Source organism: Lutra lutra, chromosome 1, assembly GCF_902655055.1.
Source record: "Lutra lutra chromosome 1, mLutLut1.2, whole genome shotgun sequence".
In the NCBI taxonomy this organism is placed as follows: domain Eukaryota; kingdom Metazoa; phylum Chordata; class Mammalia; order Carnivora; family Mustelidae; genus Lutra; species Lutra lutra.
Window position 1 is genome coordinate 14525233 of NC_062278.1, and position 72089 is coordinate 14597321.

The 72089-nt window shown below is 37.3% G+C and overlaps 5 protein-coding genes across 5 annotated transcripts; 2 read left to right on the forward strand and 3 right to left on the reverse strand.

The window, feature by feature from the left end:
* Nucleotides 1-12580: 12580 nt before the first annotated feature.
* On the reverse strand, nucleotides 12581-13270 carry LOC125089876 (keratin-associated protein 13-4-like). The gene is given in 5 exon segments (XM_047712653.1): nucleotides 12581-12722; nucleotides 12724-12805; nucleotides 12808-12850; nucleotides 12882-13077; nucleotides 13176-13270. Coding segments are annotated over 5 exon segments (558 nt in total).
* A 3629-nt stretch (nucleotides 13271-16899) lies between these two features.
* LOC125108444 (keratin-associated protein 13-1-like) lies at nucleotides 16900-17598 on the reverse strand. The gene has a single exon (XM_047744672.1). It carries the CDS (start codon nucleotides 17545-17547, stop codon nucleotides 17032-17034), a length of 516 nt encoding a protein of 171 aa, XP_047600628.1. The 5' UTR covers nucleotides 17548-17598; the 3' UTR covers nucleotides 16900-17031.
* Nucleotides 17599-27216: 9618 nt separating this feature from the next.
* Nucleotides 27217-35757, reverse strand: LOC125090597 (keratin-associated protein 13-1-like). Its single transcript, XM_047713809.1, has 2 exons — nucleotides 35597-35757; nucleotides 27217-27820 (listed from the first exon to the last, which is right to left on the reverse strand). The coding sequence occupies exons 1-2, from the start codon at nucleotides 35755-35757 to the stop codon at nucleotides 27217-27219; spliced, it is 765 nt and encodes a 254-aa protein (XP_047569765.1).
* Nucleotides 35758-51129: 15372 nt separating this feature from the next.
* On the forward strand, nucleotides 51130-51978 carry LOC125108979 (keratin-associated protein 13-2). The gene has a single exon (XM_047745881.1). The coding sequence runs from the start codon at nucleotides 51187-51189 to the stop codon at nucleotides 51712-51714; it is 528 nt and encodes a 175-aa protein (XP_047601837.1). The 5' UTR covers nucleotides 51130-51186; the 3' UTR covers nucleotides 51715-51978.
* Nucleotides 51979-71157: 19179 nt separating this feature from the next.
* Nucleotides 71158-71339, forward strand: LOC125091164 (keratin-associated protein 23-1). Its single transcript, XM_053447853.1, is given in 2 exon segments — nucleotides 71158-71266; nucleotides 71269-71339. Coding segments are annotated over 2 exon segments (180 nt in total).
* Nucleotides 71340-72089: the final 750 nt, after the last annotated feature.

The window sequence follows — 72089 nt, forward strand, 5'->3', positions numbered from 1 at the left end:
CCATATATACTATAGAGTATTATGCCTCCATCAGAAAGGATGAATACCCAACTTTTGTACCAATATGGACAGGACTGGAAGAGATTATTCTGAGTGAAGTAAGTCAAGCAGAGAGTCAATTATCATACGGTTTTGTTTCTTTGTGGAGCATAAGGAATAACACAGAGGACATGGGGAGATGGAGAGGAGAAGAGAGTTGGGGGAAATTGGAGGGGGAGATGAAACATGAGAGACTGTGGATTCTGAGAAACAAACTGAAGGTTTTGGAGGGGAGGAGGATGGGGGGTTGGGTTAGCTTGGTTGTGGGTATTATGGAGGGCACATATTGCATGGAGCACTGGGTGTGGTGCATAAACAATGAATGCTGGAATACTAATAAATTAAAAAAAAGAAAGACTTCATCACACTTAAATGACGTGAATTTCATTTTGAGGAGAAAATCTATTGAAATAAATTCTATGACCAAGGCCAGCATTAGACTTTAAATTGGGTTCAGTGCTGGCAATGCATATTCACAAAGGGAGACATCAGGAGATATAAGACAGAGATAAATTACAAAATTTTAATTTAAAAAATCCCTCATAGCCAGGCACCTGGGTGGCTCAGTAGGTTAAGTGTCTGCCTTTGTATCAGGTCATGATCCTGGAGTCCTAGAATTGAGCCCACATTTAGATCCCTGCTCAATGGGGAGTATGCTTCTGCCTCCCCTTCCCTCCCCCATCCCACTCTCCCACTCTCTCACTCACTGTCTCTCTCAAAAAAAGAAGTAAAATAATAAAAAATTTAAAAACCTCATATGATTATAAATTAATCAATACAATTCATTATTATCCAAATATTAAAGAAAACTCCAATGGAAATTGGGAAATATTTTGAAATGCATAATAATGATGATACAACATTTTTTCATGTGTCTGATAGCCATTTGTATGTCTTCATTTGAGAAGTGTCTGTTCATATCTTCTGCCCATTTTTTGACATGATTATCTGTTTTGTGTGTGTTGAGTTTGAGAAGTTCTTTATAGATTCTGGATATCAACCTTTTGTCTGTACTGTCATTTGCAAATATCTTCTCCCATTCCATGGGTTGCCTCTTTGTTTTGTTGACTGTTTCCTTTGCTGTGCAGAAGCTTTTGATCTTGATGAAGTCCCAAAAGTTCATTTTTGCTTTTGTTTCCTTTGCTTTTGGAGACAAATCTTGAAAGAAGTTGCTGTGGCTGATATCAAAGAGGTTACTGCCTATTCTCCTGTAGGATTCTGATGGATTCCTGTCTCACATTGAGGTCTTTTACCCATTTCGAGTTTATCTTTGTGTACAGTGTAAGAGAATGGTCGAGACATACAAATGGCTATCAGACACATGAAAAAATGTTCATCATCCCTAGCCATCAGGGAGATTCAAATTAAAACCACATTGAGATACCACCTTACACCAGTTAGAATGGCCAAAATTAGCAAGACAGGAAACAACATGTGTTGGAAGGATGTGGAGAAAGGGGAACCCTCTTACACTGTTCATGGGAATGCAAGTTGGTACAGCCACTTTGGAGAACAAAGTGGAGATTCCTCAAGAAATTAAAAATAGAGCTTCCCTATGACCCTACAGTTGCACTACTGGGTATTTACCCCAAAGATACAGATGTAGTGAAAAGAAGGGCCATCTGTATCCCAATGTTTATAGCAGCAATGACTACGGTCGCCAAACTGTGGAAAGAACCAAGATGTCCTTCAACAGACGAATGGATAAGGAAGATGTGGTCCATATACACTATAGAGTATTATGCCTCCATCAGAAATACCCAGAAATACCCAACTTTTGTAGAAACATGGACGGGACTGGAAGAGATTATGCTGAGTGAAATAAGTCAAGCAGAGAGAGTCAATTATCATATGGTTTCACTTATTTGTGGAGCATAACAAATAGCATGGAGGACATAGGGATATGGAGAGGAGAAGGGAGTTGAGGGAAACTGGAAACGGAGGTGAACCATGAGAGACTATGGACTCTGAAAAACAATTTGAGGGTTTTGAAGGGGCGGGGGTGGGAGGTTGGGGGAGCCAGGTGGTGGGTATTGGAGAGGGCACGGATTGCATGGAGCACTGAATGTGGTGCAAAAACAATGAATTCTGTTATGCTGAAAAGAAATTAAAAAAAAATATATGTATATATATATATATAAAATAACAATAAAAAAATAATGATGACACAACTCAGTAAAATTGTAGAGATGCTGCTATTTAGAAAGAAAAGTTTAAGTTTTAATCTACATATGAAAATATAAGAAAACTTGAAATAAAATTTTTATTCTCTATATGAGGAATCTTGGAAAAAGAATAGTTGAAACCCAAAGGAATTTTAGGATAGGAAATTATAAAGATAAAAATATAAATACATAAAATAGAAATCAGACACAAAACAGAGAAAACCAACAAGTTCACAAACTTTGGATTTTGTGAAAATCAAATATTTCCTTTAAAAAAATCACACAGGAAAATAGGTGACCAATAGCTTCAGAAAATTTACAGAATCATTTGGAAAAATATTTATTTCATATATTCCAAAGCAGAACTCATTTTTACTTCATTCTCTCCAGCAAATATGGTATATGACTTTGTCTTCCAAATACTTTTTCAAAATAGCCTTCATGACAAAATTAGAAGTCACTAACCACTAGATGAATAGCTGCAGAGCTACTCTTAGGCAAAAAAGAAAAGTTAATAAGCATGTTTTCAAAGAGTACCAAATCCTAATTCATATCCTCTGCACCCATCAGAGGGGCTTGTGACCTCATTCTCTTCCTGCTAATTCTCATCTCTGATTCTACATGTGTGTAATCTTAAATGATGGGAGTTTCATTGAAGAAGACTTCCCATGCTCTCAGATCCTGGTCTGCCCAGTCCAAACTTATATATTGGTCAGGACTGAACACTCTAGGCCTACAAGGCATAGTGTTTTTATAAAAGAAAAAAAAAAAAAACACCCTAAATTATTTGTCAACATTATACAACTGGATGGTTTCAAAATATGGGTTCTGTTTACTATGGAAATACTGACTTGCATTTTTTGTTTGTGGGTCTGCATTCTTGAGATATCAATTTAGTTGTTTCTCATTTGAACGGTGTCATCCATAGATTTCAGTACTTACTTTTTCAAATGCACATGCTACTAGAAAGTTTTTATCAAACTAGCCAGGGTCGAACTAATGATTTTGCAGAGAATTTTTGAGGCTACACATTTTCTGAACATATTTTTCTTTTTCTTTCTTTTTTGAAGGATATTTTGAACTGATATAAAATTCTAAGAGGCTGCATTTTTTTTTCTTTTCTATTTTTAAAAAATATCATTCTGTTTTCTTTTTTTTAAGAGTCCATTCTTTTATTTGCCAGAGAGAGAGAAAGAGCAGCAAGCAGAGCGAGAAGACTCCCCATTGAGCAGGGAGCCTGATGTGGGACTCAATCCCAGGACTCCAGGATCATGACTCCAGCTGAAAACAGAAGCCTAACCGACTGAGCCACACAGGCATCCCTATCATTCTGTTTTCTTCTGGTGTTAAGAACATTAGCTGTATTTCTTATTACTGTTCCCCATATGTAATGTCTCTCTTTTCCTCTAGTTACTTTAGGATTTTCTTTTTATCTTTGCTTTTAATCAATTCACTACAATGTGCCTAAATATGGATTTCTTCTGATTCAAGTACCTAAGATTCTTGGATTTTAAGTTGGAAGTTTTATTGATTTGCTTGATCCTGGCTTTTTGTTGTTGTTAATCAAATGTACAAAAGGTTTTGCTATAGTTTTTTTTTTTTTTTCTTTTTTTTCCCCTGATACATTTTTTTTTTTTTTTTCTGGGACTTTTCTTACATTGTTTTTAGATTGCTTGACATTTTCCAATGAGTTTCCAAATCTTTACTCTGTATCTTTTTGCAATCTTTATTTCTCCAAATAGTTTGAATTGGGTAATATATTTTCTCAAAAATCTATTTTCAAATTCACTTATCCTTCCTTCTATTTTGTCAAATATCCCCTTAATCTAATTTTAGTTTTAAGTCTTGAACTTAATTTTGTCTTTAACTTTCTGTTTAAGGATAGCCATTAGGTTTTTTAAAAATTATTTTTAACTCTTAAAATTTCCCGTATACTTATTAACTATATCCATCTTTTTCTGAAATTATTCACATATTCATCATAGTCCCTTTAAGGTCTGTGCCAACTAAGTCTAGTATTTGTAATAAATGTGAATTTGCTTCTATTGATTGTTTTGATTGGGTAACATCTACAAGCCTTTTGAAATATCTTATGTTTTATTGCATTATAGATAGTGTAAATAAAAGACTAGTGGACTTTGAAATATAAATATTTATATTTACATACAATTACAATTGTATTTGTAAACACTTAGGATTATATGATCAATACACATACACACAAAAATATACATGTGCAAATATATTGATTTATCATTTTCCAGAGAATGTAAGTCCTTCCTTCTGCATGTTAGAAAAGCAAAGGGCTTAACAGTAAGATTCCTTAAAGAATTAAGTTAAGAAAAAAAAAGAATTAAGCAAACTGTCCCCAGTTTATGTATCTCCACACTGCCTATACTCCTACTAGATATGTTGCCACTCTGATCTGAGCTCATTAGTATATTCTATATTTCAGTTGAGGGAGAAGCTGGCCCATAGTTTTAGACTCTTTTAGTTTATCTTGAATTCATTGAGTTTCTTTCATTTTAGTTATTGTATTTTACAGTTTTAGTATTTCCATATTCACTTTTATATATTCTGGTACTATTGTTAAAATTCTAAAACTTTATCTTTAATTTCTTATGAATAATAACCACAATTATTTTTCTGTACATTTCCAATATGTACATTATCTGGATATCCTGTAGGTTTGTTTGTGCTCTGTGTTGTCTCTTTCTTTAGTTTGGTTTTGTCTTTTTGTAGCATTGGTAGCTTTAATCAGTTACCATAAGTAATTTGGGTCTCTGAATGGGTCTATTTGCAGAAGAATTTATTTTGGTTGTATCAAGCTGAGGTAAGATTACCAACACTTTAAGTATCAAGATTGATACAATTTGGAGGTTGACTTCAGTTCCTATGAAATATATTCTATCTTTGCTTACTCATAAAATTCTAATAGAGTCTGTAAAAGTCTAGAATGTTTACCTGTACTCCAAGATCCTTTAAAAAAAAAAAATAAGGCCCTGGAATCTGTTCTATTCATTCATACCAGGACCCCATTATTACTTTAGGAATCAATAGACAACTCAGGAAGAAACCTGACCAGATACCAACATGTATTTTTACTTAAAACTTGTCCTAATTTTGATTTAGCATTTCTTAGCAGATAGTGCTCCAGAGTTTGTGCATAGATTGTTTTATCAAGGTTTACTAAGTTCTTATTCATAAGAGTGATTTAAACTATTTCCAGTTTGATGCTGTCTAAAGTTATATTTGATATAAGTATGATGTTAATTTTCTATATCTGAGGATGATTGGTAAGAATATTTATTCTGTGATATATGCAAAATTCTTTAGAATAGACAAGAAACCTGGCAGGTTATCACTAGAAATCTGTTCTAGCAAATTTAATAGGTGAATATGAAAATTAGAATTATTGTCATTCAAAACTCAGACTTTAAAATGATGGGGTAATGTGCAGCCATTATTAATAACTAGTGCTATTTGCCAAATATATCCCCCATTCATTGTAAATTAACTGCCCAGACGTTCCCTAAACATACCAACTAACTTTCTGCTTTGTTTATTCCATTTTATCTTCCCAAACTTCCTCTATTCCATCCTATACTATTTCTATTTTTGTTTTTCATCATAGCCTCTACCTTTCAGGAAATTGTGAACATTGACTTCTCTATAAAACAATGATCTTTGGCCAGACCTTGACTCACTTTGAGCTTCCACTACCTCATGTTTAAAAGAAGCACATACAATGTATCCTCCCTGTTGGAGTGCTGCTTAAGAGTCTGAAGAAATAATGACTTGAAAATCTATTTGAACATGTGTTTAGCTCAACATGAAGATAATTCTTTTTATTATTATCAGATTTGTCTCTTTATCAAACAGTGTCTCACATAGCAACGTATTGATTTTTGGAATACATGCCCTTTAAAAGATTAGCACATATCTATAAAAAAAAAATAATGGATCTCCATTTTTTGCTGACGTAAAAGCTGTGGTTCTCAGCCATATGTAGTTTGAGTTATTGGAAAACATAGAAGCAAATACATATACTGAACCAAAAATCTTTATATCAAGCATAATTGGTCTCCTTCTTATATTGCTATAAAGAAATGAATTCCATTGAAAAGTTCTCTCTGAGTTTCAAATATTTCAATACTTTTCCCAACCAATACTGGATGAGTTTAATAGAAGTTATTGAAGTTTTATATTAAGTATTTTCTGAAAACATAAAGCCACAAGTCAGTTTTATATTTAATTTTTATTTCATGTGCAGACCTACCAGAATATCTAAACTTTATTCTTTCTCTCTGCATTTCATATCTACCCACCAAATTTTGTACTTTTCTTCTTCTATGAGGAGAGATACAGAGACTTACATGATTTAAAGAATTAGGCTTTCCTAGATCTTGAGATATTTATTTATACAAAGTTTATATGAAAAGGAAAAATATCTAAAGATGAAAATTTTACTTCAAATTCTCCAACCTCTGTGATTTCAAAGCTTACTTTGTGAAGAAACTTAACCTTATTTTAATCTTATATTATCTTTATATAATCTTTTATTATATATAAGATTTATATCTTATATAAAGATATATAAAGATACAAAATATATATTTATATAACCTTATATTAATCTTTACATATATATTATCTATACATTTTTATATATTAATTAATATACCCAATATTACTAAAAGAAATTCCTACTATTAAATTATTAATTTACTATTATATTGTGATATTATATTATATTTTATGATGTATTTTATAGAATATTATATAATATTAAATAAGAATATATTTATTACAATATATATTTTATATCATATTATATATTATATTATTATTAAATACTGATAAATGACATATATGGATGCCAGGATAAATGTGCTTCTTTACTTAAAATAATTAGATTTTTTAAAATTTTTGAATGATGTGTAATAATTATATGATTTCCATCACCATTGCAGGTATGTGATTTAAAAGTTAGGCTTATTGGGGCGCCTGGGTGGCTCAGTGGGTTAAGCCTCTGCCTTCAGCTCAGGTCATGATCTCAGGGTCCTGGGATCGAGCCCTGCATTGGGCTCTCTGCTCAGCAGGGAACCTGCTTCCCCCCATCTCTGCCTGCCTCTCTGCCTACTTGTGATCTTTGTCAAATAAATAAATAAAATAAAATAAAATAAAAACCCAAAACTTAAGCTTATTGCTTAGTTTTACATTTTGCCAGAGCCAATCTGAGAGCTAGACTGGGTGACCATAGAGTGGGTGAGCAATTAGTCTTTGGAGACCATACAGTTGTTTCTTGTGAGAATAAAATAGCTAACATTCTGCAAAAAGATCAGGACTTTCAACAAGTTAATCTGTAGAAACCAGGTCCATGGATTGGCTTGTAGCAAAATGGCTGAGAATTACAAAATTACAAAATGGCTGGGAGTTACAAAAAACAAAATAACTTGGGTAGCAAAAGCTGGATCCACAGCCCCAAATCGGGAAGTCACAGACTCCATAACCTGGGGCATCTGAAGGTACAGGACCCACAGCCCAGGGTGTATCAGCTTCTGGATCCATAGCCTAGGGAACAGCAGCTGCTAGACCCAAAGCGAGACCCAGTGTAAGTCATCCATCAGGGCCTGCAGAGTGTGGAGATCCTCAGGCGGTAGCAGGATTTCTGTCAGGTCTCGTGACAGCCACTGTAGGGGGAGAAGCCCAGCTGGCAAGTGCTGGGAGAGCAGAGGTCAGTGTGGTAGACCAGGTTGCTGGGGTAAGAGCCACAGAAGGATCGTGGGTAGTGCAGGTAGCCCCCAAGGGGGTGGGAGGAGAAGGTTCCAGAACAGCAGCTGTAAGGCTTATTCATAGGCGAAATGAGTTCATCTGAGAAAACACTGTGAACACTGAATTCACAGAGAATATTCACAGACAATAGTCTGAAGTGTATTCTACTTCCTGGACAGTGGCGCTTACATACACTCAGCCACAGGTGTCGAAAGTGATGAAAGCTTCATCCTTATATTTGTACTCCTTCACTTGCATAGTATTAACTCAATCATTTCTGTAATTGCAGCTGCATAGTTTCCTACCTATTACATTTATGAGGGCTATAATAAATTTCGTTATAACAACAAAGCCAATGAACTATTCTTACGTCAGAAATGCTATGACCTTTTTGCATTAATGGCATGTCAACTTGGCCAGGAATGTTCCTCCTTTTCTTCCTGGTGTATGCGGTACATGTATTTGATCCAAGCTTTGCTAGGGTGTGAGTTCCTTCTAAGGGTGGAGATGAAAATGACATCATCTTTCTTTCTTTCTTTCTTTCTTTCTTTCTTTCTTTCTTTCATTTGGTTACGGGCATAGCTTCAACCTTGCCAAAAAGCCTCTGAAAGATTGAAAACTACTTGTGACCAATCATTTTTATCCAAAACTTATGTTCTAACTATTAACTATTAATGCAGAGTATCTCATACTCTATGGAAAAGGCCCAACGATGTTAAGAATTGAATGGAGAAAGACTAGGAACAGAAGGAACTCTGGACAAATATTTAAAAACAAAATGCAAGAACAGTGCATTTTCAGAGTTTCAAATAGAGACCAGTTTGACAAGTTTGAGTCCCTCAGAGAATGTTTATCAATTGAGGTGAGAGGAAGAAGTAAGTGACAGACGACAGAGCGAGACATTCAGGTTTCTCCTCTACCTTATTTTAAACTTCTAATTTGTTTAATTTAAATGTTATTCAGATCGAAACAGTTCCAAATAGGTGAAATTTATGAATTTTTAAACACTATACCTTTTTACCATCTGTCTTTATAATCATCTAGACATCTTGGTCTTCTAGAATAGCTTTAGTTGGACATTACAATCCCATCAAGTTTTCGCCCACATTTTTCTAACTTGTAGTCAAATATCTTCTTTCTTCCCTATACCACCTCCTTGAGATTAGTACTCTGGAGCAGGATACCTGAATGTCTACTTCTAATGAGCTCTCTAAATACCATAAGGCTTTCTTTAGGTACAAACAGAATATTTTCAGAGAGAAATATGGAAGTGCAGGAAGAAATATAAGGTAGATGTGTGGATAAATATAAATTACATTTGAATAAAAATTTATAAAACAATAACTGAAATAATTTTTGGTTTTAAAATATATGTACTTGAAATGCACAAAGAAATGATGCTTAAAAAGAGAGGGATTGGATGTAAGGCACTTTAAGGTTTTAGCATTATTGGGGAAATTGTAAAGTAATAGTTTATATTAAGCAGAAATAAATCAAGAAAGTACATTGAAATTCCTAAGAAATTCTAAAATCAGTAGAACAATGCAAGTAATACCCTTAAATGGAGGAAATGAGAACATTAAGGTTTTTAAACTAATATTTAAAAAGCAGAATAGGAAAGCAAAAGTAATTAAAAGATCAAATAATAAAATTATACATTGGTAGATATAAAGTCATATATATATACATACATGCATACGTATACATATATATACACATATATACATATGAATATATATAAAACATGAAAGGACTAAGAGGCCCAATGCAAAGAGTTGGAATGCCAGATTGAGGTACAGATAGAAGAACCATAATATCCCTTTTAAGAATAAACAATAAAGAGGAGTGGTGGGGGAGTGCTCAGTCGGTTAAGCATCCAACTTTTGATTTTGGCTCAGGTTCCGACCTCAGAGTTGTAAGATCAAGCCCTGCATTGAGCTCCTCACTGAGAGTGAAGCCTGCTTAAGATTCTCTCTCTTCTTTTCCCTCTGCCCCTGTCCCTCACTTGTGGGTTCTCTCTCTCTCTCTCAAATATGTATATGTATACGTATATATAGAGATTTTATATCAAAATGTTGGCTCTGAGTTGTGGAGCTAATGGCTTCCAAATATGTATTTGAGTCCCACCTCTGTTTTCTACATAATTCTTTCAGATTTGTGGTTTGAGGAAATAACAGATTTCCATTATCTATTTTAGATCCTACTTTTGCCACCCATCTAATTGTTTTATGAGAGTTGCTGTTCAGCTTGTAACTGGTCATCCAGAGGATTCGACTTTGATTGATCATCTTACCAAGTAGCCAGGTACTTAAAAACCATGACTTTGGAATATTAAGATTGACGCTATTAGGTACTGTGTTGTCTATTTGTTATCTAAAAAGTGTTTCTATTATATTTGCCCATATAGGGGTTAATTGTATATTTGCCCACATATAGGAGTTATTCGTATCCCAGAAAATAGTAAATATGTCCACTGAAGCCATACCATGACCAAGAAAGTGTAACGGTCTTAAGAATGAGAGAAGTCAGCTCATATCTGAATTTCAGACATTTTCCTATTGATGGGTAAAGACATTTTCCTTCTTACTAACAAACAACTTTTAGTACATATTTTAGTGTCATTCTGCTGCTGAGATGTTCCCTCAATTTTTTGTTGCCTGAAATTATCTTCAATTTTAAAGCACATATTTATTGACCATAGTCTTTTAGGATGGCATCTGTGTTTTTTTCAGAATTTTGAATATTTCATTCAATTATCTTTGTAAGTAATCTGTATTTTAGTCTTATTGTCACTTTTATCTTTTAAAAAAGAAATCATCTTTCTCTCTCAGGTTTCTGAGAAATATTTCTGTCATTGGTGTTCATTAGATTTACTAGTGTGTAGGTGTGGTATTCTCTGTCTTTAACTTTTACTTTGCTGCCTTTATTGACTTTGGGAAAATTTTAAAATTTTCCCCAATATATTTTCTCCCCACTTCTCTCTCTTTTCTGTTTTAGAACTCCAAAACAAGTATGTTAAATCTTTTTACTATAGTCTATTTTTTAGTAAATTCCTTTTGCTATTTTTTACCTCCATTTCTCTCCATGCATTAGTTTAGACAAATCGCTCTCAACCAAGAGTATTTGTGCTTTCTATTCCCCAGGGAATAGTTTGCAACATCTGGAGAGACCATTTTGGTTGTCATGGCTAAGGAAGACTCTGATCTGTTTTGTGTTCATTTCTTTCTATCTAAAATAACCTGGGGGTGGCTGGGTGGCCCATTTGATTAAGTGTCTGACTCTAGATTTCAGCTCAGGATATGATCTCAGGGTTGTGAGATCAACCCTGCAGTGGGCTCTCGGCTGGACATGGATCCTGCTTAAGAGTCTCTCTCTTCCTCTTCCTCTGCCCCTCTCAAATAAATGAATAAATAAAACAAATAAATAAAAAAATAACCTGAATTTTAAAATATAGTCTTTGTCATAGATCTATTTGAAGGTCCAAGGAAGTAATGGGTAGGATATTCTTTGAGCCTTAATTATAGCACTATTTAGGGATAACATCTTACGTAATTTTATTCTTTAGTAACCTGTTGTTTATCTTACTCTCAGATGGGTTTCTAAGTACTTGGCCTGCAGAAGCTAAGAATACTACCAAAAGAGTAAAGATATAGTGTCCCCAGCTTTACAGTGAGATCCAAATGAAATAGTTAAGTCCACTGCTATAAAGTCCTTTTTGTTTTCATATATATTTAGTTTGGGTTTTAACAAAGCATTGACAAGGAATCACACACATTCTTCCCACAAAAAATATCTTTCCATACATATAGAAAAGCAAATTATGTTGGCTATTCAACAATGGATGTTTGAGTCTGGTCATTTTTAATTAGATTTGGGTAAACTCATTAGAATTCATTTAAGGCTCATATATATTTTTAAACTGACATTTAGTTTTTCTCTCATTTATTATATTAACTTGCAAACCTGAATGATATTCTTGTTTATGAAATTCCTGAAGAATCTGTCAACTTCATAGTCACATTCCCTCTTTCCACATAGATAAAACCCATGATCTTTGAAGTACTCAAAATATATCCTAATTCTCAGACCTTCAGTCACAAGATCCTAAAACTAAAAAACATGGATGTCCAATAACTATAGTTTGAATGAGAAAAATATCCATAATCCAAAGAAATTAGATCAAATTTACAAGTTTTTAGACTTCCAAAATTTACTGAGATGCATATTGAGCTTTTATTAAACCTGTCAAATCAAACTTAACACAAACTCTTCTTGATAATGTATAAACAATAACATAAAAATATTTCAATACAGAATAAATTAGTTTATTGGATTATAATGATTGAACTTTTTATCCATTTGGGGCAGAAAATAAATTAGCTTGAACTTCATCCATAATGCTGATACTACACTTATTTCGGAGTTAATTCATTGAATTAAAAGGATGCTATAATCAGCCTGTTAGACTATGCTTGATAGTAAGGGTAAGGAACTGGTGATTAAAGACTAAGATAGTTGCCACTGGGAATAAGGAGCATAATGGACCTCTGGGTAGACATTTTGATGACTTTACATAAATGTACCAGGATTCAATAAGTTGATTAGCAGAAAACAGACACATAGTTAGGTTGGCAACAAGAAGGCTGGAGGCTACCAGAAACAAAGTCAACTGGGTGGCAGAAACTGGATCCATAGTTCAGGAAAGAGAAACCACAGGCTCCATAACCTAAGGGTCTGAAACCAGCCTAGTGAGTAGCAGCTACTAGATCCATAACACGGAGAAAAGACACTGCTGGACCGATAGATATGATATAAACTAATTAGTAGGGACTGCAGATCATGGAGATCCTTGGGTAGTAGCAAGACCCTGCCTGAGCAGAGGCTGGACACCACACAGAATGCTGGGCAGCTGGCCAGCTCACAGCAGGTCTCCTGACAGCCACTGTAGAGAGAGGATCCCAGCTGGCAGGTGCTGGGAGAACAAAGATTAGTGCTGTTTGGAGTTGTTGGAGTAAGAAGAGCCATAGGAGGAGCCTGGGTAGGTAGCTTAGGAACCTCCTTCCCGAAAGGACTGGGAAAATAAGTTTCCAGAGCAGCACTTGTGAGATATGTTGACAGAAGATATGAGTTCAGATTGGTCACAATGAGAAAATTCTGAGATTTAAGATGATTTTGAGCACTGGGTATTTTATATACTCATCAGTTGGTACAGCACAGTGCAGGTACAGTTCTCTCATACCATTGGCACACCTTCTTCTGTATTTGTGTAATTCGTTAACCTTCTCTGTCATTGCGTTGACTAGCTTCATACCTATTGTACTTAGGAGTACAATGGGTACAATGATGATTCCTATCTCAGAAATTCCAGAACTATTTGTCCTTAATCCTCAACCTATTACAGCCAGGAAAGTCCCTTCATTTCTCCCTGGTTATGACTCCATGTATGCATATTCCTGCTTTGCTCCGGAATTCTTTCTGTCACTTTTCTACTACATCAAGTGATAAGTGACATAGCTTTATTTTTTATAAGGATACTTCAAATGATTGATTCTACTTGTCACCATTGATTTGCATTCTCTAAATTTATTTTCCATCTATCACATATTATATAATACTTCTCACACCCAGTGGAGGGAAAAAAATAACACATAATGGGAAGTGGCTAGAAATAGAAAAGAACCAGACAAACATTTAAAAGTGAAGGCTGAATTGAGATGAAGCCATAAGAAGAAGTTGACTCGGGCCTTATGAAGAGGGAACAGAGATGATGGTGACAATGTGGGAATCTGGAAAAAGGGAATGAAGAGACAGGGATTTCAAGTATCTCTTCCACCTACTTTTAGCCTATGGATCTTTTCATCTAAATGCTATTTAAGGGGCACCTGGGTGGCTCAGTTCATTAAGCATCTGCCTTTGGCTCTGCTCATGATCCCAGGGTCATGGGATCGAGCCCAGCATCAGGCTTTCTGCTTAGCCAGGAGGCCCCTTCTCCCTCTTCCTCTGCCTGCTATTCCCTCTGCTTGTGCTCTCTCTCTCTATGCCAAATAAATAAATAATATATTTTTAAAATGTCATTTAAAACAAAAAATACCACTAATGTATTTTTACATATTTTCATTCACATTGTCCAATTCTAGAAAGAACCTGGGGCCTGCCTCTTAGAACAGCTCGGCCTTTCCAGTGTTCAGACTGAATGAGCTTTGTGCATTTTCAAAGTCAGTCCCTTCCCAATAATTTCCACCAAAGTATAAAATAAGGGTGCTGGGAGGCTTGGTCAGTTAAGCATCGACTCTTGATTTCAGCTCAAATCATGATTTCAGGGTCATGAGATTGAGTGCCCTGTCAAGTTCCACATTGAGTGTAGAACCTGTTTAAGATTCTTCCTCTGTTTCTTCCTCTGGCCCTCCCCCTACACTCTCCTTCTCTCTCTCTCTCTCAAAATACATACATAAAATAGCCCTCTTTTATCACCCTTCTTCTTCATTTTATTTTTCTTCTGAATAATATAATAACTGAGTACTAATTTCCAATGGGTTCACCATGTCAGATAAATTTGCACTTAGATAAATACTAATAAGTTGTTTTTTTTTGGGGGGGGGGGCTGAAGGAAAATAATCTTAGGTGGAAACAACAAACTCCAAGAAAGAATAAAGAGACTATTTGATAGTTATATTCTCCAGGAAGCAGGCACTGAGACACTGATAGAAGAACAAAATGCTTGTAAGAGAGTAACACCTGTGAGTGAAAAAAGCCATTCTACCACTTTGTTCAGTCACTGACCAGGGGCTGCCATGAAAGAAAAATTGACCTTGGTCTGAAAGCTGATACAGAGCCCAAAAAAGCCAACAGAGAAAGCTTATCAGCTGGCCTCACTTGTCACAGCCAGACAGCCATTTCTTTTGTGAAATGGTGTGATGTGCATTCCGGTGCAGATCTGTACCTGTCATAGTCCACTGGTTGCATCTTCAGGGTCAACTTGTCAAGAGAGAGATTCTCCATGGCTCTGTTAGGGCTCTATTCTGAGGGGAAATAGAAAAGGGCAAAGCCAGTGGCATGAAACACAGTCCCCGTCACTGCGTTTGGTCTTGGAACTGCAGTTGGTGCTCTCCATCTCCTTCCTTAAGCATCGTTAGAAATTTGTCTCACCCTTAGTTACCACCTCTGGTGGTCATAGTAGATTTCTTGGTGGTATTAGCCAAATCTTATTCCTGAGAAGTATAAATCCTGATAACTGTATCTTTTTCTTGCTAGAGTCACTGCATTTGACAAGTCATGTGCACAGTTGGATGGAAGGTTCCAAGAGACACCCAAGTAGATCAACTGAGCTTCCCACATATTCCCCCTTCCCTCACTGTATAACAGTAACCCTGCTACTTTCTATAATCAGGATCATCTCCTCTTGGATAGATGACAAGTCTTTTTTTTTTTTTTGCCCATTGGTCCCTGAGTACAAGAAGCCCAAAGTGCATAGGCAGCAGCCATAGCTTAGTTCAATGAGACCCTTGATGTGTTCCTTAGGAAGTCTGCCTATGGGAACTGGGCCTCTATCCTTGAAAATTCCAGCTGCAGAAATAGGAAGCACAGAGTTCTTGAATGGGTCTTTGGAAGTAATAGTAGGGGGATTTTGGAGCCCAGTCTTTTGAGGATATCGCCTCCATGCCGACACTTCGACTTTGCAGTCAGTAGGCCAGTCCAGTTCACCTACAGGCAGGGAACTTCAAGGTGGAGTGTTTTTTGATAAAACCTATGGATCTCACTTACACTCTCTCTACTGTGGAGTGGATTACCTGCATGGATTCTACACTATGAGCAATCCCATGCTGGTAGATCAAACTATTCATTAACTCCTGAAAATGGTGCTGCTGAGGCAAGCATTACAAGCGAACTCATACTCTGAATGTGTATCTGTCCATTTGAGAATGGACCCTGGTTTTCCAGGGCAGAAGGAGAACACTTTCAATTTGCAACCAAGCAGCTAGTTGGTCTTCTTGAGGACTAATGTCATACTGGGAGTTTATTGTTAGCCTCTATTGCCAAGATGGAGATTCACAGGTGGCAATGATATCAGCATTGTAAGTAGGAGCTTATGCTGGGGGACCCATTCATAGCCTCTGTGGTCACTTGTTCATCTGGTCAGCATTGTAAGGACTGCTGACAAAGGTAGGCTCACATCAACTAGCAGAGTCATTTTGTCTACTTGATAGTTTTATTCCTCTTCCAAGGTGGATACATTCTGGTGGACACTAAAAGGAAATACACAGATTTTCACATTTTGTGCCCACGTGCATGTGTCTACCCACATATTTCTACACTAGAGTTCTATGTATCAATATTCTAATCTTCTCTTTTCTAGGTCCCTAACTAGCTGGTCAGGTTAATTGCTACTGTCTAGGAATCTAGAGGTATCAGATGTGATTTTTCCTTTTGTCGGCAAATGTCAAGGTCCCACATCCTTTGGAGGAAACATGCTCTATATTGCTCCTGAGATTGTTATTCCTATAAAGCTTATGTGTGACAAAAAGGATACCAGAAAAAAAGTTTTAAAGAAAGAAATGTCTAAAGCCCAAAATAAATTAGTTCAAATTCACCAATCTATTAGATTTCTAAAGTTATTCCCAGAGACACTGTAAACATTAACTTGAATACCCCCAAAAAAACAAAAGAAAAAAAAACTTACCCAATTAAAACTAACAATAAAATTAGCAAAATATTTGGAAACCAGAATGAAAGAGTTTACTACATTATATGCATTTATGTTTTCATCTCTTTTGTGAATAAAATGTATGAATGAGAATCCCATTAATTCATTAAAATTAGTTAATGTTTATTAAAATAAATTCCATTAGTTGATCTTGTAATTTATTTTATTAATTCAACTAATTCTATAAATTCATCCAATAAAATTAATCACTTAGTTCAGTATATGTTAGAGACAGTTTTTGGCCAACACTTTGTGGTTGGAAAAAAGGTGACAAGAATTTTTCCCAAAGATCACGAAGATGATAAACTCTCTGTTTAAAGGCTAGACATTTTGCTCAAAAGGTCTGGACCCTCAACAACTTGAGGTATAGAAGCCAGATCCACAGGTTGGTCTGTGACATGAAGACTGGCAACTTCTGGAGGTGAAGTAAATTGGGCGACGGAATCTGGATCCATAGCCCAGTGAAGGGAAGCCACAGACTCTGTAACCCAGCGATCTGAAGCCCTGGGATCCACAACCCAGTGAGTAGCGGCTTCTGGATCCATAGCCCAGGGAACGGCAGCTGCTGGACCCAAAACTCAGAGACTGAGAGCAAGTCATCTGGCAAGGAGTGCAGAGCATGGAGGTCCTTGGGCGGTAGCAGGGTGTCTGGCAAGGTCTGGACGCCACACAAGATGTCTGGCAGCTGGTGGGCTCACAGCAGGTCTCCTGACAGGCACTAGCAGGGGAGGAGCTCAGCTGACAGGTGCTGGGAGAGCAGGAGTCAGTGCGGTAGACCAGGTTACTGGGGTAGGAGGAGCTTGGGTAGCGCACGTACCCCCCAAAGGAGCTGGAGGAGACGTTTCCAGAGCAGCAGCTGTAGGACATGTTGGCAGGAGATGTGAGTTCACCTGAGTGACAGTGAGGAGATTCTGAGGTTGAATGTCACCTCCTGGACTGGGACACTTTTATACTCTCAGCCATGGGTGTGGTATTTTTTACAGTCTCCTTTCCCACACTTGGAATCTCTCATTTCCATATGTGTAATTCAGTGATATTTTCTGTAATTGCAGATGATTCCTTCCATCTCATATTTATAGGAGAATTCATCATGTTGTTATAGCACCAAGCCAACGAACTATTCCAAAGTCAGAAATGCTATGACTGTATGTCATTAATGCCAGCTAATCAGGGCCAGAAAAGCCCCCACTCTTCTTGGCTGAGACTCATTGTGACTTTGCTAGGATCTTGGCTGGAGAATGCTTAGATCTAAAGGTGGGGATTGAAATTAAGTCACTCTTTTTTCTAGATCAGTGGAATAGAGTTGCCCTATTTGTTACCAATGATTTTCTTTCTGTAAATTTATTTCATCCCCTAAAAGTAGTTTTCAGATCTTACATTATGTCATATATTGCCTCTCAAATCCAATGGAAAGGGAAAATAGATAATATAAATTGATTGAGAAACATGATGGATCACAGAGATAAATCAGGACAGATGTTTAAAGGCAAAATGACTAAGCAAGACTAATTTGAAGAAGAGTCTCAGGGGATACAAATTTATACATGTGCAAAAAAATCCCAAAGAGTCAAATACTCTTGAGGTGAGGGAAGATAGCTAGTGACACTATGGATCTGTCCATCTGTGTAATTCCAGTAAAAATGGGTTCTGGATCAATATAGCTTATGGCTTTTCATATAGGCATTGCTCCTTTTGTTACCTGTAGTTACAATGTGTCCAGTGATCCTGCTCTCCTAATAAGAACAACTTTTATCATGCAGGACCTTCTTGTCATTGTTATCTTTTGATTCTTTCATATAATTGTTTCCTTAATTATAAAAACATGTTTTCCCTACTTCAGTTCTTCAAGATTATTTTTCTGTTGTAAAATATCCAAATAATGTCTTGTATAGAGCTCCATGTCAGGCAAATTGAGGCTAAAACAAATACTGAAGTGTTTTCTCCAGTTAGGAAGACAATTACCTCAGAGGGGAAGTTGTAATTGCAGGAGGTGATAAAAAAGATTGAAATATAAGTGAATTGTCTAAATACTCTGTGCATAACACTAATAAAGTGGTTTGAGGTTCTTAATAGATAGATAGAAGTAAATACTAATTAAGAATGATCATTAAGGGGCGCCTGGGTGGCTCAGTGGGTTAAAGCCTCTGCTTTCGGCTCAGGTCATGATCCCAGGGTCCTGGGATTGAGCCCCGCATCGGGCTCTCTGCTCGGCAGGGAGCCTGCTTCCTCCTCTCTCTCTCTGCTTGCCTCTCTGCCTACTTGTGATCTCTGTCTGTCAAATGAAATGAATAAAATCTTTAAAAAAAAAAGAATGATCATTAAAATCTCTTGAAAACTTATTAAAGAATTTAAAAATTATAAAATGATAATAACTTAAAAGGATAAAATTATAGCTTTAACCCTTCCTGATCAAAACTCTTCAAAGTGTAGGGATAGATGGCACATACCTCAATATTATCAAAGCCATCTATGAAAAACCCACCGCAAATATCATTCTCAATGGAGAAAAACTGAAAGCTTTTCCGCTAAGGTCAGGAACACGGCAGGGATGTCCGTTATCACCACTGCTATTCAACATAGTACTAGAAGTCCTAGCCTCAGCAATCAGACAACAAAAGGAAATTAAAGGCATCCAAATCGGCAAAGAAGAAGTCAAACTATCACTCTTTGCAGATGATATGATACTATATGTGGAAAACCCAAAAGACTCCACTCCAAAACTGCTAGAACTTGTACAGGAATTCAGTAAAGTGTCAGGATATAAAATCAATGCACAGAAATCAGTTGCATTTCTCTACACCAACAACAAGACAGAAGAAAGAGAAATTAAGGAGTCCATCCCTTTTACAATTGCACCCAAAACTATAAGATACTTAGGAATAAACCTAACCAAAGAGACTAAGAATCTATACTCAGAAAACTATAAAGTACTCATGAAAGAAATTGAGGAAGACACAAAGAAATGGAAAAATGTTCCATGCTCCTGGATTGGAAGAATAAATATTGTGAAAATGTCTATGCTACCTAAAGCAATCTACACATTTCATGCAATTCCTATCAAAGTACCATCCATTTTTTTCAAAGAAATGGAACAAATAATCCTAAAATTCATTTGGAACCAGAAAAGACCTCGAATAGCCAAAGGAATATTGAAAAAGAAAGCCAAAGTTGGTGGCATCACAATTCCGGACTTCAAGCTCTATTACAAAGCTGTCATCATCAAGACAGCATGGTACTGGCACAAAAACAGACACATAGATCAATGGAACAGAATAGAGAGCCCAGAAATGGACCCTCAACTCTATGGTCAACTCATCTTCGACAAAGCAGGAAAGAATGTCCAATGGAAAAAAGACAGCCTCTTCAATAAATGGTGTTGGGAAAATTGGACAGCCACATGCAGAAAAATGAAATTGGATCATTTCCTTACACCACACACGAAAATAGACTCAAAATGGATGAAGGATCTCAATGTGAGAAAGGAATCCATCAAAATCCTCGAGGAGAACACAGGCAGCAACCTCTTCGACCTCAGCCGCAGCAACATCTTCCTAGGAACATCACCAAAGGCAAGGGAAGCAAGGGCAAAAATGAACTTTTGGGATTTTATCAAGATCAAAAGCTTTTGCACAGCAAAGGAAACAGTGAACAAAACCAAAAGACAACTGACAGAATGGGAGAAGATATTTGCAAATGACATATCAGATAAAGGGCTAGTGTCCAAAATCTATAAAGAACTTAGCAAACTCAACACCCAAAGAACAAATAATCCAATCAAGAAATGGGCAGAGGACATGAACAGACATTTCTGCAAAGAAGACATCCAGATGGCCAACAGACACATGAAAAAGTGCTCCATATCACTCGGCATCAGGGAAATACAAATCAAAACCACCATGAGGTATCACCTCACACCAGTCAGAATGGCTAAAATTAACAAGTCAGGAAATGACAGATGCTGGCGAGGATGCGGAGAAAGGGGAACCCTCCTACACTGTTGGTGGGAATGCAAGCTGGTGCAACCACTCTGGAAAACAGCATGGAGGTTCCTCAACATGTTGAAAATAGAACTACCCTATGACCCTGCAATTGCACTGCTGGGTATTTACCCTAAAGATACAAACGTAGTGATCCGAAGGGGCACGTGCACCCGAATGTTTATAGCAGCAATGTCTACAATAGCCAAACTATGGAAAGAACCTAGATGTCCATCTACAGACGAATGGATAAAGAAGATGTGGTATATATACACAATGGAATACTATGCAGCCATCAAAAGAAATGAAATCTTGCCATTTGCGACGACGTGGATGGAACTAGAGGGTATTACGCTTAGCGAAATAAGTCAATCCGAGAAAGACAACTATCATATGATCTCCCTGATATGAGGGAGAGGAGATGCAACATGGGGGGTTGAGGGGGTAGGAGAAGAGTAAATGAAACAAGATTGGATTGGGAGGGAGACAAACCATAAGTGACTCTTAATCTCAGAAAACAAACTGAGGGTTGATGGGGGGAGGGGGTTGGGAGAGGGGGTGGGGTTATGGATATTGGGGAGGATATGTGCTATGGTGAGTGTTGTGAAGTGTGTAAACCTGGCGATTCGCAGACCTGTACCCCTGGGGATAAAAATATATGTTTATAAAGCTGTAAAAAAAAAAAAAAAAAGGATGAATACCCAAGTTTTATAGCAACATGGACGGGACTGGAAGAGATTATGCTGAGTGAAATAAGTCAAGCAGAGAGAGTCAATTATCATATGGTTTCACTTATTTGTGGAGCATAACAAATAGCATGGAGGACAAGGGGAGATGGAGAGGAGAAGGGAGTTGAGGGAAATTGGAAGGGGAGGTGAACCATGAGAGACTATGGACTCTGAAAAACGATCTGAGAATTTTGAAGGGGTGGGGGGTGGGAGGTTGGGGGCACCAGGTGGTGGGTATTGTAGAGGGCATGGATTGCATGGAGCACTGGGTGTGGTGCAAAAATAATGAATACTGTTATGCTGAAAAAATAAAAAAATTAAAAAACAAAATTATAGCTTTAACCATTTTATTATCCCTTCCCAAAATGTGAAAATTTACTATTAGAAATGGTAAATGTGCAAGTAGAAATCTAAAAGTAGGATTAATTAAGTTAAATATTATAGACTGACTAATCCTTATTGAAGACTTAGACTACCAGACTGGACTAGAAGTCAAAAGTATTTTCTACTTAACATAGGTTTTCTTAAATATAAGGAAACAGAGAAGGGAAAAAGTAAAAACATACATCAGACAAAAGAAACCATACAAAAAATGTTATTTCCATTTTACTAACTTCCAAATTTGTTGTATAAGATGTAAAACATCATGTTATCAGAAGTAATACAAGATATTTCATAACAATCACTCTGTCAGCCTTCCAGGATGATATTCATCATTTTGTTATTCATTTAGAGGTTACCCCAATTCCACACTACCCAACAGAGTAGCAGATAGCTATATATATCAAGTTCAATTTATGTAATTTAAAATTAAGTTAAATTAAAATTTTGGTCTTCAGTCGTATTAGCCATATTTCATGTGCACAATAGATACATGTGACTGATGGATACCGTATATCAGAAAATGCAGATAAAAATACTTTCAGCAACACAGAATGTTCTATTAGACAACACTGCCTTAGACTTCACAGTGTGCTTTGTTGACTGGCTAATAGAAATAAGTACTTTTACTATTTCTAGTCCAGTGTAAGAATGTCAGAAATCTTGAGGTCAATTATCCTTACCTCAATTCATGTACTACTATGTTAGGATTTTCTGTATTATAACTTCATGTTTGCTTATGTATATTGACATGTATTTGCCTCCATGTTTTTATGACCAAAATTTGCTTAAATTTATCCAATACATATATATATATATATATATATATAGTGTGTGTGTGTGTGTGTGTGTGTGTGTGTGTATGTATACACCTATCTTTTTTCTTGCTCTTCACTTCTTCTTACATCTTTTTTGTATGTTCTGGGATTATTTTGCTTCTGACTACATATAACTTCTATTGTATATTTTAGTGTTGGAAGACTAGTAACACATTCTTTATAGTTTTGATGGTCTGAAAATGTCTACATTTTCTTTTTCTTTTTCTTTTCTTTTTTTTTTTTTTTTTTTTTTTTTGAGAAAGAGAGAGTAGGGGTTGGGGGTACTTGCAGAGGAAGAGGAACTCAAGCAGTCTCCATGCCCAGAATGGAGCCCGACTCTGGGCTTGATCCCATGACCTTGAGATCATGACCTAAGCCAAAATCAAGAGTCAGATGCTCAACTGAGCCATCCACAGTCTCCTCTCCATTTTTGAAACAAATGTTCATTAGTCCATTACTCTAAAGTTTTCTCTCTTCAGAAATTTGAGGATACTTGTCTTCCTGCTTTCTTTTTTTTTTTTTAAATGATTTTATTTATTTATTTGACAGAGATCACAAGTAGGCAGAGAGGCAGGCAGAGAGAGAGGGGGAAGCAGGCTTCTCGCAGAGCAGAGAGCCAAATGCGGGACTCCATCCCAGGACCCTGGGATCATGACCCAAGTTGAACGCAGAGGCTTAACCCACTGAGCCACCCAGGCATTCCTGTCTTCGTGCTTTCTTTTTTCTGTTTAGAATTCAGCTGTTAATCTTACTGGTTTTTTTTGTTTGTTTGTTTGTTTTTTGAAGGTAACTTGCATTTTCTTTCGCTCTTTATTTGCTAATTTAAATATGTTCTCCAGAATAATCTCTAATTGTCTCTCCAGCTATGTCTAATTTCTTTTCAATCCATTCAACAATTCTACAGTTAACATACTGAATTTTTCAATTTTAGAATTCCTACTTGGTTCTTTTTTTTCTTTTTTCATTTATTTATTTATTTATTTATTTATTTATTTATCTATTTATTTATTTTTTTGAGAGAGAGCTTGAGTGAGGGTGGGGCAAGGGACACAGGGAGAGGGAGAATCTAAGCAGGCTCCATGCCCAGCAAGAAGTCTGACATGGGTCTTGATCTCATGACCCTGGGATCATGACCTGAGGCCAAATGAAGACTTGGACACTTAACTGATTATGCCACCCAGGCATCCCTCTATTTGGTTCTTTTAATATGTTTATCTCTCTCTTAAAATTTTAAATCTATCTTTTTATTTCCTAAAGTGAATTCTATTATCTGATATATATTTTGAATTTAGTCATTTCTTAACTTTTGCAAGTCTGGCAGATTTCCCTAGGGTATCAGATGATCCATACCTACATCATCTATCTATGTATATCATCCATATACTCATCTATATCTGTATGAAACTATATTCACAATTACATCTATACTTCTAAGTCCATGCCTGCATTTATAATAATATTGATATTTACCTATGTAAAGACATAATACAAGGTTACCTCAACACTATGCTAATTTCTTTTTGTAATTTGAAGTTTTTATTTAAATTCCAATGGTTAACATTCCATTAGTTTCTGGTGTGCATTACAGTGATTCAACACTTCCACATAACATCAGGTGTTCATCACAAGTGCTCTCCTTAATCCCCATCACCTGCTTAACTCACCCCTGCCCACCTCCCCTCTAGCAACCCTCAGTTTGGGTTCTCTGTAGTTAAGAGTCTGTTTTATGGTTTATCTCTGTCTCTCTTCCCTCCCCTTCCCTGTATTCATCTGGGTAGTTTCTTAAATTCTACATATGAGTGAAATCATATGGTATTTGTTTTACTCTTACTAACTTATTTTGCTTAGCATTATATCTATATCTATATCTATATCTATATCTATATCTATATCTATATCTATATCTAGATAGATATACGCCACAACTTCTTTATCCATACATCAACTGATGGACATTCGGGCTCTTTACATAAGTTGGCTGTTGTTGATAATGCTGCTCTAAACATAGATTGCATGTATCTCTTCAAACCTGTATTTTTGAATCTTTTGGGGGTAAATACCTAGTAGTTCAATTGCTGGATCATGGGATAGCTCTATTTTTAATTTTTTGAGAACCGTCCATACTGTTTTCCAGAATGGCTACTCCAGGTTTTATGCCATGTTATTCTAATCAGGTACTGAAATGATTTCAGTTCATAGGAAAGGGTAAATATTTAAGGTTCAGCTGAGTCCTAAGGTATTGTTCGGAGTGTCAATTTTAGTCAAAATCATTAGAAATTTCTAACTTTTGATGTTGGTTACCTGAGCTCATGAGTCTCACCAGCCTCTCTTTTGGATTTGACAATATCCCTAATCAAAAAGTAGTCCCAAATTCTGGGACCTTGTTGTTATGTTAAAACCTCTCTCTGACATTTTGGCCCTGGTAATTTCTGGACATTTTCACATGTATTTTCTTTGTCTAAATTTTCTAGACAAAAAATATTAGTTTCAACTAATTTTTTCATTTGTAAGTATATCAATGTTTATCTCATCCCCCCTTAGGAATAAGCTTAAAATTCATAACCAATCCTTGGATGAAAGATTTATAATATATGAAAGCATGGCTAGAATAGGTAAGAAATAAGAGTAAGAGTGTCCAATCACAAAAGTATTTTATTTTATTTTTAATATTTATTTATTTGAGACAGAGTGAGAGAGTTTGGGAAAAGGGGTAGAGGGAGAGACAGTCTTAAGCAGACTCCAAGCTGAATGTGGAGCTTAACCTGGAGCTTGATCTCACTATGCTGAGATCACGATCTGAGTTGAAACCAGGAGTTGGAGGCTTAACCGACTGTGCCATGCAGGCACCCACAAAACAATTTTAGTAATTTGAATGGAAAGTGGCGGAAACAAGAATTATTGCAATTTAAAATATAATACCCTTAAAAATACTAAATAAAATCTAAAACCTTTAAAAGATGAAGGGACAATTACTCATCAATGATTTTTAACCATGTTTATCATTGTCACACCGTATGAAATCTCCTTCAGTTGTAAGTTAACCAAGTTTCCCGTCATTTCTTGAATATAAAAATGATTTTCAGTCTTTTCCACTCTGCTTATTTTATTTTATCTTCCCAGATTTCCCTTTTGCCCCTTCTAATATGCCTATGTCTTTGCAATTCTAAATAAACTTCACCTCCTAAGATGTCACAAGGCAGATATTCCTTATAAGTTCCTTACTCCTTCTGTGTCCCCTTTTCCTACATTCAATATCACAAATTTATCATGGGTATCTTTGTCTAAGGGCTGTTGTACAGCCTAAAGAAATAAGGCTTAGGAACATTTATTAAACATATGTTAACTCTTTTTGTTCTCAGTTTTAGGTTCCTTATCAAAATCTATCTATCTTTGTACTTTGTTATTCCTGAAAATACTTTGCCTGAGAAAACAGAGAATATTATTATCATGAAGAAGAGAAATAAAATTTCCCCATTTTTTTTTGTTGATATACACATTAAATCATCACTTCTGATGCTGTCAAATACTAATTATCTTTTAGTTTGAAACATGAGTAAAAACCAGGGTGGAAATCATCCTGATGACTTTAGATTCTTCACTCAAATTTTATGGTATTGCTCTTTACACATATGTAGATAAGATCATATTGAATACTTATCAGTGGGATACGGGTATTTATCAATTTTTTTAAAGATTTTATTTATTTATTTGACAGAAAGAGATCACAAGTAGGCAGAGAAGCAGGCAGAGATAGAAGGAGAAGCAGGCTCCCTGCTGAGCAGAGAGCCCAATGTGAGGCTTGATCCCAGGACCCTGGGATCATGACCTGAGCCGAAGGCAGAGGCTTAACCCACTGAGCCACCCAGGTGCCCCAAGTATTTATCAGTTTTGCTAAGAAATGTGGATGACTTCAAGCAAAGTTACTTAAAATTCATATATAATCATTTTCATTTGTTTTATATTTATTTTTTCTTTCATGTATAAACCTAACCATATAAATGCAAATATTATTTTTATTCTCTGCATTTCTTATATAGCTATCAAATAGTCTTCTACTTTATGCCTGTTGGCATTCCCATGTCTTGTGAGAAAACCAATCTAATTCCCAAATCTGAGAGTTCAATTCATAATAGCCTATGTACTTAAACAATAGTCTTCTACTACTTGTAGTTTGAGTAGGAAAAATATCTGGAGCTTCTCAAAATTCAAATCCCCAATTCCTTAGGATTTCAAAATATATTTCCAGGTGTGTATTGATCCTTTCACAATATCTCCATTGTCTACCAAAATCAAAAGTCTACTTAATAAAATTTAACAACAATGAACATAGCTGGTTATCAGAACCAATAAATTTATTTGATTATAATGATTTGGATTTTCATACAATTTTGAAAGAAAATCCAACATGAATTTTATCTCCAATGCAGACTTTAGATTTTATTTTCAGGTATTACATTAATTTTAGAATTTTTCAAATAAAGTCTTTCAGCCAGTATTTGGGGCCAGAGACAAGGTGAGGGTTTGATAATCTAAGAATAAGAAGATAATTCTTCCTGTAGGTGAAGATAATAAAAATTTTGAGTAGAGGCACTGGTGAGAATGAACAACAAGATTAGAAATTTAATAAGGTGATCAAAAGAAGCCAGTTCCACATGTTGGTCTGTAACAAGAAGACTGACAGCTCCTAGAAGCCAAGTAGGTTAGGTGGCAGAATCTGGATCCATAGCCCAGAGAAGGGAAGCCACAGACTCCATAATTCATGGGTCTGAAGCCTTGGGATTCACAGCCCAGTGAATAGGAGCTTCTGGATTCATAGCCCAGGGAATGACAGCTGCTGGACCCAAAACTCAGAGACCCAGAGCAAGTCATCTGGCAAGGACTGCAGAGTGTGGAGATCCTCGTGCGGTAGCAGGATGTCTGGCAAGGTCTGGACGCCACATAAGATGCCTGGCAGCTAGTGGGCTTATAGCAGGTGTCCTGACAGCCACTGGAGGGGGAAGAGTCCAGCTGAGAGGTGCTGGGAGAGCAGAGGTTAGTGCTGCAGAACAAGTTGCTAGGATAGGAAGAGCCAGAGGAGGACCTTGGGGAGTGCAAGTATCCCCCAAAGGAGCAGGAAGAGTAGTTTCCAGAGCAGCAGCTGTAGGATATGTTGGCAGGAGATGTGAGTTCAGCTGAGTGACAGTGAGAAGGTTGTGTTTGAATATCGTATTCCTCAAGTGAGGCATTTATATACTCTCTGCAATGGGTGTGGCACTTTACAATGTCAACTTCTCAAAATTTGGAGTCCCTTATTTGCATACATGTAACTCAGTAATCCTTTTTTTTAAAGTTGGAGTCAACTACCTCTCTTCATCTTAAATTTATGGGTTCACTCATTTTGTTTTTATAGCCCCGTGTCAATGAAGTACTTCTATGTTACAAATGCTATGACGGTGTATAATTAATGCCTACGCAATCATGGTCAGGGAATCCCCTCTGATTTTTCTGGTGATGAAAACATGTGCATGTACATGTGCTCACCTTTGGCTGAAGAATGCTTTCTTCCCAGGGTGGGGATTACAATGCAGTCATCCCCCTTTTGTGTCAGTGTCTGAGAAGCAGAAATCTGGTCTTGATGAGGAATCTTCTAAATATTGTCTCTACATCAAACCATTGATTGACACTGTAATATAATTTTGTATCTACTTACTATTAACATTGCTTACTATGTCCAGTCTAGAGGGCTCTTATAAATGTAACCCAAAGAGATTGACCTAGATGATTAGAAGTAGGCATAATCCTGAACGAATATGTTGTAGAAATTTAATGAAATCAAATCTAAAGCAAGTAGAGACGAATATGAATGCATGTGAAGAAAACCAAAATGGGAAATGATGTTGAGATGCGGTAAGGAAACAAAGGACAGTGGTAGAGAGAGGGAAAAGACTGTCCAGATTTTCTTCTACACCATTGGATGACTTGTGGATATTCTACTTCTTAGTTCAATCATATCAAATTTTTTCAAAATGAACTTAATTCATGGATTTTGTGCAATATATTTATATGCTCAAAACATCCTGGGGTCTACCCTCCCACAAGACCTCAAAATTTTGAATGTTCTCTGAATATTCCCAAGTTCATGGCAGATCCTTTATTTTTCTCCCTAATTTTGGTACATGCTTCTGTCCCAGCTTTCTTACTAGAGAGGATCTAAGTTATGTGAATCTTGAAGTTTATAATTTGGGGGCACTTCTTTAAGAAAATGAATACAACATTGTGAACATAATAGTAGATATAAATATGGATGCTAATTTAGAATAAAATAAAATTAACAAATACAAACTGAGATGACAAAAAGCACAAATATCACAAAATCAAGACAATAAAATTGTATCATCATAATTATCACCACCATCTATAACATTTCCTCTGTATTTATTGGCTGCATAGTCTTTAATCACTTTTACATATGACAATAATTTTGTCAACATATTTTCTGTAGAAACAGTAGAGTATATTTCAGTTTTTCTTCCAGAATTATGAATCAAAAAATATGATACAATACATTAATAAAAGAAAGAACAAGAAACCATATGATACTCTCAATAGATGCTGAAAAAGCATTTGACAAAGTACATCACCCTTTCCAGATCAAAACTCTTCAAAGTGTAGGGATAGAGGGTACATACCTCAATATCATCAAAGCCATCTATGGAAAAACCCACAGCGAATATCATTCTCAATGGAGAAAAACTGAGAGCTTTTCCGCTAAGGTTAAGAACATGGCAGGGATGCCCATTATCACCACTGCTACTCAACATAGTACTAGAATTCTTAGCCTCAGCAATCAGACAACAAAAAGATATTAAAGGCATCTAAATCGGCAAAGAAGTAAAACTATCACTCTTTGCAGATGATATGATACTATATGTGGAAAACCCAAAAGACTCCACTCCAAATCTGCTAGAACTTGTATAGGAATTCAGTAAAGTGTCAGGATATAAAATTAAAAAAATAAATTATTTTTGATGACACAGAAAAGTTCCTTTCAACATTGCTATTTATTAGTAATGCCACGTCTATAACATCCTGTGTCATTCTTCTCAGTTGGTGCTTCAATCCTGGGATTATGCTTATCTCAGCCTGTTGTCCCTGCTTTATTTTCCCATCCCAGTCTGCTAGCCCTAGAGGTTTGGTCTTATGTGAGAATCAGCTATAAATGGCTGTGGACCCTCAGTTTTAGTAATCTATTTGGTAGCAGAGTAATGTTTTGGTTCTAGTCCTTCTTCTTAAAGTCAAAACTCCTGAGGTTCATCATGAAGTTCTGAGGTTCATCAGGTTGATTCTAGGGTCTAGAAGTAGTACAGGCAACATTCTGGATCTACCCACAGCCCAGAACTACTTCAAGGGCAAATGATTGACTCCCAGACTACAGCAGCACAAATGGAGCAGTGGGTCTCTCCACATGTCTCTGGAAGATTGCAGTGGAGCCTTGGAAAATGTTAGACAAAAGAATCCTGAAGAGGACCCTGCCACTGAATCTTCATTAGGTTAAGTCTGTCTCTGTCTTTACCTAAGCTGCTCTATCTAAGAAACTTGAACATGTGCTAGTGACCTTCTGTCTGAGATATCAGGGACCCACATAGAGTGCCCAGGGCTCTCTTCAGTATACCTTCCATAGAAATGTCTCTGTCCAGAGTTCTAACCTGATTTTCAATAATTGGATTATTGTAGTTTATTATTGCTTTTATTATTTGCCTCTGGTCCTCTTTAACTCCAAGTTTTGTTTGTTTGTTTGTTTGCTTGTTTGTTGTTGTTTTTTAATGAAAACGTCTGATAGATTTATCACATTCTTTGAGCATATGGTTGTTTCCTGTCAATTTGGTGTAATATACACCAAATTTCAACTATGCGGCATCAGACACTCAGAAAGTATAGTGCTGTGGCATAAGGCATGGAATTGCAACTCTATTTGATAAAACTACAATATAATTTTACTGTATATGCTTAAATTAACAACTTTTCCTCAATGCAAGAGTAAGTTTAATTGCAATTTTACAAAAGGAAGCACTATATAAGACCTCAGTAAGTCCAAGGAATAATGAAATAGTTCATTCTCATCAAACAGCTACTTTAAAAAAGTTTTTCTTATGCTCTTCTAAATTTCTAGATTTTTTTTTCTTATGGGTTTCTAGCCACTGAGATAAAAGGCATAGCCCACTCAATGCTGGGGACACCATGCCTTTCTCAAATTACAGTGTTTCCAAGAAATTATTGGAAATAGCTGTCTTATCACAAGTGAGAGTGACTTTTTGCTTGCTGGAGATGGGATTACTGTTAATCAAAATAATAAGGTCAGCAAAATTTGTCTATAGTGACACAACATTTTGGTTGCCCTCCCAGGCACACAGTGATGACCTTCTCTTCCCTGTCCATCTGACCCTCCTCACATCAATGTGGTGGTGTTTATGTAGCTGAAATAATAGATCACAAACTCCCAGGTCCTCTCACTGAATCCAGCTCACAGATGTATGGTCATCCCACAAGCATGAACCACCCCCATAGTTTTTTTTTTTTTTTTTATTAAACTCTAAATTAGTCACCAATATTTAAAAATCAAAAGAATTCATACAAAATATGGGTTTCTGACATCTCATAAAATTTTGAAAATCTGGTTCTGCTGGGCTCCCTTGCTTACAGCTGCCTGGAACTCCATTCATGGAAGATGTACTCCCTGAAATTCCCAGGTTCAGTTAATCCTCCTTATTTTGTAGTTGTGGGGTCCAATTTCAGTTGTCATTAGTCATCAAGCCTGTGCTATTATTTTGTTGTGTTAGTTAATGCCACTGTCATAAATTGAGAGGCTTTGGGTTTGAAGACATTTTGTGAAAACAAACTTCCTGTGCACTTGAAGGATATTCTTCCTTGTTTAATAGGAAAATATAATGCATCTATGTTGGTGGAATTGGATTATAAAAACACCAATCATGAGACAAATCACAGGTCAACTGGACCACCTCACTTATGTTTATGATCCTCTGACCAAAAATATTTTACATGACAGTAGAACTTGACATAGTTTTTATATACTGGGCAATGACTTGAATCAGTGGTGTCTTACCTCTGAATATGCAGCAGAAGTAACTAATGGGTCATTTTAGAACAGACAAACCAACCAGAAAATAAATAAACAATTTTAAAAAACCAAATGATTGAATTCCTCCTCAGGTTGCTCCACATGTGATTCTGATGTACTACCACGGTTAGATCAAAGGATTAACAAAATTAAATTAAACTAAACTAAAGGATTAACATCTAGCTAGGAGTCCTCAGGAGAGGTCATAGCCATGTGACATCACACTACTACATGCCTGACAACTATAACCACCTTTGTACAGGGATTGTCTTGCCAAGAATATGAAGTACAGCATTACAAAGAGAGAAAAGGAAATCCATTTTCTGTTTATAAGGTCATAATTCTATTGTAATGGGCAGTTCCTGCAAATAATATGCTTCACCCTCTCTCCTGTTTGGAAATGTTGAAGATGGATTTAGTAGCATTAATATCCATCCGGCAAGATGCAGCATCCTAGGGCTTGAACAGAGGCTGCGTGTCACTACCCAGTGACATTGTGCTGATGGCCTCATGATGAGTGGTAAGGACTCTCTATAAATACAGGAAAGAAGAATAGCATTTGTGACAGACTGTAATAGTTAAAATTGGAAGGCAGAATGAAAACAGGCTTTGAGTTAGAAATCAGACGTTAAATGTGTGAGCAGAGCTAAAATGGTCTATGGTACATAGTAGGCATTCTATAGACATACGTCGATTGAATGAAAAAAGACATTGTCTTAATGTTTTCAATGTCTTATTTGAAGTAAGTCACCTAGGAAGATGACATAAATATTAACCATTTTTTGGCAGCTTAGTGAAGGTTAACTATGTGTATCTAATAGACACGGAAGCTTTTCCACTCAGATGTCATGGGTCAGCTAAGACTCATGGGCTTTAATGTTTCCAGGTGACATAAAATCTTGACCTAGTGGAAAGTAGTGAGATGAGGAGAAAAGGCACAGACTAATAGATGTGTGTGTGTGTATGTGTGTGTGTGTGTGTGTGTGCATGTATGTGAGTGTGTGTGTGAACCTTCCTCTCCTGCTGCTTTGAGGTCTGGCCTATTCCTGATTCTGGGGTGTCAGCATCTCCTGCCTCATTTTTTTCTCTTCCCAGCCCTTTGCTGACTAAAGGCACGAGGAGTAGAATACAGAAGGCAACTCCACATTTACTCTGCACTTTCTCCATCTCCAGTGCAGGGATAAGAGGGGAAGTACTTGAGTGGGCATGGGGCATAGCATGGAGAAGAGAGCAGGAAAGGGAAAGGGAAAGAGGAGGAAGTTATTTCAGGGTACTTCTGGATTTTTAGAAGCTTCAAAATAGAGTTTTCTTTGTCTCCTGAACTTGTTCAAACTGGTAATTAGGCAGGAGCCCTTTACAGAAAGACAGCCTGATTTTCTCTGGAGGAGACCTTGTTGAGTACTGCTCTGTTGGCTGGGCTCTGTCTTGGTAGGTGGCTGGAGGCACAAACATAGCAGAGGTCATGGTTTCCCAATGTCTGCTGGAGGCATAAAAACCTGGAGTGCCAACATCTAGGATACCTCTATCCAGGGCTTTGTTCTGGTATTCTCACTTTGTGGCAGAGTAAACTCTTTAACTCCATTTATTCCTTGTCCCATTTCTGTGCTCAAATCATAGCATTTTATGATACTAAAATCTGGTTCTGGTGCCCAGAGACTAATGGGTAAATCTCCCTTGCATGTTCTGGCCCATTCAGAATAGACTAAGGTCTGATGGGAGGGATTAAACACTGTAAAATATAGTCTAGCCTGTGGCTTCCCTACACACAGGGTTCCTTTTTGCTTGCTTGTTACCTTTCTTGACAATGGCTTTTTAACTTATCCTAATATTAGGATTTGATTTATTTTTATTTTTATTTTAAAGATTTTATTTATTCACTTGATAGACAAAGATCACAAGTAGCAGAGAGGCAGGCAGAGGGAGAAGAGGAAGCAGGCTCCCTGCTGAGCAGAGAGCCTGATGCGGGGCTCAATCCCAGGACCCTGGGACCATGACCCAAGCAGAAGGCAGAGGCTTCAACCCACTGAGGCACCCAGGCGCCCCACGGATTTATTTTTAGAGATTTGGAATTTAAAACAATGTAATCCTAGGACATTATGGGATGGACTGTGTGTGATCACTCAAGATCTTAAACTCTGGTAAATTTAAGTAATGTCTATTAAAACATACATGTCAGAATGCCACCAGCACAGTGCGCGGCTGTGGTGAGGGGGCTTTGCAATCTATGTAGAATGTAACATGGAAACTCATAGCCTCTGTTCTGCTGTCAGAATGCTTGGGAGGTGAATCCTGGCTCTGCCTTTCCCAGTACTGTGATCTCCTGTCATTGACTTGAGTTCTTCATGTTCCACTTTTCTTGTTTGTGACATGGGTATAATAGTACCTCTTGCATTGGCTATTATGAGAATTATATGGGATAAGTAAAATGCCCACAGTCTTGCCTAGCAATTAGTAAAGAGCAATTATGTGAATCTTTGCTCAAATGATCAAAGAAAACCCTTCTTAAGTGCTTCTGAGGTATCAAATTTGAAAATCACTGCTGCAAATATCTTAAATGCTTTTTTATTGCCCGAGTCATTCTTTAACAAAAAAGCAAAATGTTTATAACTAGGAAAAACTTGGGATTTCAAAAAGTACAGTTGTTTAAAAATAAGAGTATAGCAACTGCAGCCCTCCACAGAAAGCAGAATTTTAAGCCTTCGCAAGACTAACCTGCACTGCGAGCCCTGTGATAGATGGCCTCCTAAGTAGTGGCTTAATGTTGTACTCAGATGCTGTGCTTCTTATCCTTCTGGAATGTTCCTTTCTTTCTCATCTCCATCCATCCTTTTCTTTCTTCCCTTTCCTTCTCTCTTTTCCCCGATCTTTGTATTTCACACACCACTGATGGTGATTTAGCCTTCTAAACTGGCAATACTGTTAAACCAAAGAAGTGCTTCCATTTGTCTCATTCATTAAACTTGGTGCTTATTTTCAAGAGTAGCTAAGCATTTCTATTCATTTCTCTTAAAATGCTTGCAGTTTCATTAGTTTTGTTGGCATCTTATTTAATTTTAGATCAGATGTCTTTGAATGAAAGGTTTCTGACTGCCATTAAAATTTTTGGAACCTCGGGGCACCTGGGTGGCTGGGTGGGTTAAAGCCTCTGCCTTGGGCTCAGGTCATGATCCCAGGGTCCTGGGATTGAGCCCTGCATCCAGCTCTCTGCTCAGCGGGAAGCCTACTTCCCTTCCTCTCTCTCTGCCTCTCTCTGACTATTTGTGATGTCTGTCTGTCAAATGAATAAATAAAATCTTTAACAAAAATTTTTGGAATCTCAAGGGGCATGTAGGTGGCTCAGTCAGTTAAGACCTGGATTCTTGGTTTCAGCTCAGGTTGTGATTTCAGGGTTGTGAGATTGAGCCCTGCATGGGATCTGCACTCAGCACAGACTCTGCCTGAGATTCTCTCCTGCTCCCTCCCCCTCTGCACCTCTGTCCAGACTCACACATGCCTGTATGCTCTACCTTTATAAAATAAAAATAAATTAATTAAATCTTAAAAAAATAAAATAAAACTTTGGAATCTCCATGTTATAGTGTCTTTTCAATCAACTACTCCCAAAGACAATTTCAAGATGATTTGCAAATGTGGCCCTGATGAAACTTTGCTCACAATTCTACATATCTGGCCTGTGTAGCTGTTAGTCTGTTCCTCTTACGGAGTACTTTAGGAATCCTGAGTTTTGTGCATCCTGTCTTAATCTCCCAGAGAAGACCAGAAGAAGGGATGACATCCTTCCCTCATTTATTGGCTCACAGAGGACTTGTAATGTTTATTAAAAAGATGAATACAGGCATTCTTAGCATCGACTTTATTATTTTTACTTGTTAGCAATTGAACATACATGATCGTCACTTTAAGAACTGAGATTCTGCTGCCTGGCTCCTTAGGACAGGAAAGAGAAGAGCATGGTATCCTGTCAGTATGAGACTCTCTGGGGAGTGGTACGTGGCCAGGGCCCTGAAGCGTTGCATGCTGATTACTGGATTACTGGCTGTGGAAGCAGTCACCTCCATCCTATATATGAGAAAGGAATGATATGTGTCTCTTAAATAAATGAATAAAATATATTCAACCATGTCTGTGCAGAGGAAAATCAATTTCATTTTAATTAGATAACTGATTAGTGAAACTCCAGAGGACTCTACTATGTTGTTTTCCTCACATACCACACCCATTGGAAAAGGTTTATAAAGTTCCTTAGAAGAAAATTGACTGCAATTCCTCATTAAACCCAGAGAAAACTGAAGTTAAGAGACAATATCTAATCAAACTCTAAATTCTTTTTTTTTCCACTTTAATGACTGTGTGTCACTTGTTATGAGTTAAATTGTGTCCCTCAGAGTTCATATGTTAAAGTCCTAAACCCCAATATTTCAGAATGTGACTTTATTAGAAGACAGGGTCTTTAGAGAACCCATCAAGTTATATAATGGTTATATACAAGTTATATACAGGTCATTATGATGAACTGTAATCCAGTATGATTATTGTCATAAAAAGGGGGAAATTTGGGCACAGAGACATTCATATATAGAAGGAAGGAGATGTTGACAGACCCAAGGAGAAGATGGGCATCTTCTCCTTGTGAAGGGGAACAGCCTGGAACAGATCCTTACCTCACTGCCCTTAGAGGAATCAACCCCTCCAATGTCTTAATCTAGGACCTCCAGCTTCCAGAACTGTAAGGCAAATCATTTCTGTTATTTGAGCACTGAGTCTGTGGCACTTTGTCAAATACATCCTCCATTGGTCAAAGTGGAGTCCTGTCTCCTCAGGAATTGAATTACTACAGTGACTGACTCCCTTTGTCCATGTTTACTAAGTTTCTGCTGGCCACCAGGGGACCTTCTAGTCATCCTGTGCCCACTTATGAGTGCTCCTCCTTACCAGTCTTTCCAGAGGATGGACTGTGGGCTTGGAAGTTGGGGATCTGGGACTTTCCCACCTTTCATGATGAATTGGGCTTCTTTGACATTCTTGTTGTTTTTCTAGGGATCAGTCACCTTTTTCCTAAACAATACGTGTTCAGAGGTCTGTAAATCAGCATGTTGCATTTCTAAGATCTCAATGAATTTTTAAAAACTGTATTCCTAAGGACATACTAGATCTTCTAACTCAGGAACCACCTATCAAATGAGACCTTCAAAAGCCATCTTGTCATTAACTGAAGCATTTTAATTCACCAATAATCTATGTTACAACTGGAAATCTATAAGTTGTTAGTTCTGAAATTCTTTCTCTACTACCTCACCCCTACCCCTTTCCTCTCCCTTTCTAGAGCACATTTTATTTTTTTAAAATTTTATTTAAATGCAATTAAGATAAACATATTATTAGTTTCAGAGGAAGAGGACAGTGATTCATCAGCCCTATATAATACCCCAGTGCACATTACATCACATGCTCTCCTAATGTCCATCACCCTGTTATCCCATCCCCCACTTCCCTACCCTCCAGCAACCTTAGGTTTATTTCCTATGATTAAAAGTCATATTATTTTATCTACTTTCTGGATCATCTCTTTCTAGGATGACACAAAGGAATAGAAAGATGCTAACTTATTTAACAATAATTTCCTTAACAAAAATCTGGCTCATGTTTCTATTTATTTCAGTGTGTTTTGTGTCATTAGTCAGTTTTCTTTGGCATGAAAATGTATTGGTTCTGCTTCCCTAAGGTACACCAACCATTTAAATGCAATGCATAGAGTTTCTGGAGAATATGCAAGCCAGGTGCCCTAGATATTGAAATCACTGCTATAGTTAGATTCTTAATTATGTCTCCTTTTTCTCTTTTTACTTTTCTTGGGCTCTAGCCAAACTAGAAGCCCCAAGCAAGATATATATATTTTTTTAAAGCCCAATAATGACTAACTTCTCCCTGTTCCTGGTGAGATAAAGCAAAGAGTCCAGCCTACGATATATCCTGAGAAAAGTTCTCTTTTTTGTGCAACATGTTCTATTCGAGACCTAAGTATTGTCTCAAAGAAACAGAATCCAAATTCAAACTAAGATCGGAATATAGTTCTTTTCATCCAAAAATATATTTCAGACTCCTAACAAAGTCAATTTTGGAAAATTTGGGAGTGGATTTGGTACTATTAATCAGACTGTAATGACCTCATAGATTTTATTCATTTGTTCACTTGTTTATGTATCTATACATTATAACTTGTCTAATCAAAACTAGTAAATATCTATTCTGCTCAAAAAACTCATGCTTATGAGAGCAAATACAATGAACAGACGGAGTAAGTGAATAGTGAATGAATGAATGAAAAGAATGGAATTTAGAGTGAGACAAACATGAACTTGAATCTTAATTCCATAACTTAAGTGAAGGGAACTTATAAAAGTTTTGTTTGCCTCTGCTTCTGCATTTGGAGAATATACATGATAATGGCACATATTACTTAGGAGAATTAAATTAATTTGTATATATAAAATTCCCAGTATAGGGTTTTTTTCATACATGCTGATCATATGTTCTTTCTTTTCTAAGCTCTTTGTTTTGATCTCCCTTCCAGGAAATTTATTTATTTATTCATTTATTTATTTATTTATTTATTAACCAGGATGACGTTTTGGACCAAACTTTCTCAACTTTGTATTTGCACCTGTGCCTACTCCCACATAAGCTTGTTTTTGATTAACAGTCTTCAACTTGTCTTTTTGTGGATTTGTATGCTTATAATCTATGGCATGTAAAGTAGAAATTAAAATAAAAGAATTTTCAGGGTTGACTCATAGAAAAATGATGAACATTTTTGAACCATGGGGATCTTGTCACAGAAAAGCTAGGAAAGGCTTCATGGAAACCATTATTTGAAAGACATTTAAAGTCCAACCCTTGGGAGTTACAGTTAAATTAAAAGAAGAAGGACATGTTTTAGAAAAGATACAAGGATTTGTAAAAGATTATATAACCAAGGTGAAAATTTTATTTTTTTATTTTAGGGGAGATAGAAGATTGGAGTATCATTGAAGTCTAGGGAGATGGCATGAAGTTTTAGTAGATCTTAGGTACTGATTTTCCTTTTGTGGATTAATAAAGCATAGACAACAGGGTAATTAAAACTTATTTTCAACAGAACTGAATAGCTGAAACCAAAAATGGGTCCCAAGAAAGCCTGAATCCTAATCATTCAAATATATCTCACTTTGTTCTGTTAATATTTCTTCATTCCTTACCCTGTTTCTAATCTTTCACTCTCTACCTTTCCCAACCATCTTACCTACCTTCCTTGTTACTGAGGCAGTACAGTTAAGAACTAAGTGTAGACTCAGATAAAGCTATGATGATTCATGGTCTCTGTTACATTGTAGCTCATCTATAAGAGGACAGAAATTTTTGGAAAACTGCCTTGAGTTAAATAGAAGAACTTATGTACTATGTATAATGTTTAGTACATTGCCTGGTCCATATCAAATGTTTATTAAATATTACCCACTATTATTTTATTAAGAGAGAAAATTGATATTCTGCATTGTATTTCAAAATTAATCATTAAGCCCTCTATTCTATTTTACCAGCATATTTTTTTAAAAATCTGGAAATGCTTTTGGGTATGTTTCTAGTTCCAGGGAACTCTTCAGGGTTTTCACATGGCTAGAGTGAGTTAAGATAGCTAACTCAGTGATGCCATTAATTGAGATACAAATAATTACAAGTGTAGTGTGTAAAAACTCATACCTTACAGCAAATGACAAACACAGTTTATAAATTTAAGTGAATAAATACATCCTAACAAATGTGGTTTCCTGTAACAGATTCAAAGTCTCATGTTTCAAGTCAAGAGTTCTTACAACTATTATAATGAACATTTCAACATTACAGGAAATCAATTTGGTAAATAAATACATAGAAAACATCTGTCATTATGATAAGATATAGAATATATAGAGATTTAAAGTGCACTGAATAGTACTGGCTTATGAATATTTTTAAGCATTCTTTCTTTTCTTTTTTTTTTAAGGTTTTATTTATTCATTTGACAGAGAGAGAGAGAGAGAGATCACAAGTAGGCAGAGAGGCGGGGAAGCAGGCTCACTGCTGAGCAGAGAGCCCGATGCGGGGCTCGATCCCAGGACCCTGGGATCATGACCTGAGCAGAAGGCAGAGGCTTAACCCACTGAGCCACCCAGGCGCTCAAGAATTCTTTCTTTTCTAAATAGACAAGATGAATGTCTTTCCCAGAGAGTGCTTTACCTTTTAAAACACTTGTGTTGAGAGCAATTTTGATTTCCTTTAAGTGCTGTTGAGATTTTAAAGCTTGTGATTTTAAATATAATTTAATCCAGAATGACTCAAAAATATTGAGATATTCACAAGTTCTATATTATTAATATTATTAAAATAAATGAAGAAGTAATAAATCAACAGAAGTAAATAGCAGAATGACAGTTATATTTTTCTGATGAAAGAAATGTTTGCCTAATACTTTAATGTCTGATAATGCCTTATTTGCTGATACTGTTTAATGCCTTAATAACTATCTGTTATGGTTGTAACTATAATGTTTCCACGTAGCTAAGTTGTGGTATCTAGTTATTTGTCAAACACCAGTTAAGATGTTGGTCCAATTATCATACAAATCAGTAGATTTTGAGTAAATCAGATTACCTCCATAGTATGGGTAAGCATCATGCAATCAGTTGAAGACCTTCAGAGCAAAGATAAGGTTTCCTGAAGAAGGAATCTTCAAGGCTGCAGCATAGAAACCCTGCCCAAGTTTTCATCCTGTCAAGTTATGGAATTCAGACATAGGATTGCCACAAGAGGATGAATTTCCAGCCTGCTCTCTTGTCTTGTAGATCTCAAACTTGCCAGCCCCACAACTACACAAGACAATTTTAAAAAATAAATCTCTCTGTCTATGCACACACACACACACACTCACATATATATATATATATATATATATATATATATATATATGCATGTATATATACATACTTTATATTCATATATTATTCATACACACACACGCACATATGAACAGTTCTGTTTCTCTGGAGAACTCTAACACACTCTCTAAGAAATAGATGACTTTCTTCACATTTGCTATCAGTATCCTTTCTAACCAAATTGGATCATGGACTTCGTGAATCTTGCTTATACTTTGCTAGCGAGGGAATTTACCTTTTCCTTCAAAACCAGCCAAAGAACAAAAGTTAAGTAACAAAATGGAGTCATGTGGAAACTCATTATGGAGACTGAATTATCAGAAAGTGAATTTTATCTTAAAGTCATTGAATTTTGCAATTGTCAGGACCTTTAACAACCATCTGGTCCTGCCTCTGATCTAAGTAACAACATAAACTGCTCTCATTCAGTGTTCTTTCCACCATCATACACTAAAACTTACACCTTTATCAGTGTAAAAAAATCAGGCATTGTAATCCGTAGTTTCACACACTAGCATTTCCTTGGTAAGTTTAGTTATATCTGATTCTGTAAACTATCTGCAGTTTGTTCAATTCCTAGTTAGGCTCTGTTTCCGTTTTGTCTATGGTGTTGAATTCAAACAAATAAAATGATAAGGAACATAGAAGTTGAATGTACTACTGGACTCCTTTTTCAGTCCCTTAATTTTTTCCCCCTAGATTACACATATCTTTGAAAACTTTCAAGATGGGGATTTGAGAACTAAGGCTTGGAAACAGATGAGTTGAGTATTTTCTATTCTTTTAGAAAAATTGGGCTTATCAACTGACAAGCAGACTGAAGATGGAACCTCCACCAGATAAATGATACAGTCAGCATCCAGGGAACAATCTTTACTTCAAATGCAGGGTAAAAGCTACCACCACATTCTGTCGCCTTAGTAACACACAGCTAATGGAGACCCTGAGAGCAAAGTAGGGTAGAAAAGTGGCCATGCACGTCCACACAAAATTATGGAAAGGAGTGAATGAGGGCATTTTTTTCAACTGGAGCATTCTGTTTTGAGGCAGTCAAGCTTAATAAGATTCAAAAGATGTTTGGTTTCCTTAAAATACTTTTAATAAAAAGAAGCAATAAAATTTCATTTGAATGAACATCTGAGGGAGGACAGTATATTTATATCATGGCAGAAACGATTAGCATGAAAACAAAAAAAAAAAATGGGTAGCACATGTGAGAGTGTTGGTTTTATGTCTTCTGGATTCAGTTTTTGCTCCAGCTGGTATCATTAAACTCACCTTGTGTTCTGGCCACAGTGGCCCTAGCAATGGCTCATACTGTCCATGTGGTCATGAGATAGGTCACCACTATCTGCCTTTTTTATAGCCCATGCAGATTTATATGATCACTGTTGCTGGATTCTGAGGTCACTTGCTGGGATATGATAGGTGAAATGGGAAAATTCCTTGGCAGATATACACTAACAGCTCTATCAAAAATGAGACATCCTGGATTGCCCTATATGTATAAAATAAATTAAAATGACAGTTAGAAACTTCCCAAGAAAGCAAATTCCAACCTGAGGCAGCTTCATTGGAAAATTATTCAAAATATTTGAAAAGGGGCACCTGGGTGGCTCAGTCCTTAAGTGGCTGCCTTCATCTCAGGTCATGATCCCAGTCTCCTGGGATGGAGTCCTGGAATCAAGCCCTGCATCCGGTTCCCTACTCCTCGGGAAGCCTGCTTCTCCCTCTCCAACACCCCTGCTTGTGTTTCCTCTCTTGCTGTGTCTCTCTCTGTCAAATAAACAAAATCTTCAAAAAAAATTTTTTTGAAAAAAAATTCTATATAAAATATTTTGGAAAAGAGAAGCATAAACACTTCTCAACTAATTTTATAAGATCAACATTACCTTCGTAGAAAACTAGGCATGGACATTGTTACAAGAAAATCACAAACCAATACCCCTCATAAAATAGGCTTTAAAAAAAAACAAACCTTGGAAAATATGTCACTAAATCTAATCCAGTAATATATTAAAAGTATAATACATCATGATCAAGGATGTTTTCCCCAGGAATACAAAGTTGATTTAATATTCAAAATCACCTAGTGCAATTTATCACATCGAAGGATTAAAAACTCAACTATACAATAATTTCAACAAATGCATGAAAAAGCATTTAGAAAATGCACTAATAGAAAGGGCTTTCAGCAAACAAGATTTAGAAGAGAACTTACTTGGCCTAAAAAGTGACATTTACAAAACCATACTAGTAGCAACATAGTGAATAAAGAAAGATGGAATGCTCAGGAACAAAGCAAGGATGTCTGCTTTGACCATTCCATTCATCATTGCATTGGAGATTCTACCCAGTAGAATGAGACCAAAAGAAAGGAATCATATTTATCTAAAGGAAGAAAGAATAGTCTTTATACGCAGATGACATTATAGCCAATACGAAAGACCAGATATCATTCACAAAAATCTGCTAGAACTAATAAATGGACTTTGGACACTTGCAGGATACAAAGTTGTATTAAAAAACAAACAAACAAAAAAGCAATTCTATGTAAAAGTGATGAACAAATAGGAATTGAAATTTTAAAATACCATTTAAAATAGCACCAAACTCCACGAAGTACTTAGCTGTAAACCTAATAACACATTTGCAGGATTTGTATAATGAAAACCACAACACATTGATGAGAGATATCAAAGAATGTGTAATTAAATGAAGAGAAAGGTCATGCTCATGAAACAAAGACTCTTAAGACTTCAATTCTCCCCCAACTGGATGTAGATTTAACATAACCCTGATGAAAAAAACATATCAGGTTGTTTGTAGAGGCTGGCAAACTCATTCTAAATTTTTTTTTTAAAGATTTTATTTATTTATTTGACAGAGAGAGATCACAGTAGGCAGAGAGGCAGACAGAGAGAGAGAGGAGGAAGCAGGCTCCCCGCTGAGCAGGGAGCCCGATGCGGGGGCTCGATCCCAGGACCCTGGGATCATGACCTGAGCTAAAGGCAGAGGCTTAACCCACTGAGCCACCCAGGCGCCCCTCATTCTAAAATTTATATGGAAAGGAAAAGGAACTCATGTAGGCAAATAATTTTGAAAATAGAGAACAAAGTTTGGGGATTTACAATCTGATGTCAAGGCTTACTGTAAAGCTATAGTAATTAAGGCATCATGGTATTGGGTAGACGTGTACCTTAATGGAACAGAAGACTGATTCTAGAAATAGGTCTGTGCATATATGACTTAGACAAAGATGTCATGGTGATTCAGTAGGAAAAGGGCAGTCTTTTCAACAAATGGTACTAGGATAATTGGATATCTATATGACACAAAAGGAAAAAAAAAATCTTTGACTCAAACTTTGTACCATATACCAGAAATTTTTTTTTTGATAAATTGAACTTAAGCCTAAAAACATCTGCTCTTCAAAACAGTCTGATAAAATGAAATGACAAGCCACAAGTCACAACCTTGGAGAATATATTTGAAAAAAACATATGTGATAGAAACGTTGGATCTAGGATATACAAAGGACTCTTACAACTCAAATATGTAGAGAAAAAATCCCAAAATGATAAAAACATTTTTAAATATGCACCATTTAAGGAGAGCTATGGAAGGCAAATAGCACATCAAAAGCTGTATACTCTTATTATCATGAGGGATATGAAAGCTAAAATCACATGTGACATCACTACATGCCTCCTAGAGTAGGCAAAATAATAATGGATAATGGTAATGATAATAATAATAATATGCATGGTGTTATTGAGGATTTGGAACAACTGGAACTTTCATACCTTGCTGTTGGGAATGCAAAATGGAAAATGGCCATGCAGTGTTTTTGTAATGCTAAACATTGCAGTTACCATATAAACTAACAATCTCCACTGCCAAGCATTTATCTAGAAAAATACAAAACATATGCCTATGTAGAAACTTGCATGTAAATGCTCAGGGCAGTTTGGTCCCTAACAGCCCCAAATTGGAAATCATTGAAATGTCAATGGATGCTGTGAGTGGATAACATACATACAGAGAAATACCACTTAGCAATGAAAAGAAAGGGGCTATTGCTCTGTATAAGAATATGGATGAATCTCAAAAGTCTTGTACTCTGTGAGGGAAACTAGCCCCCAAAAGCTGTGTAACAGACAATTCCATTTACAGTGCATTTCTGAAGCCGTAAGGACAGAAATTCAGATATATGGTGGTCAGAGTTGACACAAATGGGCACAAGGAAACTTTGGGTGATAATGTAAATGTCCTGTATTTCCATTGCGTTGGTGGTTACATAACTGTATATGTTTGTCAAAACCCATTGAACTGTATGCCTGAAAGAGGTGAATTTCATTATGTGTAAATTCTACCTCAGCAGAGCTGACCTTAAAAAAGGCAGTCAAACAACCCAGTGGAGAAGTATTTTTTGCGACATATGAAAGATGAAGGCAGGGCACCTGGGTGGCTCAGTCGATTAAGCACCTGACTCTTGATTTTGGCTCAGGTCATGATCTCAGGGCTGTGGATTCAAGTCCTGAGTCAGGCTTCCTGCTTAGCCTGGACTCTGCTTGAGGATTCTTTCTCCCCTCCTTATGCCCCTCTCCCCCCTGCTCTCTTTTTCCAAAATAGACAAATAAGTTGTTTTTTTTTTAAAAAAACGAAGGCATAAAATAAGGAACACACAAAGAATTCCTGAAAAATTAACCTGAAAGAAGAAATAATTCTATAGAATAATTGATAAAAGGTAATAATACCAGAATAAACTTGTAGGAATGTGAGCTGTATAACTACCAAATGATGGAGTCAGGATTCAGACCCAGCCATTCGGAGTCCAAAGGCCATGCTTCCCAATTACTACACGAAAATTGAAAATGAAATTGAAAATATCTAGCAAGTCTACCTCTAAGTGTATACCTGACAGGAACCCTAGATGTGTGTGTAAGTACAAGTATGTTCCTTGTCCCATGATTTGTGATAGTGAGAAGTCAAAAATAATAAAGAAATAAGTCCATAAAATGTGATATTGTTATAGAAGAATTCTATACAATAGTAACAAGAAAGAAACTAGATCTTTATATTATAATAAAGTACTTGTTGCACAAACTCTGACAATGGGTCCACTAACTGGGTTCAAATCCTATTTTTGCTACTTATTACATAAGTGGCCATGAGCAAGAAACTCAACCTGTTTGTCTCAGCTTCATCATCATCTCTATAATAAAAACAATAGCAATATGTACTGAATGGGATTATTATGAAGATTAAGCTAATATTACAAATGAGCTAATATTTGTAATAAAGTGCTTAGAACAGTGCCTGGCTTAAAAGTGCCCCTAAAGTGAAAATAGAACAATACCCAAATATACAAATATCAACATGGATTTATTTTAAAAGTAATTTAAAACAATTTTTAAAAATAAGTAACTTTTCATAAAAAGACATTTACAAATACATGTGCAATAAGACTGCATTCTTGGGGCACCTGGGTGGCTCAGTGTGTTAAAGCCTCTGCCTTTGGCTCGGGTCATGTGTGATCCCAGGGTCCTGGGATTGAGCCCCGCATCTGGCTCTCTGCTCAGCAGGGAGCCTGCTTCTCCCCTTTCTCTCTGCCTGCCTTTCTGCCTACTTGTGATCTCTGTCTGTCAAATAAATAAATAATAAAATCTTAAAAAAAAAAAAAAAGACTGCATTCTTACACTTCAAACAATAATAGTGAAATGGGGGTGCCTGGATGGCTGAGTCAGGTAAACATCAGACTCTTGATTTTAGGTCATGATCTCAGGGTCCTGGGATCGAGCCCTGTGAAGGGCTCTGCACTCAGCAGGGAGTCTGCTTGAGGATTCTCTCTCTCTCCTTCTGCCCCTCTCCCCACCACACTCTCTCTCTCAAATAAATAAATAAAATCTTAAAACATTAATAACAAAACAACAAAGTGCATAGATTTATAAATATGTGTTCAGAAAACTTCCTAGCAGACTCCTTCAAACTGAATGCCTTAGTGGAAAGATAGGAAAGAGCAGCAGACTGAGGTTGGCCCACCGAGGGATCCTATCTCTAACGTTTTATCTCTTTAACTGAGTGAGAGAGATGAAACAAACATGATAAAATGGTAACAGGAGTGTAGTCATTTCAGAAAACTGCCCTAAAGTTTGCCATATCACTCTGCATATTCTTCTCCTTTTTTTTTTTCCATTTTCAAAATAAATTAGGCAAAGGCAAATGTCTCCAAAGGCAAAGGAAACAAAAGCGAAGATGAACTTTTGGGACTTCATCAAGATCAAAAGCTTCTGCACAGCAAAGGAAACAGTAAAAAAAGAAACAAAGAGGCAACCCACGGAATGGGAGAAGATATTTGCAAATGACAGTACAGACAAAAGGTTGATATCCAGGATCTATAAAGAACTCCTGAAACTCAACACACACAAAACAGACAATCATATCAAAAAATGGTCAGTTTAAGATATGAACAGATACTTCTCCAATGAAGACATACAAATGGCTATCAGACACATGAAAAAATGTTCATCATCCCTCGCCATCAGGGAGATTCAAATTAAAACCACATTGAGATACCACCTTACCCCAGTTAGAATGGCCAAAATTAGCAAGACAGGAAACAACATGTGTTGGAGGGGATGTGGAGAAAGGGGACCCCTCTTACACTGTTGGTGGGAATGCAAGTTGGTGCGGCCACTTTGGAGAACAGTGTGGAGATTCCTCAAGAAATTAAAAATAGAACTTCCCTATGACCCTGCAACTGCACTACTGGGTATTTACCCCAAAGATACAGATGTAGTGAAAAGAAGGGCCATCTGTACCCCAATGTTTATAGCAGCAATGGCCATGGTTGCCAAACTGTGGAAAGAACCAAGATGCCCTTCAACGGATGAATGGATAAGGAAGATGTGGTCCATATACACTATGGAGTATGATGCCTCCATCCGAAAGGATGAATACCCAACTTTTGTAGCAACATGGATGGGACTGGAAGAGATGATGCTGAGTGAAATAAGTCAAGCAGAGAGAGTCAATTATTATATGGTTTCACTTATTTGTGGAGCATAACAAATAGCATGGAGGACAAGGGGAGATGGAGAGGAGAAGGAAGTTGAGGGAAACTGGAAATGGAGGTGAACCATGAGAGACTATGGACTCTGAAAAACAATCTGAGGGTTTTGAAGGGGCGGGGGTGGGAGGTTGGGGCAACCAGGTGGTGGGTATTAGACAGGGCACAGATTGCATGGAGCACTGGGTGTGGTGCAAAAACAATGAATACTGTTACGCTGAAAATAAAAAAAAATAAAATAAAATAAAAAAGAAGATCAGGGAAGTCTGGAAGCAGAGTCTAGAAATCAGCTACAGTGTGGCTTTTTCATTTAAAATCAAAGTTATGGATGATGTCGTTCTGCAGACTTAAAATGGTCAGTTTGCATCAGGAAGAGGCTGTGGTTATATTAGCGGAGCTCCAGCGCCCAGAGAGTCAAACAAGGCAGCAGGGTGACCTCTGGGAAAGTAGCAGCTCACAGCCAACTTGCCTGGTGCCTGGGTCAGAAGCCAGAGCAGAGAGGTGGACTGTTTTTCCTCATCCTTTCCCAGAAATGGTCTTTTCAGCCTGTACTTAGTGATAATCTTTAACAGATAAATCACTCCCTAGGTGAGAGAATTTGGAAAGTAAAATCCTACTGAGGAAAAGCTGCTAGGAAGCAGACAGAACCTTTGCAGATAGCTCAGTAAGTCTAGAGAATTCAGTTTTGAGACTATAAAAGTGAACAGGTAGGATAAATGTATTGGCCGTCATATATGGATTTTTACTGTTTCTGGTCATATTCACTTGATTTAAAAGGTGTTCAAAATTTTCTGAAAACATTGCAAAAGGGGATTGTCAACTTGAAGACTGAACTACATTAATGGGACGAACTGGAAAAATAACAAATACTCAAGTAATTCAGATCATGAAGTTACTTGTGACTACTGAGCTCTCTAATGCTCGTTTGTTCTATGTAGTATTGGTATATCTCCATTTCCAAAAAAAGTATTGCAGTATAGCATTTTTCTACAGACATATCCAGATAGTGATTTTTTTTTCTTAAAAACTTTGCCTATGTTTGTAGAGTACACAGTGTTTTATTAGTTCCAGGATCCACTTATGGACTATTAAAACCACTGTAGTTTTGTTTTGCCTTTTCTTCCTTTCAGTGGGACACATTTATTAGCATTTATGAGGTATTCACTAGTATCTATACAAAGGGCACGAATGAGTAATGAAAAGTGTTCACCTAATTAGGAATGGGTGTGGGGCGATGTTACTTGGAATTGACTTATTCCTGACTTATTTTCATGTCAATTCCCAGGTATGGGGATCCTGCCTGGAGAAGCAAGAACTTCCGGGTATTAGAAAGTCTTTTTATTTACCTATTTATTTTTAGCAGAATCAACTATGAATAGGAAGAGAGAAACATTGTGCATTCTAAAGGAGTTAAAGGCTGACATTTTAAGGAATCCCATATGTTAGGGATGGCGCATACTTCTTTAGTAAATTTAATAGGTGTCCATTCATAAAGCATAACTTCCTTTACTTCAGTGAATCAGAGTGATGGTTTAAGTATTGCACAAGGGCACTTCATGTGATGCATGCCACACTTTGGATTCTGCATGGGAGAGATAATCATAAAACAAAGTAACTAAGTGTTCCGAAGCAGCGTGCTTTGGAATTCAGCAAGTTAATTTTCAGGTCGTTAAGGGGCTTTCTTTTCAATGACAATTGTAAATGCCATTCCCCTTAGTTAAACCAAATAAAATGTCAGATTCGAAAGAGGATGAATGGGCACAAACTGGATAAGAAGAAACCCTTTTTCTTCTCCCTTTTTTGTTGTTGTTTTTCATTAATCTAAATAGGGGTTATTCAGATTCTTTTCTCTTTCTTGGGCTAGAAGGTAAAATATACTTTAAATGCATGAAGATCAGTGATGCATGGAATTCTACTGTTGAACACTATTCAATGCAAATATTCTTAGAAGAGGTAAATAAAGCTTTATTAGCCTTTTATATCTTAGTGTAAATAAGCGTAATAGATTCTTTTCTGAGACAAGTTAAAGTTAAATTTGCTTTTTATATTTGCAGACTATTTGGGTCTTGACTCTGCATAAGGAGACTGTGGTCTCCTCTTCTATCTTTCCTAGCAGTTAGGAGGCATTCACTGAACCTCTCCAAGGCATAATTTTTCAATGTGTGGGTTGGCCACAGATATTAAAGACCCATGTAGCTCTAATACTTCAAGTTAGCTGCTTCAGAAAATGTTTGTTGTTAATTCCCGAAATATAATTTGAGATATAAATTAGTAAGCAGAACTAGGAATATGTCCCTTCACCAAGAAATAAGGCAAAACAAAACAAAACAACAACAACAAAAAAACAAAAAACCCCTGTGAGTTGGGTTAGGATAAAGCAGAGAAGAATGCCAACGGCAACATAGGCTTCTCAGAAAGTACATGCAGAAACTCAGTTCCAGCAAACACTTCTGCTTAAAGTCTCACCCAAAAGGTTGTGTTTATTGTTTTTATTATTTATTCATCTATTCATTTTTTGCTCTTTTGATAGTTAAAATTTATTTATGTTGTATAAAGCTATTACTTTAAACAGAATCCAAGTTGGGAGATTTATGAAGTTATTTGAGTAATTTTATTCTTTTTAATTTATTTTTAATTTTTTAATTTTTATTTTTTTCTCACCATAGCACATACCCTCCCCAATGTCCATCACCCAGCCACCTCATCCCTCCCACGCCCCTCCCCTCCAGCAATCCTCAGTTTGTTTCCTGAGATTAAGAGTCTCTTATGATTTGTCTCTAGAAGAGCATCCTTTAAGGAAGCATTTAAGGCTTCCATTCCCTTTAAGGAAGTCCACTGGCATGGTCAGCAAGGATGATATCCATATCCCTTAATTCCAGTGGTGAGCTCAAGATATAAGAAAGTCAATAATACATATCAGTAATTACATGGATTAATTCAAATAGAAAAAGAGTAAAAGATTTGATTGATAGATTGTTGAGTCTCCTGAGTATAGTTAGTATTTGGAGAAATCCATTGTTATATGCTTATGAAGAAAAGGAAAAAGTATTTTAAATACCTGATAGCCTTGCAGAAGTGAAGGAAAAGTTTATGCAAGTCCATTTGGTGTGACAAGGACTCAAGGCCCACATAGATAAAAAGGGGAAGGGTATTTGGAAGTGTGATGATGTATAACTTCAAAGGTCAATTCATAGAGAATTCCTGGGGAAAGAAACTGAGTAGCTTCTTCCAAAGTGTATCAGAATGATTGAAGCACAATTAACTATGTGAAGATGTGATAAATTAGAGTTAGGCAATAACCTAGCAAGGCATTCTTTCATAAAGTGACAAGCGAGGAGGAGGGAGCATCTGGACGATGACACACCCATTTCTAAGAGTATATATAACCTGAAGTCCAGACTATGGCATTGAAACTCAGAGCATTTCCTCACGGTCACTCAGCTGAACTTACATCTCCTGCCAACATGTCCTACAGCTGCTGCTCTGGAAACGTCTCCTCCAGCTCCTTTGGGGGGTACATGCGCTATGTAAACTCCTCCTGTGGCTCATCCTGCCCCAGCAACCTGGTCTACCGTACTGACTCCTGCTCTCCCAGCACCTGTCAGCTGAGCTCCTCCCCTGCTAGTGCCTGTCAGGAGAACTGCTGTGAGCCCACCAGCTGCCAGACATCCTGCATGGTGTCCAGACCTTGCCAGACGTCCTGCAACAGTCCGAGGACCTCCACACTCTGCAATCCCTGCCAGACGACTTGCTCCGGGTCTGTGGGCATTGGGTCCAGCAGCTGCCTTTCCCTGGGCTATGGATCCAGAAGCTGCTACTCACTGGGTTGTGGATCCCAGGGCTCCAGATCCATGAGTTATGGAGTCTGTGGCTTCCCTTCACTGGGCTATGGATCCAGATTCTGGGATCCAACCAACTTGGCTTCTAGGAGCTGCCAGTCTTCTTGTTACAGACCAACCTATAGATCAGCCTTCTGTAAACCAACTTGTTGAGTTTCCAGACGCTTTGAGTAAAATGTTTCAGTCTCTACATAGAGCTGCTACTGTAGTGTTCTCAGTAATGTCAGCTAATGCCTCTTATCACCAGCTCTTCACCCTTTGTCTGGCATCAGGTATCAGCTGATAGTTCCTTCAGTGAACCTAACAAATGATGAAAATATTAAGTGTGTGCCTGTAATTTTGAACAATTGACTAAGAATTACATAAATTCTTCTTACAAAATGTATGGAAGTTCAGTTTTGCTTGACCTAATAAACACATTTACTCTTGCATCTGGAATGTTCTCATTGTTCTTTATTGATTTTCAAAGTCCGATTTGCAATCTGTCTTTGGGGCTCCAGACCCTCAGAATACTTTCTTTAGGAAATAGGTTTGGATTTCCTTAGAAATGGTGTCAGGCCCGGTGTATGGTGAAGTTCTCCAGGCAGTATACTGACTAAGAGCTATTAAGTGTACATGTCTTCTGAAGCTGGTAGGATTTATATATTGAGAGTAGGCCCATATAAAGTCAACACTCTCATCATGTTTTCAGTATGCTTATCTAGTTTTGAACATCTTATGTTTATTTGGTTTTGAGTTTACATTTTCAAAACAGTATTGAATTAGAATTTATCGTGTGATGTTAAGTAGGTGAAAAAGCATTTAAAAATATACAAATTATTGAATGAATCTGATATACTGACATGAAAAAGTGAAAATATGAAGTGTTAGGGGTTATAGGACATGATGATTGTCTTTAAATAGATAGAAATATGGGTTATTCAGTGTGTGTGTATTTGTGTGTGTGTGGAAGAGAGAGACAGATAAACGGAGTCTTAAAAGTTTAAAACTGTGAGGAATGGAAAGAGTTATAGGGAGAAATATTTTGGCTTATTATAAAGAAATATAAATTTTTGAATTGTAAATTTACAAAATTATTATGACACAGGTACTTTGAAGCTATTCAGTTTCTCAACAAGTAGAAGATGGATAAATCCCATGTTTGTTTGTCTTAGTGACTTCTGCCTTTGAATTGGAGGTAAGATTAGATAACTCTCCATGTTCTGAATCTTATAACCCATGCAGGTATCCTTGGGACCCACTACTCAGTAGTGGTATTGAAAAGCAGACATATCCTTGTAGGATATTACACAGATTTGAGGCAGAATACCATCTGTGTTTATTTTCAATATGATTAAGTTTTTGTTTCAGAGGCTAAATGTAGCATTACAATTCAGTTAAAACTTTTTCATAACATATTTAGTGACAACTCATCATGAGTGGGAGAAATCACCAACAAATATTTACCACGTACTCTAATTATGTGCCATGAGTGTTTATTGATTTGTCTTCCCTAACACATTTTCCTCAAGCTTTTTCTAATTGAAGCTGAGAGAAGAGGGTTCCTTTTCTTTTTTTAAAGGTTTATTTATTTATTTGACACAGAGATAGAGAGTACAAGTAGGCAGAGCAAGAGGGAGAAGCAGGCTCTCCACTGAGCAGGGAGCCCAACGTGGGGCTCGATCCCAGGACCCTGGGATCATGACCTGAGCTGAAGGCAGCTGCTTAACCGACTAAGCCACCCAGGTGTCCCTGTTCCTTTTCTCTTATATCCAAGACAATCATGGACTAAGTATGGATGCATGGGAACCCGGTTTTCTGTGCACAGAAATGTGCCCGAGACAGAAAATAGAGGGGTAGAGGAGGGACATAGAAGTTGCTGGTGACACAGGAGCCTCTGGCTTCCATCATCCCTTAAGCCAGCTTTACTAGCCCTTCATGTACTTTGATTATATGGGCCAATAAAGTCTTCTTTTGGTTTAAACTAATTAAAATAATTAAAATAAAGTAAGATTCCTGTCACTCACATTCAAAGAGTTATAATTAATAAAAATGTGCCAGCTAGGTGCAGACTTACTCATAGTACAGACTATGGTGTGAAGAAACACTTAAAAATTTTATTAGTAAGATAAGAAGATTCTATGAGTCTAACTATGACCATTAGCAGTGAGGGTGAACTACTATTTCCTTCTTAAAGTAATGTAGAATGAGTAAAATGTACATTAAAGAAAACATTTGGGAAAGCAAACTTAAGAGGGTCACAGTAGTATGGCCAGTGAGAAAGTCCTGGGGACAGAGTCAGCAAACGTGATTCTACTTTCAATCAAGGAAGGCATGAGACCCCACAAGAGTGATGGGTACAAATAATGTTTAAAACTCAGAACAAAGCCAAGATGGAAGGATCCAGTGACATAGTGGGTCTAGTTCTGGAATGACTTGGAGATTTTCCCCCACTATAATGGAATCTTTGAGGTGAACAGCCAAAAATTCAAACAGAGAGGCAAAGGAGGGGAGAAGAAATACATACATCAGTATACTTTTAATATACAAGCTTTTCCAAATAGAGCAGGAACATTCAGATTTCAGGGAGCAGACATCATAAATACCCTTTGCATCCTTCATTCTTTGCCTTGTGATTTTCTCAGTATCTCATCACTGCTAGTTTCCCCTTCTCTTCTCTCAGCCCTCTGTTTTTCTTCTCTGTGTTGCTCCCCATATCTCCATCTTTCTATCTCTCATATCTCCATATCTCTCTCTCAACTGCTCCATCTCTCTCTCTCTCTCTCTTCCCCTCATATCTCCATCTTTCTCTCTCATATTTCCATCTCTCTCTCTCTCTCTCTCCTTCCCTCCTGACCTGCCTCCCTCCATGATTTTTCACCTCTTATGTGCACCCTACTTTTTTCCACATCCACCTTCTGGTGCCCTATTGAGTCTGGGCACCAGGTAACATTGGTTTTTTGGATGAATGGTGACAAGGCAGGGCTCTGTCGTTGGCTAGGAAGAAGCTAAGAGAGAAGAGGGACACTTAACTCTCAAGCTAAGTCTGCTCATTCGCAAGTACCCCACTTCTAATGCCCTTACCACATTAGATGACATCAGCTCCTTGCTCTGAATTCAGCCCCCTAAATATATTTGGAATTTGAACTTTGCATTACAGCTCTTTTGTGAAGAATGCTGGGAATTCAGAAAAGACAAAGACTTTGGCCTATTAAGAGCTAATTCACATGTAGTGGAAGAGACAAACTTCCTCCCATTATGTTGGTGTGAGGGGTGGGTTTAAGGGGGTGGCAAGGGAGCCTCAGGAGAGGTAACTGCATACGCAATGGTATACTCACCTGGAAGAATATTGTGTGGGGTTCAAGGAGGAAAGCGGCAGGCTCTTTTTATTAAACTCTAAAATCTGGGCACAAGAAGGTAAGAGATTACATAATAATAAAAAGTGAGCAGGTGCAACACTACAGATCCAGAAATAGGGACAGTAGCCACACCAGTGCTTGAGAAAGAAAGCCTGAGCCTGTGTCTGGAGTGACGAGACATCACTGATAAAAAAGAGCCTTCATATTTGATACACGGGAATGGTTCTTTGGGCTCCTGTTATTCTTGGGAAGCAAGATTAATGTGCTTATTTCTGTGACTGGGGACTCATTCAGTTGCAATCAACAATCTAATAAAATGCTAACACACACAGGGTAGAGTTCCGGGATGCGGACTATAACTACAGAGGCACTGCACTTGGAATTAAGGAAACGTGAATTGTTTCTCAAGTTCAAAATACTTTATGCAACTCTTCAACAGGAAATCATACTTCTCACTGCGCCTTACCTACCGTTGCTTTGGGAGTTTCCCTCACTGACCCCTTAGGGGTTGTCTGATTTCCTAGTGTTCTGCTGTGTCTGTTCTCCTCCCACTGATTTGCTTTACTGCGGCATCACATTCTTCAGGGTACACTCACCATCAGAGTTGTGCAAGGGACTACCTTCTTGAAGGATACACCCCAGGTTTCCACTCATACACCCAAGCCCCAGTCCTAGAGAATGTTTACATCTACTCTCTAATTACCACGTGCGTTGACTGTGACATGCATGCCAGCCAAGAACTGTTGCTTTCCGCAGGCCCCACCACCTTGCTGACATTGAGTCTTGGGTCAAGTCATTGCTACTTCTAGGTTGTGGGTCCTGTTTCTGCCACCCAACCTATCTGCTTCTGTAAATTGTTCAGATATTTTGCCAACCAGTCTCTCTATATAAATTACTCATCAAACTGCTGCATGATCATATTTTCCATGTACAGACTACACAAGCTTCTGTTGATGTTGAGTCCTCTCTACACAATTATGATTGTCAAATAATGAATATTCCCTTATTGGACTGTGACCTTTTCACAGATAAACTGTACCTGTTCTAAGATACCCCTAGAAATTGGACAAGCAACCATCTACCTAGAGAAAAATAGACTTTGCCCATCACTCCTTCCATTTGATTCACCCATTAAAAATTATTAAATCTTAGTAATGTTACATTTCAAGGCTTATCCTTTGCAATGAAGTATATCCTTTAAGCAAGTATAAAATAATGAAGAAAAATGAGATTGTAGAGATTTAACTTACTGGAGCCAAAATTGTGCACTCTATTATTTTTCATTAGTGTGTGTGGTCTGGTATATCTTTTGGATATTCTAGGTTTTAAAGAAATATTGATCTTTTTGTTAAATAGACACTAAATTTCCAACTTAGAAAAATGTTGCTATATGTAGGATTACTATCAGTAGACTAGGCTTTTGAAATCTTGTAATTTCCTTTTCCTTTTATGACACTATCAACTGGGAAATAGAGCAAATAAAAAATATGTTGAGTTGGGTTCTGGTGCTGATTCTCTTATTAACCAGACTTTGATCTTATATCCATCACCTCCTTCTCTGTGTATTGTCTTCCATACATGCAAAATGAGATAGTCCTTTATAATCTGTGATCTCTAAGATTTCTTTCAGCGTTATAGACCTATTCATATTATATGATAATAGTGTGATGTGGGGGATGGGCTCTTAATGCCCCCACTACAGTTTGGATTCTTCTTTGTGGTCAGAAAGGCTAAGGTGGGACAGAAAGCTAATATGTAAAATGGGAAGCAATATAAAATGTAATAATATTGAGATAACTTTTCAAATAGCAGAATCATGATTCTCAAGTACACAAAAAGAAAACACACATGAAATATCTTATTAAACCCATTAATAAGTGAAAGGACCATTGGAAAGGTACAAGTGGCTGGAAGGAGAAGTCAAGGGACACAGTTATGTAGACTGTCAGAAATGCTGAAATGAATTTACAAAGATCGATGCAAAGTGGTCACTCTATGGGTGAAAAGTCAACGGCACTGGACAGAAATCATTTTCATTTCTATGGACAAGAACCATTTGCATTATTATTATCAATTTTCTACAACAAAACAGATCAAAAGCAATAAAAAGTGCAGGTACCCTGAAAGGTGAGCTAGACAGGCCACATAGTAATTCAGTCCCAGGTCCCCTAATTCAAAGTCTTTCAAGACTTCTGACAACAGTATGTGAAATCAGAAACGTTAATTGTAAAATGTTTTAAAACATGTAATACATATGAACCACATTTTTTTTCTTTAATATAGAAAATAAGAAAAGGAAATTATATACACTATTATGTGGAAAGATCTACTCTATCTTTCAATTTATGCTTTTCTAATGGCACTGTGTCTACTTATGACTTGAGGAAAAAAGATATTACATAGGGGTGTGATTTTTTTGGGGGGGGGGTAAAGATTTTATTTATTTATTTGAGAGAAAGAAAGAGAGAGAACACAAGAGGGGGAGGAGGGGCAGAAGGAGAAAGAGAATTCCTGCTAAGCAGGGAGCCCAACAGGACATGGGGCTCCATTCCAGGACCCTGTGCAGAGCTCAACCCCAAGACCCTAGGATCATGAGTCCTGAGATCATGGCCTGAGCAGAAAGCAGAGGCTTAACCCACTGAGCTACCCAGGCACCCAAGTGGTGGGATACTTTGACTTGGTCTTTCTTTCTGCCCTGCCCCACCCCTCACCTCACCTCAATTGTCACACCACTGTTTGACATCATTGCTTAGGAAAAACAAGCCTCACTCTTTTAAAACCTCAGATGTAATTAAATTGAATAATATTATATAAATATAATAGACACAACATGGGGTCCATATTTCAGATTTATTACCTTTTTTTTCCCCCTAACGTGAAGAAGTTAGCCATTGTTGGAATAGTTCTCCATCTTGATTGCAACAGTGGTTATGCAAGTCTATGCATGGGATAAAATTACACGCAACTATACAAACACACACACACACATGTGTGTGCATGTTTAAATTGGTAAAACTGAACATGGTTGTACTCTGACAGTTTCGAGCTAATGTCAATTTCCTGATTTCGACACTGTAACACAGTTAGTTAAGTCATCACTATTGAAGGAAACTGGGTGATGTTCAAAGGATTCTATGTGTAATTTTTGCAACTTGCTGTGAGTCTATGATTATTTGAAAAAAAAAAAAAACAACAAAAACCCAGCTAAATGAAAGTTAGCCATATGCTGAAAATGTAAGTAGATTATCGATTGATAAGATGTGATAAGAGGTTCATAATAGGAATTTCTGGAAGATTCACAGGGTCATGCTAATGTCTGTGAGTTAAAGTGACAAGATGCAGCCATCATTGATGCATGGAAGCTCTTTATCTGCTAAGGGTAGATATGTAGTTTGAGAATTAAGTCAAAGGATTAGAAATTGCCCAAAGTTATTCTTTTCTTCTATGTTCACCAGGTGCCTATTTCAGAATTTGTAAGATTTCCCATCAATCTCCATTTTGCTTCTTGATGGAATCACTAGAGTTCCTCTACTCCAAATGACTAAAGCCTCACTTCCCAATATTTATCTCTTGGAACACTAGTCTTAAGAGACACATAATAGATTAGATATAAATTTACATTTATGTGATGAATATAGGACTAACCAAATTAATCAGGTTTGCATTTTTCCCCTTTCAGAGTTTTAAAATATACTTAAGGATATTGTGAATTTCCAAAAGAAAGAAGATTACAGTCCCACCCACTCCCCTGGCCCCGTCCATGATGGAGTTGACAGCGACACCCCGTAAGTTTTCCCAAGTTCTTTAGGCCAGATAATATTGTAATTTTTAGTCAAAATCAGTTTTAGTCAAAATCTATACTCTAGGCAACGAGGTATTGTCCTTCTTTTGGAGAATTTTTGCGAATGGATAACATCTAAATTTATTTTTTGACGTGCACTCTTTTTGGTATTTTACCAGCAAAATAATCCCAGTCATGTAATTGAAAGGGAAGCTGTTATCACACTCATAATCATAAAAATAGTGAATAGTGGCTGATTCTGTGTTTTTAACAGCTTACTCTTCCTGCTAGGCAAATGACCACAGAGGTTAATGTCTTGACTATAAAATTGATTCCAGAGGACTTCACTTTCTGTGTCCTATGGCTACTGCAAGGTGAAGAGGTGTCATTGATTGTTCATCTTCTCTAGCTTATAAACCAAATTTGAAAAATGCTTTAGCTTCAACAATTTTAGGGTGATTTCTCATGGTCCATTATTGTGCTAGGTAAAGCAGGAAAAACAAACAGTCAAACCACATTTAGCACAGCCTTGGGAGCTGCAAACTCCCTTCTGGGAGAATGATGTGGAAATGTTCTCCTAATCGATTGTCAACACATGGAGGGGAAGGCTTTCGTACCGCAAGGCTGCATTTACCGAAGTCATGCGAGGGAATTCTATTCGGTTTTTCATTTTCAAATTCTCGAAGGAAAGAATATGGTTGTGAATTTTAAAATGATTTACTTTTTACTTTCCTGCTCTGTACCTTCTGGAGGTGGTTTAGCACTTTGCCTGAGATTGTCTCCTGTCACCTCCATTTTAATTCGGTCTTCTGAGGGGTGTTAAGTGCTGAAAGGTGTCGTAATAAAACTGTACCTCAACTGCATCATGCATTGGTCTTTGGCATTTGTAGCTTCATATTGTGGCTTAACAAATATGGAAGGTAAGAGTGAGTAATGAATTATCTGGAGACAGACATACCCAGTCTCACTTTTTTGGCTTTATAAAGTTTTCATTAAAAAAATTCTTAACACATGACTTAACATACCACTACACTCTTTTTATATGAAAAATGGAAATAATATTAGTTCATTCACAGGACTATTATGAGGAATATATATGAGAATTATGTAATATGCAGTAGGAGATTTTTAATTTATTGAAGGTACTGTGCTTCAGACGTCTTCGTTCTGAGTATATTCCCCTTGCTCTACGATGCGATTGTTGGATGCATGGCAATTAATGTTCACATATTAATTGTCTCTTGGCAAGTGGGAGCAGCACAGAATGGACTTTGTTCTGCATTACTGGGATCCCAAAATGTATGCAAAGGACATTGCTATTTCAAGCTGAAGCAAAACAATGGTTGTTTTTTCCAGTATGGAGAAATACCAGTTTTGTGTTTTAGCTTACAGGTGACTAATTTAATATATTGCCTTGCTTAAATCTTCGCTCTTTGCTGTGCAGGATCAGAGTAAAACAGGCAAACATGTGCAAGCCTTCCTTAATAGAGTCCTTAGGGGCGCCTGGGTGGCTCAGTGGGTTAAGCCGCTGCCTTCGGCTCAGGTCATGATCTCAGGGTCCTGGGATCGAGTCCCGCATCAGGCTCTCTGCCAGCAGGGAGCCTGCTTCCCTCCCTCTCTCTGCCTGCCTCTCTGTCTACTTGCGATCTCTCTCTGTCAAATAAATAAATAAAAATCTTTAAAAAAAAAAAAAGAGTCCTTACCTGCTGGGATACTATTTTGAATAAACCCCTGTAAGTCACTGCAGAATGTAATGAGAGCCACTGAAAAGTCCGAAAAACATGACTATGGAAAGAAAGAGCCACCTGGCGCCCATTAGCCCACCAGGCCCTATTCCTCAGGGTAATAGTTTCAGCCATTACTCTATTAATGATTCTTTGGGAAATGCCAAACAAAAAGTTACTAATACTCTTGAAACTCAAAATGAACGAGCAACGTACATTAGTATCTTTACCCGTTGAACTTTGAAGTTTTGCCAACATGGGTACAGAATCAAGACACATTGCCTTCAAGCTGCTGAAACCATGTAAATCTGGCACTGTCTCCAAAATTCCTGCCTATCAATAGGCATTTAACTTCTGAATGGTGGTGGGGCCTGTTTAGAAGTCAGGACTTGATTATTACCAGAAACCCCTTCTTCCCCAAATGCAATTAGAACCAGGATAGCTCCTTCTGATGGTAGGTACGGAGTCGGTACAGAGGAGGCTGGGCTCTCCTATGCATTAACCAACTGACATGCCAATCTGTACTACCCTCCAGGCAATGGGATTGCTTGGTCATCAGAATGCCACACTTGGGATCTCCATTTTGGTTTTTCCACCTAGAAAGTCTTCTGAGTTTTTGTGCTTCAGAATCGCTTCTTAGAACATTTGAGCATTTAGCTAATCACACTTTTTTTTCACCTGTGCATTAGTTTCTTTGCTGTAAGAGGGAACCCAGATAAAGTGTCCTAGCATGTGACTCCTGAGGAAACACCATGAATATTTGAATCCACGATGCTAACACGTATTGGCTACTTCTTTTGTACATATTGTAGGACCTCTCAAAAATTCAATTTCCTTTAATATAAAAAAGAGATAATGAGAGTATTTATATCACAAGTTTACAATGAGAAATAGATGATAAGATAGCCAAAGCAACTAAAAGAGTTCCTTGGATATAGAAAGCACTCTATAAATGTTAACTATTATTTAGACTATAAATGTATAGAACTTATATCCCCCAAATCAATGTATGTGAGGCCCTTGACCTAAATGTCTGGTTGCATGAACCATAAATATTGCATTCTCTTTTTTTAAGATTTTAATTTACTTGAGAAAGAGAGAGCTAGAGAGAGAGAGGGGGAGAGAAAGGAAACGATCACAGGCAGGAGGAGGTGGAGAGGGAGAGGGAGAAGATTCCCCCCTGAGTAGGACACTGGGATCATGACCTAAGTCAGATCATTAAGTCACTGAGCTTCCCAGGCAACCCCATCACATCTTTTATATAGTCTAAAACCAAATATTTATTCTCTCAATACCTAAACATTTTAAATATCCACTGAAGTACACAATAGTGTATTCCTTCCCAAACACCAGAAAAATACAAATAAACATATTCTAACCCAATACCTTTAGAATATATATTCTATATATATATATAAAGAAGTATATATATATATATATATATGTATATATATATATACGGAATTTTTATCTGAGAGAGAGAGTGAGTTAGAGGATGAAAGGGAGGTAAGGAGCAGAGAGAAAAGCAGACTCCTCACTGAGCAGGAATCCCAAAACAGGTCTTGATCCTAGGATTCCAGGATCATGACCTGAGCCAAAGGCAACAACTCAACCAACCGAGTCATCCAGGTGCATATATATATATGCATATACACACATAATATATGATAATATATTTAATCCTGGTTACAGCCTAGCTCAGAATTGCCTTATAATGTTTTTTTTCTATTCATCTTAAAAATATATATATTTCTTTTATACTGTGCCCCCTCTGGGTAGTCTTACATCTTTGCCTTTGACTCCTGGTCTTCACTGGAGCTTGTCTGGTCTTTAAGCCACCACATTCTTCTGTCAAGGTTAATCAGGGATCTTTAGATGTAATAACCACCCTCACATAACATGAAAATGTGATATCTATAACATCACTCTGGAAATTTTTATTTGTTCAGCAATTTTCAGTGTGCTTGAGGAAAATAATTTGGAATTTGCTTTACTGCTTATAAACACAGCCCCTAAGGGGCCATTAAAAATTTACACACTGTAAATTTGATGGTAGATTACTTTTTAAAAGTATTTGGGCTGAAATTTCCATTTTCTTTGCTAATATAATTTAAATCCACTTATATGAGACATTCCATATTCATCCAGCTGGTAAAGAGGGCCAAGCAGAATTATTTTTCCATAAAACTCATTTGATTCTCATGGAGTATCATGATCATAGAGTGACCTTTGTCTTTTATGAACCATTTCTGTCACACACATTAGTTGTTACTGAACATAAGTACATGCTTTATAGTATGGAAGCCACATTAGGAATGACTGAGAAAGGAATCACAACAAAATATAGTACCATAACCTGGGAGGAAAGAAGAGAGCTATATCTCAGCATCCTATAAATGACCCTCTGAGTCACAAATTAAACCAACAATGATGACCCACTGCTTTGAGTATACAACCATCATCTGAAATCCAAGGCAAAACTGTTAGCTGGCTTTTACCTACAAAATACAAGTCAGCATATTTATAATAGTGCTATTCTAGTTCTTTGAAGTTAGACCATACACCTTGCTCTTACGCAAATTGTGGTGTAGAAGAATATTGAAGTCAGCTGTCAAGAATGTTTCAGCAACAGAATGAGCACGTAAGCCATCTAAGCCAGCGAGAATAGTGACACTCTCTGACATTGATAACAAGTGAATGAGACATAATGATAATATGTTTCAACTGCTGGGTTGGAAACTTCTCTTCTTCTCTTACAGAATTCCTGGTCTACCCTGTTTTATTTTGTGGCCCTTCTTACCTCAGCTACTGTGTCTACCCATTGATCTCTGCTCCCCCAGTCTCCAGCTAGATAGGTCTCTCTGTAGTGACTCACAAGAGAGTTGCCAGAAGCCCACCAGCACTCAGGAGCTATCCTTTTCCCAGAGACTAGGAATTCAACAGTCTCCAATCTTTAAGTTACAGATCTGTGATTGCCAAAATCTGAATTACCTTCCCAGCTTCTGCCATGAAAACTACTTCTCTACAACTTAATACAGACCACCCTGTAGGACTGGCTTTTTTTTTTTTTTTAATTTAATTTAATTTATTTTCAGTGTTCCAGAATTCATTGTTTATGCACCACACTCAGTGCTCCATGCAAAACGTTGCCCTCCTTAATACCCACCACCAGACTTACCCAACCCCAACCCCCCTTTTCCCTCCAAGACCCTCAGTTTGTTTCTCAGAGTTCACAGTCTCTCATGGTTTGTCTCCCCCCTCAATTTCCCCCAACTCCCTTCTCCTCTCCATCTCCCCATGTCCTCCATGTTATTCCTTATGCTCCACAAGTAAGTGAAACCATATGATAATCGACTCTCTCTGCTTGACTTATTTCACTCAGCATAATCTCTTCTAGTCCCATCCAGGACTGGCTTTTATAAATCAGCTTCATGCCTCTTCACACTCCTAAAAGGAAATGCTACTATTCTATTCATTTACTAAAACGCCTCACTTCCTGAATTGACTGACCACCAACTACTTATTTTCTCTGACAGATACATGTTCTGTCATCATTATACAATCAAAGAACAGTGAAAAAAAAAAGTTAAAGTTGGGAAACTACCTTATGTCAGATGATAAGAAGTTATATAAAAGAAATTACAAGGTTATTTCATGTTCTTTTCTTCCACAATGTGACAGATATGTCTCTGTTTACTAAACTTTTATGGATTTTGAACATATTCATGTTTTTCTTTGAAACATTCAAAATGAGAGATAAGGGAAAAAACAGACCACCTGGACCTAAATGTTAGGGAGTTTTTTGTTTTGTTTTGTTTTTGCAGCAAGGTTGTAATCACAGAAAATGACCAGACCTCAAAAAAGTAAGTAAGGAGGCGCCTGGGTGGCTCAGTGGGTTAAGCCGCTGCCTTCGGCTCAGGTCATGATCCCAGGTCCTGGGTTTGAGCCCTGCATCGGGCTTTCTGCTCGGCGGGAAGCCTGCTTCCTCCTCTCTCTCTCTGCCTGCCTCTCTGCCTACTTGTGATTTCTCTCTGTCAAATAAATAAATAAAATCTTAAAAAAAAAAAAAGTAAGTAAGTAAGTCATTAACGACATTGTCAATACTCCTTGTTCAAACCAGGATGGCAATGAAATTTCAAGGTCACAAGATTCCTGGTCAGTTCTCAATAAAAGACTGCCACTAAAAGCCTTCAGTGGCGACCCATTCAGGACCCCTCTCATTTTAGAGAGCTTTTTTCTTTCCTTTCTGTTCTCACCTTCACTTAATAAACTTTCACTTCACTTCATTTCACCCTTTTGTGTCCACGAGATTCATTCTTTGGTTCCATGAGACAAGAACCCAGTGACCCTGTAACACTAAAAAACTCCAAAAAACACTTGAGCAAAAATCTGGAAGCTATGAGGGCACTAGTACTATGGACTAACTGTTTTCCTTTCTTTTTGACATCCAAGAGGTTTAGAACTGAATTTGAGGCTTAAGCTTGGTACTCCAGAGACCCCCATGATCTGCAAATTTGTGTTCTTTTGTCCTTTGGAGTTCCAAATTCAAACTAGATTCAAATATTCGCTCTACTGCTCACTAGTCACATGACTTTGGGCATCATATTTAATCTCTCCGGGTCTCTAAATGTTGGTAATAATTACTTCACAGGGCTCTTTCTTAGGAATGAATGAAATAATGTACACATTCCTCTGTGTGCAGGAAGAGCTCAATAAAAATGAGCTGTAATCATTTTAAAAATTGGAAAAGGTGGTTCAGTTTAACCAGCATTTGTTCAGTATCTGCTATGCACCAGGCACTGTTGAAATTGTGGCCATTTCCAAATTAAAAACCAAAAAAACAAACAAAGTGTATGCAATGTCCCAAGGAGAGATGCTTAAAATTCAGGAGCAGCATCTACTAACTTGACCTTTCTCCAACATTCGATACTTTTTTGACTACGTTCCACTATTTGTAACATATCTTCAAATTGATTTTGTTTGTTGTGTTCCCGATTTTGTTCTTACTTCACTGACTATCCCCTCTAGGTCTTTTGTGGACTCATCTTTGCCAATTCCTTAAATGTAAGATTTTATTGAGGTGCCGCCATAGGCACCTTCTCATCTCATTCTACATGTTCCTGGGCTTTCATCATTTTCATGGGAGGCAGTCAAGCACTGTGGTTAAGAATATAGGCTATTGAATCATACTGCCATGGTCTGAACCCTGGGCCCACCCTTACTGCTAGGGGACCCTCTGATCCATTCTTCACAGAATCATTTTGTAGGAGACAAATTTGATCAAGTTGGATCTATATTTATAACCCATGGATGGTTTCTCACTGCTACACTCATATTCCCTTGTCTAAGTGAGTGAGGACAGACGAGGTTTGGAATCCAGAGTTTTTCAGAGTTTAGGAAAGTAATGGAATGGGTTAGCTATATATTATATAATACCCCAGGTAGTGACTGCGACAACATCCCCTAATCAAACATATTGATTTATTTCTAAGGCACAACATATGATATACACACTAAGAAGAAGAAGAAAAAATTAATATGTATAGTTTCCATTAATTTGAGCCATGTGATTCCATTTAAGAGAATATATCATGCTGTCTTTCACCTCTAAATTAATTCCAAAGAATTTTTGATTTTCAGAGATTTGGTGACCTTTGAAGAATGTCCAACACCCCTCCCCCCACCATGACTTCCAGAGCCCCTTGTAATTAGCTCCTGTCTCTCTCCAGCTTCATCTTCCATATCCTCTCTTCTGACATTCTTTGCTGATGCTTCACTTTTTGAAATAAGACCCCTTTGCCTGACTAACTCCTCTGCCTTCAATCCTTAACTGAGCTGAAGAGAGGTGCTATCTTTTGAAGATAAAATTAGGGCATGAAGGAATCAGATGTGAGATAATTGGGGGTCAGATCATAAGATGGTTTGCATAAAATACTTAGAAAATTGAATTTAAGTTTGCAAAGGCCAACTTACACTTTTAGAAAGAACATTCAGAGAAATGCATAGGACAGTGGGTTAAAAGAGGCAAAATCAGAGGTTTGGGGCCACGATGAGGACAACACCCAAGGGCAAAGGCAGAAGAGCTGAGATGCAGCAAGAAAGGAAAGGAAAGTATTCTAATATGTTTTGGAGATTAGAGAAAAAAAAAAAAAAAGGAAGACATGATGATCCAAGATCGGAGAGGAGAAGTGAGGAAGAGTGGCATCATAGATATCTCCTGGGCATCCTATTTTCAGGGTTGTGTAGATGGTATACTATAAGTAAGGTGGGTGTGAAGGGGTAGAAGAAGGTCTGGGCCAGGAGACTGTTTACAAAGGCAGTCAAGCTTCTGCTGAGCTTGCTCTTTTTGTGAAATACCTAGGGTGAAGTAAGGAAAAGTTTGGAAGTTTAAAGACAAAATTAGATAGGAGATATTTAGATAGTGATAAAACCATCGATTTCCTAATTTATCCATTAAGGGGTATTTATTGAACAATGGTATAACTTTGTTTTTGAGCTGAGGATTCCGTGTTGAACAAGAAAGAGTAATTGCCTGCCCCCTCCCCTCCCCCTGAGATTACAGTCAGAGACATGCCATTCAGACAATGAGTCATAACACAGAGTAAATCAATGGTGTTACTGAACCTATGATTTGGTTAAGCTGACATTTTTAATGTTCTTAGTGTTCTTAATGAGGGAAGTGATATACTGATTTACCTGTTGGTATACTCCATCTTATGGTAGATAGTAACGATCTCCAAGGACTGGTCATTTTCAGTAGCATTGCCCTAGTCGACAGGACAGTTTAAAAAATAAATATATTATAAAGATGATAGAATGACCTGCAAGGATGATAGATATCATAACAGGGAAGCCTAATTTATTCTGGGATACAGTGGCTATAAAGTGAGCAAAGGCTTAATTATCTTAATTATCCAGATGAAGGAAGAACATGCAGGGCAGAGAAAATAACAAATCTTTGTGGTAGGGGAAAGCTGGAGATAGTTTAATTGTGAGGGAGAGAAAGAGTCCAGGGTGCAAATGAAGTTAGAGACATGGTCAGAGCCATGACCCTGCAGACTTGCAAATCACATACAGGATTTGTATCTTATCACACATGTGCTAGAGAGTTTCATCAGGAGAGCGATGTGACCAGCTTTCCATTTTAAGAGTTTCTTTTAAGGATTTTATTTATTTATGAGAGAGAGAGAAAGGTCAGAGGAGGACCAAAAGGAGAGGGGCAAACAGACTCCACACTGAGCACTGACCCGATGCAAGGTTTGATTCCAGATCATGACCTGAGCTGACACCAAGAATCAGATGCTTAACTGACTGAACCACCCAGGTACCCCTTCATTTTAACATTTATCAGGCAGGGATAAGGAGAAAAGAATGGAGGGTACAATTTCTGAAAATGAGACAGGCCATGTTGGCACACCTCCACAGCTTGTCAAGAAAGGAAACACCCAGAAACTGCTTTCACTCCTATGCAACTTTGGAGACATAGTCAATTGTTGTGATGTGTGTGTGTGTGTGTGTGTGTGTGTGTGTGTGTGTGTGTGTGTGTTGGTGGAGGAGGGGAGACGTGTGTTACTGACATCTAATGGACCAAGAGTACCACTAAATACCTTACAATACACAGGACAGTCCCTACAGCTAAGAATTATGCATTCCAAAATGTCAGTGATGCTGGGGTTGAGAAACCCTAGACTGGAAGGTAGGCAGTAAGAGTATTAGATAGATTTATGGAGAATTTGGAAGACAGAAGGGACCAGGTTTAGGATGGATTTCACTTATTAGGAGGATTCCAGCCAGATGGGTGGAAATGCTGCTTACTCAGATAAGAAAAGAAATATTTTATTCTCCTTAAGGAAGAGCAAAAGTTCAATTTCATACACATAAAAGTTGGACACCCTTATGAAACCTCCAAACTGAAATGTCTAGTAAATAATTGGATATCTGAGTCTAGAATTAAAAACTAAAAAGAGGTGTGTATGGAAATACACATTTGAATGGCACAGAATATGGATCCTATTTTAAGGAATGAAGGGGAGGTTCCTCCCCTATAGAGGGCATATATGAAGAGATGATCACCAATCCTCAAGAAACATTATGTACAAGTACCCAGCCAAGGGTTACAGAGAATTAAGTGGAAAATGAGGAGTGGATTTCATGGAACAACATAGAAGAACATGTGTCAAGATGAAGGGCACAGTCACTTGTGTTGAATGTGACTAAATGTTCATGTAGGATCAGCCTAAAAATGTCCATGGTATTTAGCAGCATAGGGCCACTGCTAAGCATGGCAGTGAGGTTTCAGAAGAGTTTTAACCAGATAGAGACAATATGGTTATTGATAAGTGAATAAGAAGCGAGCTAGTTGACAAATTTCCTAGAGAATTCTATCTTTAAAAATTAGAAGAGCTGTACTGTCATGAAGAAAATGCCACTATTTGACACTTTTAGATTGAAGAAAGTTGACCATGTCACAAGGCTGAGAAAACAGAACTATTAGAATGCAGGGGAATGAAATTGTTGGAAAGAGAAAAAGAAAGAAATAATAACTGACCAAGGCCCCAAAGCCAGCTTTGTGTGGAGTGGGGGTGGGGAACACTGAAGCTGATAAACTGAACATAGGGATTATATGTAATTATGAAAGAGATACTTATTTTCACTTAACGTTTTACTTAAAGATAAATTTCAAAAGAATAAAACAATTAGTTTACATGTATATATTTATTTTGTATAATATGGAGGTAGAAAGTTAATGATTTGATACATTCTTTCAGTTCATAAATAATTTGAAGTACCCACCATGTGCTGGTCACTGGGTCAAAGACGACTAAGCCCCGTTGCTGAACCCCACATGTGACCCTTCTGCAAATTCAAAAGACTGAAGTTGGGGCACCTGGGTGGCTCAGTTGGTTCAGTGTCTGCCTTCAATTCAGGTCATGATCCTGGGGTCCAGGGATGGAGCCCCAACTAGGGCTTCCGACTCGGCAGGGAGTCTCTTCTTCTCCCTCTGCCCCTCCCCCTGCTTGTTCTTTCTCTCTCTCTCTCTCAAATAAATAAATACAATCTTAAAACAAAAAATTGAAGTCTTACTCATTCTGCATGAGGCATAACAAAAGACATCCCTTGCAATTCCTCCTCTGTGAATGTGTGTATCAAACGGATAGCTTATAACATACTAAGAGTTTTATGTCAGAAGAGTCAAAGCTTAGCTGAGATGAGCACCTGTCAGATAGGGCGAATTTGATTTAGGATTTAGGGTTTAAGAAATGAAAAGGACTTGGAGAAGTGAGAAAAATATTGGCTAAAAATTCGTAAGCAAAACAATGGGCAGACTCTTCTACTGGTGCAAATACTATAGGAGATTAGAAAAAACAATCACCTGGGAAACAAACAGGAAAGATCAAGTCACAGAAATAGCTTTTTGTTTCTAATTTCTAAAAGATGCTTTAAGGCAGAAGCTGGATATTATAGTAAGTGGGAAAAAAGACATCTCTAATTCCAGGACTTTTCTTTATACCATTGATTTTTTTTTATAGTGATAAGGATGATTTTTACTACTTAGTATGAAGGTAAGTTTTATGCTTCTTTGTCTTTCCAGAACTATGAGCAAAAGAGAAGCTCAGCAGGGAGTGAAATGAATCACTCTCTGAGGTGTCTCATTTCTCACTCCCAACTGAGTTGGCAAAGGTTAGCATACTATTAAAATTCAAGTTTTTGCAAATGTATTTCATTGGTAGTCAACTCACTCAAAAGGTGTATCAGTTTTTAGCCATTATTCTCAGTGATAGTCTAAGTGTTTGCCAAAGAATTCTCTGCCTCACCTGGAAAAAGGATCCAGTGACTCCATACTGGATAAAACATGAGTTACTTATTGATGACAAGCTAAATGACGGGACAAAGGTAGTTTGAAACAACCATCTTTATGGTAACTTTGCATACTGAAAAATATTAACTAAAAAAATTAAGAAGTTGTTCCTTCAGTGGCTGCATTTGGGAATTTCAAAAAAGAGGTAGGACTTTGTAAGTAGGCACCTCAGATAAAATGCAAATGTTATCACACTGAAATGTGATTTTTCTGCCCGGGCATTCATTGTTCATGTGGTTGTGGGAGTGGAAAGGACAAGCTTCTTGAGTTGTTGGCATACCTATGATATTCCTGTTGGCTTTGAAGACAGGCACACACTGGGTTACTATATTAGTAATAAATCCTTTCTTATAGGGTTTTGCGAGGATTAAATGGTAACACAATTTTCAAGTTGCACACATGGTAAATGTTCAATAAAATACGTACAAATATTTGGGATGGAGGTGCTGATGACTGTTAGGAGTATATTGCTGGTAACAAGACGTTCATGCTCAAAAATCCCCATGGTCAAGCTCATGAAGAAGGGAGGGTACTATGTGCCTCATGACAAATATCTTTTGAAGGCAAACCACACCTTAGTTCCAGGAAGAAAAAGAAAAAAAAAAAAAAAGTGGGAAGAGGAGTGTCTTCTATAAACCCAAATAATTAAACAGCAGTTAAGAACACATGAATGTGTTCAGTTATAATTATGGCCTAGGTGAATTAGTTATTTTCATGACAAGACATGTACAAGAATTGTAAGGGTCTGAATCACATCTAGTACAGTGAGGGTATATATATATATATATATATATATATATATATATATATATATATATAAACATGCCTGGGAGAAAGGGGGATATCAGAGCATCTCTTCACCGTCACTCAGCTGAACTCACATCTCCTGCCAAAATGTCCTACAGCTGCTACTCTGGAAACTTTTCCTCCCACTCCCTTGGGGGTTACCTGAGTTACCCAAGCTCCTGTGGCTCTTCCTGTCCCAACAACCTTGTCTACCTCACTGACCTCTGCTCTCCCAGCACTTGCCAGCTGGGCCCCTCCCTGTCCAGTGGCTGCCAGGAGACCTACTGTGATCCTACCAGTTTCCAGATGTCCTACATGGTGTCCAGCCCCTTCCAGACAATCTCCTACCACCAGAGGACCTCAATACCCTGTGATCTTTGCTAGTCAGCTTACCCTGGGTCTCCAGGCTGTGGATCCAGCAGAAGTTACTGCCTGGGCTATGGACCTAGAAGCTCCTACTCCCTGGGTTGTGGATCACATAGCTTCAGATCCCTGGGTTATAGAATCTATGGCTTCCCTTTCCTGGGCTACGAATCCAGATTCTGCAGCCCAACCTACTTGGCTTCTAGGAACTGCCAAACTTCTTGTTGCCAACTAATCTGCACATCTGGCTTCTCCCACCAATCAACTTGTTAAGGATTCTAGACCCGGACTTTACAGTCCCTCAAAGTCAATCTCAGCTGTCATCTGTCTAGAGTCTATATCATACCACCTAGAAAAGTATAAATAAATAAAAAAATCTATTAATATGAAATTGTTTATCTCATAGAATACCCATCTTGTTTTCCATCTCTTTTCTCCTATTTTCCTTCTTCTTTAGTTAAAACTGAACCAATAGGTCTTTTTTCTTTTCCTTTAAATAAACTCATGTAATTTGATATTAGATCACAGGTCAATGTTAATTTAAAGAAAAAGCTATTCATTGGGAATTTCAAACCTACCGTTCTTTGTCTAAAAAGAAATATTTAAGAATTAGGCTCCCTGGTACACAGAATTCTCTGACAACACAGAATTAGTTCCCTAGAACTTTTGGCAAGTGG

Excerpts from the sequence above, each read along its gene's own strand:
- LOC125108444 (XM_047744672.1), bottom strand. The coding sequence starts at position 17,547 with ATGTCCTACAGCTGCTGCTCTGGAAACGTCTCCTCCAGCTCCTTTGGG.
- LOC125090597 (XM_047713809.1), bottom strand. The coding sequence starts at position 35,757 with ATGGAGGTGACTGCTTCCACAGCCAGTAATCCAGTAATCAGCATGCAA. Across the intron at positions 27,821-35,596 it reads GCAGAATCTCAGTTCTTAAA|AGAGTATATAAATGCCTCAC; the intron begins GTGACGATCATG and ends CACCCATTGCAG.
- LOC125108979 (XM_047745881.1), top strand. The coding sequence starts at position 51,187 with ATGTCCTACAGCTGCTGCTCTGGAAACGTCTCCTCCAGCTCCTTTGGG.